General features: G+C 46.0%; 2 protein-coding genes across 5 annotated transcripts; both read left to right on the top strand.

Annotated features, from left to right (window-relative positions):
• The first annotated feature begins 15937 nt into the window (after positions 1-15937).
• On the top strand, positions 15938-42399 carry LOC143764913 (uncharacterized). 4 transcript variants are annotated; one of them, XM_077251018.1, is made up of 6 exons: positions 16099-16248; positions 16554-16700; positions 17883-17982; positions 18016-18199; positions 18274-18379; positions 40972-42399. In XM_077251018.1, the coding sequence occupies exons 2-6, from the start codon at positions 16670-16672 to the stop codon at positions 42039-42041; spliced, it is 1491 nt and encodes a 496-aa protein (XP_077107133.1). In that variant the 5' UTR covers positions 16099-16248; positions 16554-16669; the 3' UTR covers positions 42042-42399. The 4 variants fall into 4 exon arrangements, with proteins under 4 accessions (XP_077107131.1, XP_077107133.1, XP_077107132.1 ...); XM_077251016.1 differs by having other exon boundaries at positions 15938-16248; positions 17883-18199; XM_077251017.1 differs by lacking the exon at positions 16554-16700 and having other exon boundaries at positions 16100-16248.
• A 25279-nt stretch (positions 42400-67678) lies between these two features.
• LOC143767895 (uncharacterized) lies at positions 67679-69680 on the top strand. Its single transcript, XM_077256416.1, has 2 exons — positions 67679-68611; positions 68702-69680. Exons 1-2 carry the CDS (start codon positions 68400-68402, stop codon positions 69678-69680), a joined length of 1191 nt encoding a protein of 396 aa, XP_077112531.1. The 5' UTR covers positions 67679-68399.
• Positions 69681-72089: the final 2409 nt, after the last annotated feature.

Raw genomic sequence — 72089 nt, 5'->3', positions numbered from 1 at the left:
AGCACTTGGGGGATAAAAGTGCTCACAACACACCTAGATAAGTTCCCAATTAGGTCTCGTTTCCAAAATGGGGTCACCTGCGGGGGATTTTTACTGTTCAGGCACATCAGGGGCTCTGCAAACGGAGCATGATGCCCGCAGACCATTCCATCAAAGTCTGCTTTTCAAAACGTCACTACTTCCCTTCCGAGCCCTGAAGTGTACCCAAATAGTAGTTTTCTCCCACATGTGGGGGATCAGCGTACTCAGGACAAATTGGACAACAACTTTTGGGGTCCAATTTCTCCTGTTACACTTGGGAAAATTAAAAATTGGGGACTAAATGATCATTTTTGTGGGAAAAAATAGGATTTTTTTTTTTCACGCCTGGGCGTTATAAACTTTTGTGAAGCACTTGGGGGATAAAAGTGCTCACAACACACCTAGATAAGTTCCCAATTAGGTCTCGTTTCCAAAATGGGGTCACCTGCGGGGGATTTCTACTGTTCAGGCACATCAGGGGCTCTGCAAACGGAGCATGATGCCCGCAGACCATTCCATCAAAGTCTGCTTTTCAAAACGTCACTACTTCCCTTCCGAGCCCTGAAGTGTACCCAAATAGTAGTTTTCTCCCACATGTGGGGTATCAGCGTACTCAGGACAAATTGGACAACAACTTTTGGGGTCCAATTTCTCTTGCTACCCTTGAGAAAATAAAAAATTGGGGACTAAACCATCATGTTTGTGGAAAAAATAGGATTTTTTTTTTTCACGCCCGGGCGTTATAAACATTTGTGAAGCACTTGGGGGATAAAAGTGCTCACAACACATCTAGATAAGTTCCTTAGGGGGTCTAGTTTCCAAAATGGGGTCACTTGTGGGGGTTTTCCACTGTTTAGGCACATCAGGGGCTCGCCAAACGCGACATGGCGTCCGATCTCAATTCCAGCCAATTTTAGATTGAAAATGTCAAATGGTGCTCCTTTCCTTCTGAGCCCTGCCATGCGCCCAAACAGTGGTTTACCCCCACATATGGGGTATCAGCGTACTCAGGACAAATTGGACAACAACTTTTGGGGTCCAATTTCTCTTGCTACCCTTGAGAAAATAAAAAATTGGGGACTAAACCATCATGTTTGTGGAAAAAATAGGATTTTTTTTTTCACGCCCGGGCGTTATAAACATTTGTGAAGCACTTGGGGGATAAAAGTGCTCACAACACATCTAGATAAGTTCCTTAGGGGGTCTAGTTTCCAAAATGGGGTCACATGTGGGGGTTTTCCACTGTTTAGGCACATCAGGGGCTCGCCAAACGCGACATGGCGTCCGATCTCAATTCCAGCCAATTTTAGATTGAAAATGTCAAATGGTGCTCCTTTCCTTCTGAGCCCTGCCATGCGCCCAAACAGTGGTTTACCCCCACATATGGGGTATCAGCGTACTCAGGACAAATTGGACAACAACTTTTGGGTCCAATTTCTCTTGCTACCCTTGAGAAAATAAAAAATTGGGGACTAAACCATCATGTTTGTGGAAAAAATAGGATTTTTTTTTTCACGCCCGGGCGTTATAAACATTTGTGAAGCACTTGGGGGATAAAAGTGCTCACAACACATCTAGATAAGTTCCTTAGGGGGTCTAGTTTCCAAAATGGGGTCACTTGTGGGGGTTTTCCACTGTTTAGGCACATCAGGGGCTCGCCAAACGCGACATGGCGTCCGATCTCAATTCCAGCCAATTTTAGATTGAAAATGTCAAATGGTGCTCCTTTCCTTCTGAGCCCTGCCATGCGCCCAAACAGTGGTTTACCCCCACATATGGGGTATCAGCATACTCAGGACAAATTGGACAACAACTTTTGAGGTCCATTTTCTTTTTTTACCCTTGGGAAATTAAAAAAAATATTGCTGAAAAATCATTTTTGTTACTAAAAAGTTAAATGTTCATTTTTTCCTTCCATGTTGCTTCTGCTGCTGTGAAACACCTGAAGGGTTAATAAACTTCTTGAATGTGGTTTTGAGCACCTTGAGTGGTGCAGTTTTCAGAATGGTGTCACTTTTGGGTATTTTCTGCCATATAGACCCCTCAAAGTGACTTCAAATGTGAGGTGGTCCCTAAAAAAAATGGTTTTGTAAATTTTGTTGTAAAAATGAGAAATTGCTGGTCAACTTTTAACCCTTATAACTTCCTAGAAAAAAAAAATTTTGTTTCCAAAATTGTGCTGATGTAAAGTAGACATGTGGGAAATGTTATTTAGTAACTATTTTGTGTCACATAAATCTCTGGTTTAACAGAATAAAAATTAAAAATTTGAAAATTGTGAAATTTTCAAAATTTTCGCCAAATTTCCATTTTTTTCACAAATAAACGCAAGTTATATCGAAGAAATTTTACCACTATCATGAAGTACAATATGTCACGAGAAAACAATGTCAGAATCGCCAAGATCCATTGAAGCGTTTCGGAGTTATAACCTCATAAAGGGACAGTGGTCAGAAATGTAAAAATTGGCCCGGTCATTAACGTGCAAACCACCCTTGGGGGTGAAGGGGTTAAGACTGTGCGGTGTCACGGCCGTGGCATGCTATTAGGGACCAGCTGACACCGCACAGTCTGAAGAAGCCGTAGGGAGATGAGTGAGAGGTGGAGGTTCAGATATGCACTGCGCATGTCCATGGATCTCAGGCCCCCAGTGGGATTAAATCAGAAGACACTGCGAGGCGGGCTCTCGGCCAGCGCGGCCGCACAGGCGCAGCCATCCTGACACCAAATGATGTCAGAAGACGGGCAGCGCTAAGTGTGCCTGGCCACGGGATAACATAACAGCGCAGGCTCCGGGACTGAATCAAACAACGCTGAGGAGCCGGGGCACGGCGCCAAGGGGGTAGGAATGACGGCTGTGCTGCGTCATATTACGAAGGAAAGTCCCACCTCCGGGACGGTTTTACGGTATCAGTGGACACATTTTATAAGTGTTAAGTTCTGCGTGTGCAAGGAGCTAAACAAAAATAGCTACCTTTTCCTTGTGCAGCATTACTGCTGCACAAGGTGGCTCTTTCAGTAACAAACGCCTTGGGGGGGGGGGGGGGACAGATTCCCTTACATTTCAGTTGTTGTGTCAGCGTGGCGGTCGCAGGACACATTGCCGGCTACACAGCTGGGGATCAGCTGACGTTACTGAAACCCAATAACACTGGGTCGTATGTTTTGACTGTGCAGACGGCACTTCTGAGCCTCAACTGGCGGTGTTGGAGCCCAGGAATTTAAGTTCAGGTGGTATAAAGATGAACACAACAGGAGACCTGGATAACGTAGACAGTGACCTAATTATTTAATCAGGAAGAGGAGTGGCAAATTCCTGCGAGATCCAGGCCTTGTTCATTTTCAGGAAAGTAAGCCGGTCAACGTTATCGGAGGATAGTCGCATGCGACGGTCAGTTAGTACACCACCTGCAGCACTAAAGACACGTTCCGATAATACACTGGCCGCAGGACAAGACAGCACCTCCAATGCATACTGGCTTAGCTCTGGCCATGTATCCAGCTTTGAGACCCAAAACTTGAAAGGTGAAGAGCCGTCTGGGAGTACAGCAAGAGGGCAAGACATGTAGTCTGTCACCATCTGACGGAACCGTTGCCTCCTGCTGACTGGAGCCGTCTGTGATGGTGTAGACTTTAGTGGCGGGCACAGAAAACTGTGCCACAGTTGGGCCATACTGGTCTTGCCTTGGACAGAGGCACTGCTTCTGCTCCCTCTTTGTGCAGAGCCTCCACCACTGCCTGGATGCACTGAGCTGCTTTGGAATGCACTAGCAGCACTTCTCTCAGTTGGAATGGAGAAGATGATGGAATTCACCAGTGTGTCTTGGTACTCCCGCATTTTTCGCTCCCGGTTCAACGGTGTGATGAGGCTTTCTACGTTGTCCCGGTAGCGAGGATCGAGGAGGGTGAACACCCAATAATCAGACATGTTGAGAATGTGGGCGATGCGGCGGTCGTTTCTCAGGCACTGCAGCATGTAATCCACCATGTGCTGCAGACTGCCAACTGCCCAAGAAACGCTGTCCCCTGCTGGAGGCGTGATCTCTGCCCGCTCGTCATCACCCCACCCTCGCTGTACACACTGAGTACTGGACAATTGTGTAACTCCCTCCTCTGGACGGATGTCTTCCTCCTCCATTGACTCCTCCTCATCCTCCTCACAAACTGTCCCCTGCCTACGCGTTTGTGAGGAACCACGTGGCGCTGACTGTCCAGAAGATGATGGAAATGCTGAATCCTCATCCTCCACCTCTTCCACAACATCATCCCTTAGCGCTTGCAGTGATTTTTCAAGCAGGCAGATAAGGGGGACAGTCATGCTGACTAGTGCATCATCTGCACTCGCCATCCGCGTGGAATAATCAAAGGGACGCAAAACCTGGCAGACGTCATTCATAGTGGCCCACTCTGTGGTTGTGAAGTCTGTACGGCGCTGACTGCGACTTCTTTGCGCCTGAAGCAGCTGGTACTCCATTACAGCTTGCTGCTGCTCACACAACCGCTCCAACATATGTAACGTGGAATTCCACCTGGTAGGAAGGTCACATATGATGCGATGTTCCGGCAGGCGGTGTCGGCGCTGCAGAGCCGCAATGCGCGCTTTTGCCGTGCTGGAACGCCGCAAGTGAGCACACTCTAGGCGGACCTTGTGCAGCAGTGCATCAAGATCCGGATAGTCCCTCAAGAAACTCTGCACGACCAAATTGAGCACATGTGCCAGACATGGGATGTGAGTGAGGTTGCCGAGGCCCAGAGCTGCCACCAGATTTCGGCCATTATCACACACTACCATGCCTGGCTGGAGATTCGCTGGCACAAACCACACATCGCTCTCCTGCTTGATGGCATTCCAGAGCTCCTACGCTGTGTGGCTTCGATTCCCCAAATAAATTAATTTCAAGACGGCCTGTTGACGTTTGGCCACGGCTGTGCTCATGTCGGTCGTAACAGGTAAACGTTCATCACGGGTCCATGTGGAGGTGGACTGTGACGGCTCCTGCAGCGATGATTCTGAGGAACTGGTGTAAGAGGAGGAGTCAATGCGTACAGAATGGATTCCTGCAATCCTTGGAGTGGGCAGGACACGTCCTGCGCCACTCGCACGATCTGTACCTGGCTCAACGACATTAACCCAATGGGCAGTGAGGGAAAGGTATCGCCCCTGTCCATGTTGACTGGTCCACGCATCGGTGGTGAGGTGGACCTTGCTACTGACGGCGTTCAGTAGAGCGTGTTTCATGTGTCCCTCCACATGCTTGTGCAGGGCAGGGACGGCTTGCCTGCTGAAGTAAAAGCGGCTGGGCACATTGTACTGTGGGACTGCCAATGACATCAAGTCACGGAAGCTGTCAGTCTCCACCAGCCTGAATGACAGCATTTCCAGTGACAGAAGTTTGGCAATGCCTGCAGTCAGAGCCTGTGCTCGTGGGTGGTTTGACGAGAAAGGCCGCCTTTTCTCCCATGCCTGTACTACCGATGGCTATAGACTGGGCTGGGAGTGTGTGGATGACTGGGAAAGTGGTGCTGCGGGTGGAATTACAGCGGGTCTCTGGACAACAGGGCCAGAGGTTCTTCCACGGCGATCCTGGGAGGAAGCCGAACCAGCTGCGTGTGAGCTGGAGGAAGAGGCAACACGAGCTGAAGAGGTGGTAGCTGCCGCTGTTGGTTGGCCTAGCTCTTCAGTGTGTTTTTCTAACTCCGCCGGGTGCCTGGTGCGCACATGTTTCCACATGTTGGAGGTATTGAGGTTGCTGACATTTTTCCCTCTTTTGACTTTGTGATGACACACCTTGCATTTGACATAGCAAATGTCATCTGCAACTGTGTCAAAAAAGGACCAGGCACTGCAAGTCTTGGGAGCGCCCTTTTTGGCTTTTGGAAGAGACATGCTCCTAACGAGTGCCAAAGCGGAGGCTGCAGGATCCGCAGTCTTCCCCCTCCCTCTCCCTCTTTGGGCCGTACGGGGAATCTCTTCCTCAGAGCTGCTCCCACCACCTTCCTGTCCCTCACACCAAGATGGGTCAAGGACCTCATCATCTACACTACCCTTTGCCCCCAACTGCTCCTCCTGGGTAGTCTCAGCAGCAGAGCACGCACCAGTAAGTGGCACCTGAGTGTCATCATCAGCTGATGCGGCCTGCGATGTGGTGAACGGAGCCACTGGCCCACCCGCCTCTTCAGAGGAAGAGAGAAAAAGCTGTTGGGCATCACTGCACCCTGCCTCTTCTTCCATTTCTCCAATGCTGCTTGGCTGGCCCCCTGTTTCCAAGCCAAGAGATTCAGAGAACAGAAGTAGAGACGGCTCCTGTCCTGGGCTCTCTGTCTGCCTGGGCAATTTGGCAGGTGGTGAAGAGACAGATGGCTGCTCTCCAGTGCTCTGTGTCTGAGAGGATGTGGCACTAATTGAAGTTGATGCATTAGCTGCCATCCATCCGACAACGGCTTCAATTTGTTCTTCACGCAGCAGCGGTGTACGGCGCTCTGCGACAAAGCTGCGCATGAATGACTGTTCCCTGGTGAAAGTGGGTGCTGATGAGTCACCGGTGCCCGCAGCAGGCACAGAATCCCCACGTCCCCTCCCTGCTCCGCGCCCACGCCCACGTGCCTTACTCACTGCCTTCTTCATCTTGGTTGACTGATAAAGATAAGCAGAAAAGTACTAACGGATTTGTGTGCTTATTCCTGAACAACTCCTCCTAACAGGTATAAGAAACACTAATTTTCTAAAGTGTGGACTAGACTTTAATATGAGCTAATGTGGCCTACACAAATGTAAAGTGGTGTCACTGGTGTGTTTGGTGAACTTTATTATTTATTTATTTTTTGGGGGCTGAACTGACAACAGATAGAGCTGCAGTCACACGGAGACCGTGCAGACAGCCGTAAACGGCGCTGCAAGGCCCAAAAACCCTCCTCTACGTTATCCTATGTAGTGTTTTTCCACAAGTTAGCTGGAGACGGGTGGAAAGACACTAATAGGAATTTTTTGAAAAAATGTGCAGCAGCCTGCACTACTTAAAACAAAATGAAAATTGATTTTGCGGTATGACGCAGTGAAGAACCCTGAGCTGGAGACAACCAGGCTATGGCTTCTCACAGACTACAGGGCGAGCTGCAGTCACACGGAGACCGTGCAGACAGCCGTAAACGGCGCTGCAAGGCCCAAAAACCCTCCTCTACGTTATCCTATGTAGTGTTTTTCCACAAATTAGCTGGAGACGGGTGGAAAGACACTAATAGGAATTTTTTGAAAAAATGTGCAGCAGCCTGCACTACTTAAAACAAAATGAAAATTGATTTTGCGGTATGACGCAGTGAAGAACCCTGAGCTGGAGACAACCAGGCTATGGCTGCTCACAGACTACAGGGCAAGCTGCAGTCACACGGAGACCGTGCAGACAGCCGTAAACGGCGCTGCAAGGCCCAAAAACCCTCCTCTACGTTATCCTATGTAGTGTTTTTCCACAAATTAGCTGGAGACGGGTGGAAAGACACTAATAGGATTTTTTTTAAAAAATTAGCAGCAGACTACACTACTTGGAAAAAAAAAAAAAAGAACAGTATGAGGCAATGAACCACCCTCCCTGAACTGAATACAACCAGCTATGGATGGCCTATGTGGCTGCACTCAGACTAGAGAGTGGGCTGCACTCACACACACACACACACAGACCTTGCAGATCGCTGTGAAAACAGCGCTACAAGGCAAAAGCAAGGTGAATAGTAGGTGAACACAGCGGTTGCTAAATTAGCCTTTGGAAAGCACAAAGAAGCAAATCGCTATCTCTAAACTGGCCCTCAGTCAGCAAACAGCGTCCTGTCACTAACTGAATTCACAGCAGAGTGATCGCAAAATGGCGCCAGCGACTTTTAAACTGCATCATGACATCATTTCAGCAGCCAATCACAGCCTTGCCAGTAGTTTCATGCCCTCCATGCTGAACAGGATGTGCCCACACTTGGAATCAGTCTCATTGGCTGATTTCGTGCAGTTTGAATCTGGGAACTTCCGATTCCGGTATCCGATACGCGGCAAGTATCGGAATCCCGGTATCGGAATTCCGATACCGCAAGTATCGGCCGATACCCGATACTTGCGGTATCGGAATGCTCAACACTACTAATAAACATAAAGTTATATATAATAATTTTTGTACTCTGGACTTTTTTTTCGTTTTTTTGGTCGTGTGTTCTATATGGTTTTATACCGTTTGTCCATTTGTATTAAGGTCCATTTTCGCAGTAGCGCGAGTCTAAGGTGGTGTCCTATTATTACTAGTTGTATGCTTTGTTTCACTATATTTACATAGAAGGTAATTCCCCTTGGTTTATTGGTGCTGTGTTTTGGTTCCCTTGTTCTGGTTATCTATGGAGATCAGTATAAACGAATGGAACACAGAAGACAGACTTTATACTTCAGTGTTTCATCCGTTTTTAACTGATCCTTTGCTAAGAGTCAATGGATAAAAACATTCCTGCAGTCCTCCTGCTTTAGGGCTCATACTCACTTGCGAGCAAAACGGACGAGTGCAATCCGATAAAAAATCGGATTGCACTCGGACCAATGTTAGTCAATAGGTGACATCTCATTTGCGATTTTTTTCTCAGCTGAAATCGGACTGAAAAAAAATTGCAGTATGCTGCGATTTGCTGCGAATCTCGGATGAGACTCTCAAGTCTAAGTCAATAGGTGCGAGAAAAAAATCGCACAGCTCTCGCACCATGCGAGTGCTGTCCGATTTTTATGCATCGGTGTTCTTTGAAAAGCCGGTAATTCAGCGCGGTGTACAGTAAAATCACACTGACAGGTTAGAATAGAATGGATATATACACATATAACAGGTGTATCTATCTATCTATCTATATATAGGTCAGTGAGACACACATATATATATATATATATATATATATATATATATGTATATACACAGGGCCGTATTTAGAGTTTCTGCTGCCCTAGGCACTTTTAGTGCTGCCTCCCCCATTGGTGCGTATGACACTATCGGCAGTGACTTTGCCATAAATCGCTGATGTGAAAGTAGCCTTTTGCAGCAGATCCGGCAGTTTTTCCGCATCTGCCGCGTAACGGATCACTTACGGCAACACTGTGTTTGGCCTTATTCATTCCCTATGCATACCTCCCAACTTTTGAAGATGGGAAAGAGGGACAAAGTTTGCGGCGCGCAAATTTTAGGCCACGCCTCTGACCACACCCATTCATAATTAGTCACACCCATATCCACGTCCCAAGCACACCCATTTAGCACTGCTGATCACACTGTTTCATATACAATAGTTATAAACAAAAAAATATGGCCACACAGTGCTCCATACTGTATAATGGCCACACATGAGGCTCCATACTGTATAATGAACACACATGACGCTCCATACTGTATAATGACCGCATGCATACTGTATAATGGCCGCACATGATGCTCCATACTGTATAATGACCGCACATGATGCTCCATACTGTATAATGACCGCACATGATGCTCCATACTGTATAATGGCCGCACATGATGCTCCATACTGTATAATGACCGCACATGATGCTCCATACTGTATAATGACCGCATGCATACTGTATAATGGCCGCACATGATGCTCCATACTGTATAATGAACGCACATGATGCTCCATACTGTATAATGACCGCACATGATGCTCCATATTGTATAATGACCGCACATGATGCTCCATATTGTATAATGACCGCACATGATGCTCCATACTGTATACTGGCTGCACATGATGCTCCATACTGTATAATGAACACACATGATGCTCCATACTGTATAATGGCCACACATGATGCTCCATATTGTATAATGACCGCACATGATGCTCCATACTGTATAATGACCGCACATGATGCTCCATACTGTATAATGACCGCACATGATGCTCCATACTGTATAATGACCGCACATGATGCTCCATATTGTATAATGACCGCACATGATGCTCCATACTGTATAATGACTGCACATGATGCTCCATATTGTATAATGACCACACATGATGCTCCATACTGTATACTGGCTGCACATGATGCTCCATATTGTATAATGACCGCACATGATGCTCCATACTGTATAATGACTGCACATGATGCTCCATACTGTATAATGACCCCACATGATGCTCCATACTGTATTATGGCCACAGTTCTCCATACTGTATAATGACATACAGGCACGCAGCTCACACACATGCAGCATCACACACACAGTATCACACATACACACGCAGCATCACAAACGCAGCTCACAAACACATGCAGCTTTGACACAAATGCATCACACATGCAGCCATCACACACACACACAGCCATCACACACACACACGCAGTCATCACACACACACACGCAGCCATCACACACACACACACAGCCATCACACACACACGCAGTCATCACACACACGCAGTCATCACACACACACGCAGTCATCACACACACGCAGCCATCACACACACACACGCAGCCATCACACACACACACGCAGCCATCACACACACATGCAGCCATCACACACACACACACGCAGCCATCACACACACACACACACGCAGCCATCACACACACACGCAGCCATCACACACATGCAGCCATCACACACACCCAGCCATCACACACACCCAGCCATCACACACACACACACCCAGCCATCACACACACACACACACCCAGCCATCACACACACACACTCAGCCATCACACACACACACCCAGCCATCACACACACACACCCAGCCATCACACACACACACCCAGCCATCACACACACCCAGCCATCACACACACCAGATACCTCATACACACATGACACACACACAAATGCAGCATCACACATCTCACACACACACACACATCACACACACACACAATCTCCTCTGTGGTGCAGGGGCGGCTGATCTGTCCATGTGCAGCTCTTCAGTTTCTCCGGCTGCTCACAGCTCTGCACTGTCCCGGCACCTCCCCCGTCTCTCCTTCTCTGCCGGGATAGCAGCTAAGAGCAGGAGACGCCAGAGCTCTGTGCACACACCTCAGGTAGTGAGTCGCTGACCTCTCATCTTGATCGCTGCTGGCTCTCTTCCTCAGCGTGGCAGCGCCGCACACACAGGGGGCGGGGGCGGGGGAGGGATCGGTCGGGAGGAGACCCAGCATGTATAAGAAAAAAAAAACAGCCACAAACCTAATCGGGCTCTCTCTACGTCCCGGAAGTGGGCGGGGCTTCACCGGCGGCCGCAAATTCGGGATTTTAAATGCCCGAAGCGGGACAGCGGGACCCCGATGCCAAAGCGGGACTGTCACGCTGAAATCGGGACGGTTGGGAGGTATGCCTATGGGACTTGCAGACATCTGCGGCACTTGCGGTTTTGCTGCGATCCAGCAAATGCGGTACTTGCAGCAATGGAAAAAAACGCTGCTAGCAGTGTTTTTTGTATCACCGTAAGTGCAAAACCGCAATTGACGCACATGTCCGCAAGTAGCCATCACTACCTGTCCCTGCACCTTGCTAGCTCATCCCTATCCATCCCTCCCTGACCTAAAACTACACTATAAAGTTTTAGAAAAACAATTTATTAACTAACATATTCCTACGATAATGAGGGCTCCAGGCTACGGCGTAGGCTAGATGGGCAGTCTCCGGGTCTCCATTCTCTCTGTGCACACCCTCAGTCCCTGCCTCACTGCCTGTGCTGCGCTGTGCACAGACCTCCCTCCACCGGACTCGGTAATCGCCGCTCGCAGTAGCATACCGGCAGAGGTGTATCTAGGGTATCTGGCACCAGGGGTAAGAATTCATTTTGGTGCTCCCCTCCCCCGCCCAGGACATATGTGATTTGCACACTCAGTTATGTGCCCACGAGTTCCTCTCCCTAATGCTCTCAATGTTCAGTGAAAAACTGAGAGAAGCAGAAGAGAAGCTCGGTGTCACAGGACCATAAGTGTGAAAATCACATGTGAGTGAAGTGTCCATGTGACGACTACTGGAACCTGCAGAGCTGAATCCTGACATCGCAGCTTCTGAATTCTCACAACTCATGCACTGCACTTTTAGGATTCTCCCTTGCCGGTGGACAGTCATGTCAGCACGAGCATGTGATTTGTATACCTCTGACCACGTTCTCACTAGTTCATTTTCATTGACGGAGGCCACACATGTCTAGTCAGCACGTGACCGCATGTATGTAAATCACCAGCACAAGAGAATCCTGATAGCTTGCAGTGTGCACTGTGAGAACTCAGAAGTCTGCAGTCACAAAGAATGACTGCAGACTCATTACAAACTTGGACATTCCCTTTAATGCTCCTAACATAAATAAAAACATGAGTTAGTTAGTATCACAAATAACATTTACATCTAGGTACCTTATAGATGACGTCGTCTCTGGAGCCTTCTCCTTCTTTTCTTCATCTTGTCAAGACCCCATGATGAGTTTTCTCATCCACAGCCGTCTCTGCTGACTTCCATCTTCTCCGCTCTTTTGCAGAAAATCTCCACATGACGCCCTTAAAGATAGAAGTGTCATTATAATGCTCCTGAATAAAAAATTGCCCCTCACTATATTATCTGCACAAAATATGACCCCCACACTGTCCCTCTTATGGTACATGCTCTTCACACTGACGTCTCCTTTCTATACCGGCCCTCTTCACACTGTGTCCCCCCTATAGGGCCCAGTATTTATACTCCATATTTATACTCCATCCTCCCACCCTGTGTGCATGTCTCCCCCATCTTCCCACCCTGTATGCATGGCTCCATCTTCCCACCCTGCGTGCATGGCTCCCCCATCCTTCTCCCCTGCATGCATGGCTCTCCCATCCTTCTCCCCTGCGTGCATGGCTCCCCTATCCTCCCATTCTGCGTGCATGGCTCCTCTATCCTTCTCCCCTGCGTGCATGGCTCCCCCATCCTCCTCCCCTGCGTGCATGGCTCCCCCATCCTTCTCCACTGCGTGCATGGCTCCCCCATCTTCCTCCCCTGCGTGCATGGCTCCCCCATCCTCCTCCCCTGCGTGCATGGCTCCCCATCCTCCTCCCCTGCATGCATGGCTCGTCTATCCTCTCACCCTGCATGCATGGCTCCCCCATCCTTCTCCCCTGCGTGCTTGGCTCCCCCATCCTTCTCCCCTGCGTGCATGGCTCCCCCATCCTTCTCCCCTGCGTGCATGGCTCCCCTATCCTCCCACCCTGTGTGCATGGCTCCCCCATCCTTCTCCCCTGTGTGCATGGCTCCCCTATCCTCCCACCCTGCGTGCATGGCTCCCCCATCCTTTTTCCCTGTCATACTCACCTCTCACCGCGCGGCGCAGAACTTCCTGGCATCTCTGCAGCGTCTTCCTTCCTGCAAGAGCGGTCACGTGGTAGCGCTCATTAAGGTGATGAATATGCGCATATTCATCACCTTAATGAGCAGTACCATGTGACCGCTGAAGACAGGACGCGCTGCGACGCAGTTGCAGCCACCGCTGGAGCTGAGTATGACGTCTTCAGGGAGGGTGCGGGAAGGAGGGAGGGAGGAGGGGGGCGGGCACTTGACCCCAGAGTTTTATAAAAAAAAAAAAAGAAAAAACCTAGCTCAAGTGCGTCCCCCCGCATCCCGCTGCCCTAGGCACGTGCCCTCAAGTGCCTAGTGGCAAATACGGCCCTGTATATATATATATATTTCATACAGCGCTAGATAGCATAAAAGCCGGTAATTCAATTGCCGGCTTTTGCTATCTCCTTCCCAAACCCGACAGGATATGAGACATGGTTTACATACAGTAAACCAGTTCATATCCCTGTTTTACATATTCTGCACTAATGTTACACGTGTATGTGTGCAAAATTTGGGGGCTCTGTTAAAATAAAGGGTTAATTCACAGAAAAAACTGGCGTGAGCTCCCGCACAATTTTCTCCGCCGGAGTGGGAAAGCCAGTGACTGAGGGCAGATATTAATAGCCTAGAGAAGGACCATGGTTATTGGCCCCCGGCTAAAAACATCTGCCCCCAGCCACCCCAGAAAAGGCACATCTGTAAGATGCGCCTATTCTGACACTTAAGGCCCCGTCTCACATAGCGATTTACCAACGATCACGACCAGCGATATGACCTGGCCGTGATTGTTGGTAAGTCGTTGTGTGGTCGCTGGGGAGCTGTCACACAGACAGCTCTCTCCAGCGACCAACGATCAGGGGAACGACTTCGGCATTGTTGAAACTGTCTTCAACGATGCCGAAGTCCCCCTCCAGCACCCGGGTAACCATCGGGTTACTAAGCGCAGGGCCGCGCTTAGTAACCCGATGTTTACCCTGGTTACCAGCGTAAATGTAAAAAATAACAAACAGTGCATACTCGCCTTCTGATGTCCGTCAGGTCCCTTGCCGTCTGCTTCCTGCTCTGAGTGCCGTACAGTGAGAGCGCAGCACAGCAGTGACGTCACCGCTGCGCTCTGCTCTCACTGTACGGCACTCAGAGCAGGAAGCAGACGGCAAGGGACCTGACGGACATCAGAAGGCGAGTATGTACTGTTTATTTTTTACATTTACGCTGGTAACCAGGGTAAACATCGTGTTACTAAGCGCGGCCCTGCGCTTAGTAACCCGATGTTTACCCTGGTTACCAGTGAAGACATCGCTGGATCGGTGTCACACACACCGATTCAGCGATGTCAGCGGGACCTCAACGACCAAAAAAAGGTCCAGGCCATTCCGACACGACCAGCGATCTCGCAGCAGGGGCCTGATCGCTGGTACGTGTCACACATAGCGAGATCGCTACTGAGGTCGCTGTTGCGTCACAAAACTTGTGACTCAGCAGCGATCTCGCTAGCAATCTCGCTATGTGAGATGGGGCCTTTAGCCTCTCTCTTCCCACTCCCCTGTAGCTGTGGGATATGGGGTAATAAAGGGTTAATGCCACCTTGCTATTGTAAGGTGACATTAAGCCAGGTTAATAATGGAGAGGTGTCAATAAGAAATCTAGCCATTATTAATCCAATAGTAATAAATGGTTAATAATACACACACACATTAGGACAAAAGTATTTTAATGAAATAAAGACACAGGATGTTGTAATATGTTTATTATACGCTCAATCCAAATGATGACCCTTGTCTTCTGTAAAAAAGGTAAAAAAAAACAAACAACAATATCCCATAACTCTCCGGCGCTCAGTCATGTCCAACGATGTAAGTCCATCTGAAGGGGTTAAATAATTTTACAGCCAGGAGCCTGCTAATGCAGCTGTTGCCCTTGGCTGTGAAATCTGGGGAATGAATGGGAAGCAGGGGAACATAGCATGGTAGACTTGCAGTGCTCCGCCCCCTGCTGGCAAAATTCCCACACTGGAGTTCATATGAGGTTATGCCAGCAGGGGGCACAGCACAGCAAGTCTAGGTAGCTATGTTCCCCTGCTTCCCATTCATTCCCCAGTTTTTACAGCCAGGAGCACAGCTGCATTAGCAGGCTCCTGCTTGTAAAATTATTTAACCCCTTCAGATGGACATGACTGAGCGCCGGAGAGGTATGGGATAGTGTCGTTTGGTTTTTTTACAGAAGACATGCGGATGATGGTAGCGGTAGTAGACGGGCAGCAGAGGTGGAAGGCAGTGGGGTTGCCCCATCGGGGGTCACAGCAGCACTGCAGCCCACCAGGAACTATGAAATGTAGGGGGAGAGAATGGACAAGGGGCAAATAACAGGAAGATGGTGGCAGGTGACCAACCACGCTGCTGCCAGGTGCCAACATATTCCCTCCTGGTGCCAACAGCCTCAAAGGGCAGGAAAGTGCCGTCATGTCCTCCAGTCAGGGGGGCTCCCACAGGGTCTCCAGCTCGTCCAAGGTCCTGGCTTTGCGTCCTCTGCTGGCAACACTGAGAAATACAATAAATGACGGGGTCACAGAACAAACATTGCTAGTGTTACTGCAGCAAATAACCTTTGTGGCCACAAGTTCCCGCCCATAACTGAGGTCACGGACCGCCATCCCGGGGCTCCTGGCTGTGCGCTCACCTGAGGAGACTGGAGTGTGGAGCCGTTGCCGGGGTAACCGCCCCAGACGCCGGCGCTTCACAAGTCACGTGATCTGAAGAGACGAGAAACAGAACTTCAGTGCCCGGCATGCATTGCGTGCTCCCGCCCAGGGGCTGTGACCTCATCAGTGTGCGGCGGCCGGGTAGGGGATGAGGACGCTGCGGCGGAGGAGTCTGGAAACGCAACGGAGCGGTGAGTGGGACGGGGGTGCACCGCCGGGAATCCACGTGACGTGGCCGCCCACCTGCTGCCCTTCTCTATACATGCCCGTTATTGGGGGCAGTCACGTAACTGCCGCCCCTCATCTCTGCACACACCCCTGTAGTATAGTGAGCGGTGACACTTCTGTGCGAACGTTAATATGGGGGTGGTCGTCATCCTCGTGCGCCTCCCACCCCAGGACTCGGGGTCTCCTTCACTCTGACTGGAAAGTATTCTGCTCATTGTGACATGAGAAGTCCTATTGGCGCCGCTTCTTTATTATTTGTCACCCACAGGGTTATAAAGTACACGGGTCCCATGAGCATATGGATCTGGAACCTCCATGAGAACCAACAAGCGCAAGATCGCTGACTCACGCCTCACACATTAGGGTCAGCCCCAAGCCATCGTCATGGAGGACCAGACTCCCCCCACATCACCAGGTGAGGAGACCTCTTATCAAGCATCACATACTCAAGGAGCCGCCATCTGATTGCAATAAGTAGTTGCTCCATCTTTCAGATCCCTGTCCCAGTGCAGGTGCTGAGCTGCGGCACGCAGGGATTGCAGAGCAGTACAGTATAACAGTAGTTACTTATATAACGCTAAAAGATAAAGTAGTCTCCTCGCAGGGAGTTAATAGGCAGTAGCGAAGAGCTATTGGAACAACAAGGGTTAAATGAAAGTAAGCAGAATGAATGCAACAGTCTAAGTTTCAAACACTTATCGTAACTCCTGGTGGGGTCCTTAGTAGTGATGAGCGAATCTACTCCTTGCTTGGGTTTTCCTGAGCACGCTCGGGTGGTCTCCAAGTATTTGTTAGTGTTCAGAGATTTAGTTTCATCTCTGCAGCTGAATGATTTACATCTGTAAGCCAGCATAAGTACATGTGGGGATTCCCTAGCAACCAGGCAACCCCCACATGTACTAAGCCTGGCTAATAGCTGTAAATCATGCAGCTGAGGTGATAAAAACTTAATCTCCGAACACTAACAAATACTCGGAGATTACACGAGCGTGCTCAGGAAAACCCGAGCAACGAGTATATTCGCTCATCACTAATCCTTAGTCCACAGTCCGATGGGGGTAGTAGTACCAGCAACGGCCAGTGTAAGGTCCTCCGATGGGGTTCAAGGTTAGCGATCCGTCTTCTGTCGGCAGCGGGCGGTCTCCGGTTTTACCCACCTAGCCACTAGTCCATAAGCCCACGCAATCAAAGTGGGAAAAGCTGCAGAAGTCTCTGTACCAACCCTGGGGTGACGCGTGCTGGCCAGCAAAGGAAGACGCACTTCAATGTCCTGTAACCCACCCACGCTTCTCTGCACGCACGCAGTCTTATTCCCACACTCCCTGTCCTGCTGGAGCGCTCAGGAGATCTCAGCCGCAGTACGTCGCCGCACTGCTGCTCGGAGCGGAGAGCACGCTTTTCCCTGCCCCGCACTCTCCCTGACGGCAGGAAACTGCTTTGCGCGCTTTCCTCTCTGTCCTGCCTCTTAACATGTCCCCTCTTACCAGGTCATGGGGTTTGTACGGTCCCCCATTCCTTCACTCAGGCTACATGGGACGCAGGTACCCGCAGCATGGTCTTCCTCCTTACAGAGGCACTCATTTTGTGTTTACTACAGATGGATCCATTCAGAGTAGCACACCGGAGAGATATCAGAGCCCATACTCCGATGACTGGCCAGTGGATGATGACGACGATGTCCAGCAGGAGGAAGATGATGATGTCCAGCAGGAGGAAAATGATGATGGTGACGATGTCCAGCAGGAGGAAGATGGTGACGATGTCCAGCAGGAGGAAGATGAAGATGGTGACAATGTCCAGCAGGAGGAAGATGATGATGTCCTGCAGGAGGACGATGATGGTGAAGAAGTCCAGCAGGAAGAGGAAGATTCTGATGATGATCTCCCACAGGATGATGATGATGACGACAATATGGTACGTCCCTGGAGTACGGTGACCGAGCAGTCATTACATGAAATCTTGTGTAAGCTTTCATATTTCTGTTGTAGATTGATGACTTGGTTATTGTTAAAGTGGAAGATCCAGAGGGTGATGAGGGGTACATCCGAACTGAAGGGCATCACACGGAGGATTATTCTACAGATATCAGCCAGGGTGAGTAAGAAATGTCACTGAGCACTAGAGATGAGCAGATTGAATTATTGGACTCCGGTCCAGGTCAGTGGCAGACAGGTGGGAGCCCCGCAAATCTCTTACCATCCTGCATCCCCAGCACAGCTTTTAATTTGTCAGTGCTGGCGTGAGATAATCTGTGCAAAGTGATGCACAGGTGATGTCCCACCAGCCTTGGCTAATCTAAAGCCAGAGATGTCAGAAGGTAAGAAATTCGCTAGCCTCCCATCTAGCCAGCAGGTACCACTGACCTGGACCGAAGTCCCACTAATCGATCCGCTCATCTCTACTGAGTACCTTCTAAGGGGGAGAACGTTTCTGTTTACTTCCCTTCCTACGTACATCAGATAATTGGTAGTCACCAAGAGACCTCCTACATAACCATTCATCAACCTTCCTACACAGGAGTAATATTGACTGGTAATTTTCTACCTAAATATGTCATCATATTGGTGGCAGCACCTTAGGTTAGATGGCTGTCCCCACAATTGTGTACAATAAAATGAAAGGATTACAAACATGGTTAAGTTCTAGTTTAACCCCTTTACCCCCAAGGGTGGTTTGCACGTTAATGACCAGGCCAATTTTTAAAATTCTGACCACTGTCCCTTTATGAGGTTATAACTCTGGAATTCTTCAACAGATCCCGGTGATTCTGACATTTTCTCGTGACATATTGTACTTCATGATAGTTGTAAAATTTCTTTGATATTACCTGCGTTTATTTGTGGAAAAAAATGGAAATTTGACGAAAATTTTGAAAATTTCGCAATTTTCCAACGTTGAATTTTTATGCAATTAAATCACAGAGATATGTCACACAAAATACTTAATAAGTAACATTTCCCACATGTCTACTTTACATCAGCACAATTTTGGAACCAAAATTTTTTTTTTGTTAGGGAGTTATAAGGGTTAAAAGTTGACCAACAATTTCTCATTTTTACAACACCATTTTTTTTTAGGGACCACATCTCATTTGAAGTCATTTTGAGGGGTCTATATGATAGAAAATAACCAAGTGTGACACCATTTTAAAAACTGCACCCCTCAAGGTGCTCAATACAACATTCAAGAAGTTTATTAACCCTTCTGGTGTTTCACAGGAATTTTTGGAATGTTTAAATAAAAATGAACATTTAACTTTTTTTCACAAATAATTTACTTCAGCTCCAATTTGTTTTATTTTACCAAGAGTAGCAGGAGAAAATGGACCCCAAAAGTTGTTGTACAATTTGTCCTGAGTATGCCGATACTCCATTTGTGGGGGTAAACCACTGTTTGGGCGCATGACAGAGCTCGGAAACTAAGGAGCGCCATTTGACTTTTCAATGCAAAATTGACTGGAATTGAGATGGGACGCCATGTTGCGTTTGGGGAGCCCCTGATGTGCCTAAACATTGAAACCCCCCACAAGTGACACCATTTTGGAAAGTAGACCCCCTAAGGAACTCATCTAGATGTGTTGTGAGAGGTTTGAACCCCCAAGAGTTTCACTACAGTTTATAACACAGAGCCGTGAAAATAAAAAAAAAAATTTTCCACCAAAATTATTTTTTAGTCCCCAGTTTTGTATTTTTCTAAGGGTAACAGTTGAAATTAGACCCGAAAAGTTGTTGTCCAATTTGTCCCGAGTACGCTGATACCCCATATGTGGGGGGTAACCACCGTTTGAGTGCATGGCAGAGCTCGGAAGGGAAGGAGCGTCATTTGCAATGCAGACTTAAATGGATTGGTCTGCAGGCGTCACATTGCGTTTGCAGAGCCCCTAATGTACCTAAACAGTAGAAACCCCCCACAAGTGACCCCATATTGGAAACTAGACCCCCCAAGGACTTATCTAGATGTGTTGTGAGAACTTTGAACCCCCAAGTGTTTCACTACAGTTTATAACGCAGAGCCGTGAAAATAAAAAATCTTTTTTTTTTTCCACAAAAATGATTTTTTAGCCCCCAGTTTTGTATTTTCCCAAGGGTAACAGGAGAAATTGGACCCCAAAAGTTGTTGTCCAATGTGTCCTGAGTACGCTGATACCCCGTATGTTGGGGTAAACCCCTGTTTGGGCGCACGGGAGAGCTCGGAAGGGAAGGAGCACTGTTTTTTACTTTTTCAACACAGAATTGGCTGGAATTGAGATCGGACGCCATGTCGCGTTTGGAGAGCCCCTGATGTGCCTGAACAGTGGAAACTCCCCAATTATAACTGAAACCCTAATCCAAACACATCCCTAACCCTAATCCCAATGATAACCCTAACCATACCCCTAACCCTGACACACCCCTAATCCCAACCCTATTCCCAACCGTAAATGTAATCCTAACCCTAACCCTAGCCCTAATGGGAAAATGGAAATAAATACATTTTTTTTAATTTTTCCCTAACTAAGGGGGTGATAAAGGGGGGGTTTGATTTACTTTTATAGCGGGTTTTTTAGCGGATTTTTATGATTGGCAGCCGTCACACACTGAAAGACGCTTTTTATTGCAAAAAATATTTTTTGCGTTACCACATTTTGAGAGCTATAATTTTTCCATATTTTGGTCCACAGAGTCATGTGAGGTCTTGTTTTTTGCGGGACGATTTGACGTTTTTATTGATAACATTTTCGGGCATGTGACATTTTTTGATTGCTTTTTATTCTGATTTTTGTGAGGCAGAATGACCAAAAACCAGCTATTCATGAATTTCTTTTGGGGGAGGCGTTTATACCGTTCCGCGTTTGGTAAAATGGATAAAGCAGTTTTATTCTTTGGGTCAGTACGATTACAGCGATACCTCATTTACATCATTTTTTTTATGTTTTGGCGCTTTTATACGATAAAAACTATTTTATAGAAAAAATAAATATTTTTGCATCGCTTTATTCTGAGGACTATAACTTTTTTTTTTTTTATTCTTTGACGCTGTATGGCGGCTCGTTTTTTGCGGGACAAGATGACGTTTTCAGCAGTACCATGGTTATTTATATCTGTCTTTTTGATCGTGTGTTTTTCCACTTTTTGTTTGGCGGTATGATAATAAAGCGTTGTTTTTTGCCTCTTTTTTTTTTTTTTTTTTTTTTTTTTACGGTGTTCACTGAAGGGGTTAACTAGTGGGACAGTTTTATAGGTCGGGTCGTTAGACGCGGCGATACTAAATATGTGTACTTTTATTGTTTTTTTTTTTTTTGTTTTTTTTTTAGACAAAAATGTATTTATAAGAACAATATTTTTTTTTATTTTTTTTATTTCACATTTTTTAGGCTAGGTTCACATTGCGTTAGGGCAATCCGTTTAGCGCTAGCGGATTGCGCTAACGCAATGTTTATTTAGGGGCCGTTTTAGGGGTCGCGTTAACGTCCCCGCTCTCGCAGATCCCCGATCTGCGAGAGCAGGGAACGGACCTCGGGCGCGCCGCGGACGCTGCACGCAGCGTCCGAGGCGCGCCACAGAAGAACGGCACATCGCTAGCGCGAGCCGAAAAAGGCACGCGCTAGCGATGCGCTACAGGGAAACTTCACATTGCTGTCAATTAGTGCGCTAACGGACCCGTTGCACGGCGTTAATTGCGACATTTTCGCCGTGCAACGCTGTCCGTTAGCGTGCACACATTAACGCAATGTGAACCTAGCCTTAAAAATTTTTTTTTTTTACACATGTGAATATTTTTTTATTTTTTTTTTACACCATAACATTGCCCCGGGGGGGGGGGGCATCATGTTATAGTGTAAGATCGCAGATCTGACGTGCACTCCTGGAGGCTTCCCGGCACCTGCTCTGAGCAGGCGCTGTGAAGCCACATCCCTGCAGGACCCTGATGCAGCCCCGCGGCCATTTTGGATCCGGGCCTGCTGCAGAGAGGAGGAGGTAAGAGACCTCGGAGCAACACGATCACATTGCGTTGCTCCGGGGGTCTCAGGGAAGCACGCAGGGAGCCCCCTCCCTACTCGATGCTTCCCTATACCGCCGGAACACTGCGATCATGTTTGATCGCAGTGTGCCGGGGTTAATGTGCCGGGGGCGGTCCGTGACCGCTCCTGGCACATAGTGCCGGATGTCAGCTGCGATAGCTGACACTCGGCCGCGCTCCCCCGTGAGCGCGACCGATCGCATGACGTACTATCCCGTCGGTGGTCATACGGGCCCACCCCACCTCGACGGGATAGTACGTCTAATGTCAGAAAGGGGTTAAAACAAAAATTGTTATACTTCCGTTTTTAAAAGGAAGTATATCTCATGCAAAAATTGCAACTTTTTCCTATGTTATTCTGCTCTTGCCATATAAACGTATGATCTGTGGGTGATTAGTTCTGCAAATAAGGTTTAAAGGTGCAGTTCAGCTATGGTTTTTATATTAATAGTCCTGCATTATACACACACACACACACACACACACACACACACACACACACACACACACACACACACACACACACACACACACACACACACACACACACCCTTTTCTCCTTCGCCACATTGGGGGACACAGGACCATGGGTGTTATGCTGCTGTCACTAGGAGGCTGACACTAAGTTGAGACAAAAAGAGTTAGCTCCTCCCCTGCAGTATACACCCTCATGCTGGCTTCCAGAGACCCAGTTCAAGCTTAGTGTCAGGAGGCACACTGGATTTTTAAAACTTCTTTTCTGGACGAAGGGGCGACGGAACCTTTCAAGGCTCCGATCTCCCCGAAACAACAACAACAACAGGCGAGCACGGGAGTATTACCTCTCCGTATCCTCTCCTGCGACGTGGGATGCCACTGCCTGAGCTGACCTTTTGGGCGACGGGCCCCTTCAAGGGCACCGATCTCCCCACTACTTTACAGACGAGCACTGGTGTGTTACCTCCAGTATCCTCTTCTGCAGCCAGGCCTTTTTTGCCAGACATCTGCTCTGCCCACCAGGTCTCACCCTCGGCTGTTCAGAGGCACTCTTCCACTGTGGCGTCCGTGCAGCCCCTACTGCATCACCACTGAAAAAGCGGATGATGGAAGGAGGCGGACGGTTCCTCTCCACCCCCCTTTCATGGGGATGGTGGATGGAGGCTCCCCAACCCTGCACCGTCCTATTTACCCCGGGCACCTTCATTTTGGGGTAAGTGCACCAGGGGTCGTTTTTTTTTCTAGTGGTCACATGTTTTTGGAGGGCTCCATAGCGGCAGGATTCTCCCCTTAGCGCCGCGATTCTTTCCCCTGCGGTCCGCGGGTGCGCGCCGGCCGAGGCCAGAAATTTAGTCCCCGGCTTTGGCCTTGTGTAGGCCGCGCTCCGGTAAGCTCCGCCCACCTCACGCATCATTTCTGCGGCTCCGCCCACACTTCTGGCGCTTCTCGCTCCCTGCGAGACTACCCACAGACTCTCGGCAGCCATCTTCCTTCTGCAGCACGCATCGCCGGCCGGCTTCCCTTTCTCCACGGAGGTTTTTTCCCACTCAGCGCCACCTATCCAATTGCGGGGCACAGGACCGGGTAAGGAGACGGCACTAACTGCTTCCCTGCAGCGCTACCCCTCAGCTTCCACTAGCAGCTTTTCATTACATTGGGGTACAGCATGTCCCAGTCAAGGGGTAAAAAGTTCACTAAGGTACATACAACCTATTTCTCTGCATGTACCACCAGCCAGGCTCCTGTCCCTCGGCCTCAAAGCTCCCCCCTCTGCCCTGCCTGTGATGCCCAATGTGCCCAAGAGCCCTCCGCCGCTACCGACCCCAGTGTTCCTAGCCTCCCTGAGTGGGCCATGTCACTGTCACAATCCATGGCTTCGCTAGCCAAAGCGATTGAATCCCTTCATGACCCCTCTGGGGAGCGGGGTGTTCGTTTTCCTGGGTTAAGAGACCCCTCTATAACAGGGGAATCATTGGCCAGCAGGGGCCGCTCTCACCCGAAGGAGGTTCGGACATCCAAAAAACGGATCCGCACTACCTCTCCTGAACATTCACCACGCCATTCAGTCTCGAGTAGCTCCACTTCTCGCTCACCCTCCCCAGGGGCTCGAAGCGATCATGACTCGGTATGAATCTGAGGCGTCCATGGACCCGGATTCTCCAGAGTTCCGATCAACTGTTGACTCCCTCATTGAGGCTGTCAATCATGCGCTAAAGGTGAATGATGACCCTAATTCAGCTCCGGATCACGCAGTTTCCTTCACAAGAACCAGGCGATCCCATAAGGTGTTCACCTCCCATCCAGATTTCCTAGAGATAGTTTGCCGGCACAGGGAGCGACCGGATAAACGCTTTACGGGGAAAAAGGTCCTGGAATCAAAGTATCCCTTTTCCGCAGATCTAGTCAAGGATTGGACGGAACCACCGCTGGTAGATCCTCCAGTATCGCGTTTGGCTACCAAAACGCTGTTATCAGTACCTGACGGGGCTTCAATCAAAAATCCCACAGAACGCCAGTTAGATTCTCTGGCGCGCTCAGTGTATGAAGCTTCAGGTTCCTCCTTATCTCCTTCCTTCGCTGCTGCATGGGTCGCCAAAGCAATGGTTTTCTGGGCAGATGCCCTTGCAAAATCCATTCAGGACCAGGCTCTTCCGTCTGAAACAAATTGCTATGGCTTCAGATTATGTGATGTACGCTTCCAGGGCTGCCACTAGAAATTTCGGGGCCCCATACTGGCAAAATTTTCGGGGCCCCCTTGAGACTCCGCCCAGGCTCCACCCCAGCCCCGCCTCCACCCCTCGAACTGTCCACAGTCCCACCGCTCTCTCTTGGAAAAACTCTACTTCTCACCTATCACACATTAACAGTTCCCATCACCAGATTACACATATAGCTAGCAGCTTTTGTTTTGGCCAAAAGATTTTTTAAGCCACCACCATAACACGGTAGACACTTTTGGCCGGGCACTACTCTGCTGTAACCTATTAAATATTTGTTAAAATATGCAATACAATTTAGGTATATTTTTAATTATTTTTCAATTTTTAAAATGACCAATAATATCACATACAAGGAACAAATACAACACCATGACCAGACCACATATTACCAGTGACCGAATAATATCACATACAAGGAACAAATACCACCGCACCATGACCAGACCACATATTAGCACCACATAGTGACTGAATACAACACTGATCAGTAATAAAAAAAACCCACAATACTAATATCACCACCAGTGCCATTATACACAGGAGATGTGTACTTAGTATGCAGTGTCTGTGTAGAGGTTATACAGTGATCACTGGTGACATTATACACAGGAGCTCTGTATATAGTATACAGTGTATAGTGTCAGTGTATAGGTAACATACTGACTCACCAGTGACGTCTCTAGGTGAAGTCCTTCATCTTTCATCCAGCACAGACCGCCATCACTTCATCCAGCCAGGACTTGTCTCTGCAGGAAATAACAGTTATCTCGAGCTCTGCTTGCAGAACACATTACTTAATTTTTTCCAACTTCTACATTACACCACATGAAGAAAAAAAGGCGACATAGTGTCACTCTATACAGTAACAGGACCGCCCCCCCATTTAAAACAGTGTCCTCAAAAAATAAAATAAATACTTCACTGCAGTAATAATATCCCTTAATTAGCCCCTATGGTAATAATAATATCCCCCACCCTGGCCCCGTGTGTCTCATTCCTGGCTTCAGCCATATGTTCACCCATCCTGCCCTCATGACAGAGTATCCATCCTGCCCCATATGATCTCCCCATCCTGCCCCATCTGTCTCCATCGTATCCATCCTGTCCCATGATCCTGCACGATCTGTCTCCAACCCTGCTCCATCTGTTTCAAATCATGCCCCCATGTCTTTCATCCTGCCCCGTGTCTTCAATCATGCCCGTATCTCCATTCTGCCCCCTATGGCTCCAAAAATTCCCCCATGTCTCCAATCATGCACCCTCTGTCTCCATTCTGCCCCATCTGTCTCCAGTCATGCCCCCAGTGTCTCCAGTCATGCCATGTATCTCCATTCTGCCCCAGCGTGTCCGGCATCTCTGCCCCAGCATGTCCGGCATCTCTGCCCCGGGGCCCCCTGGATCGCCGTTCTCAAAAAAAGAAAAAAAAAACACGAGTTCTTACCTGGCCGTGCTCCTGCGCCGGGCAAAGCTCACTCCCTCCACACAGGTGAAGCACCCACTCGCCGGCGGCTGACAATGACGTCAGACGCCGGCAACGTGTGCACTGCGGCTCAACTCAGCTGTCAGCCTCCGACTGGCTGATTTCCCTTCCCTTTCAGGGCGGACGCCTGTTTGGGGAAAAATTGGACCAACTTATTTCCGATGCTACAGGAGGAAAAAGCAAGTTCCTCCCTCAACACAGGCCAAAAGCTGCTTTTCAGCGCCAACAGCATTTTCGTTTTCGCCCCTTTCGCGGTGGCCCTTTCTGGTCCAACTCCACAGCATCGTCCAGATCAGAACGATCTACACGCACAGACAGAGACTCTCGGCCTTCTTACAGACCGAATCAGTCCTGGCGAGGAAAACCTAGACAACCCAGAACCAGAGGTTCTAGGCCTTCGAGATTTCCTTCACAATGACTCGGGGAGAATTCCAGTCGACACCACCGAGGTAGGCGGACGCCTGCTTCTTTTTCGACACGTCTGGCTTTCCGTCATCCACGACGAATGGGTCAGAGACCTGGTGTCTTCTGGTTACAAAATAGAATTCTCCACGTCCCCTCCAGCTCGGTTTTTTCCCTCTCATCTCCCAAGTTCGGGAGCTCAGTCTCGCGCTCTTCACTGCGCCATCGAATCCCACTGCCAAAACGGGGTCATCATTCCGGTTCCGGAACACGAGAGATTCAGAGGTTTTGACTCAAACCTCTTCGTCGCGCCAAAAAAGGACGGGACGGTGCGCCCCATTTTGGACTTGACTATCCTAAACAAGTACGTAATGGTACGGCACTTCAGGATGGAATCCCTCCGGTCGGTCATATCCTTGATGGAGAGAGGCGAGTTCCTAGCATCAATAGACATCAAAGATGCTTATCTTCATATCCCAATCTTTCCGCCACATCAAAGGTTCCTCCGCTTCGCCATCCTAGAGGACCATTTTCAATTCACGGCCTTACCCTTCGGTCTTGCCACAGCGCCCAGGGTATTCACGAAGGTCATGGCGGCTGTCATGGCCATTCTGCACTCCCGGGGAGTGGTCGTATTGCCATACTTAGATGACCTTCTGATCAAAGGTCCATCTTATCATGCCTGCGAAGCAAGTGTCTGCATTACGTTGGATTCCCTTTCGCGCCTGGGCTGGTTAATCAACTTGGACAAGTCCTCCCCTGTTCCAGCTCGAAGGATCTCTTTCCCAGGCATGATCCTGGACACGTCCAAGGGGCTGGTCTTACTTCCGCGGTCCAAGGCCCAAGCGCTTCAGCAGGGAGCCCGGACGCTGTGTCGCCCTTGTCCGCAGTCCATTCGGTTTGCCATGAAGATCATGGGGAAGATGGTGGCCGCAATGGAAGCGATTCCGTTCACCCAACTGCATCTCCGTCCCTTACAACAAGCTCTACTGGACAATTGGGACAGGAGTCCCTTAACCCTCGACCGGCCATGTCCTCTGCCCCCGCGGACCAGGCAAGCGCTCAAATGGTGGACTTTGGAATCATCTCTCAACCAGGGGAGGTCTTTTCTCCCGATCTATTGGCTGGTGGTGACCACCGACGCCAGTCTCCTCAGTTGGGGAGCGGTGCTTCGCCACCACACTGCCCAGGGGCAGGGGAATTCAGTCCGACAACGTCACAGCGGTGGCGTACACAAACCATCAGGGGGGTACCCGCAGCAGGGCGGCGATGCAGGAGGTCTCCCACATTCTCCGTTGGGCCGAGGCCAACCACTCCACCATTTCCGCAGTGCACATTCCGGGCGTCGAGAACTAGGCGTCGGACTTTCTCAGCCGTCAGGGTCTTGCCTCGGGAGAGTGGGGAACTCCATCCAGAGGTTTTTCATCAAATCTGCCTTCGCTGGGGAACTCCGGACGTGGACCTGATGGCGTCCAGACTGAACGCCAAGGTCCCCAACTTCATAGCACGTTCTCGGGATCCCCGGGCCGTCAGGGTGGATGCACTGATATCCCCATGGCACCGGTTCCAATTCCCGTACGTGTTCCCTCCACTTCCTCTGTTGCCGAAAGTGATCCGAAAAATCAAGATGGAGGGGGTTTTGGTGATCCTCATCACCCCGGATTGGCCACGTCGCGCATGGTATGCGGAACTCGTTCATCTCGTATCTGACGTCCCCTGGCGGTTACCAGACTGCTCAGATCTGCTGCGCCAAGGACCGATCTACCACCAGAGCTCAGGGGCCCTACGTTTAACGGCTTGGCTGTTGAAACCTGGATCCTAACTCAAGCAGGTTTCTCCCAGCAGGTCATCGCCACCATGATCAGCGCTCGCAAGACGTCTAACGCTCGCATCTATCACCGCACCTGGAAAGCCGCCTTCTCATGGTGCAGGCTCCGCAGTCGCCCCCTCTCGTTTTCTCCATTCCTTCCATTCTGGAATTTCACCAGTCCGGCTTGGATTCCGGCCTGGCACTCAGTTCCCTCAAGGGTCAGATCTCAGCGTTATCGGTGTTGTTCCAGCGTAAGATTGCTGCTAATTTGCAAGTCAGGACCTTTATTCAAGGGGTCTCCCACGTGGTACCCCCCTACAGAATGCCGTTAGAGACCTGGGATCTCAATTTGGTCCTGAGCGTCCTTCAGGAATCTCCATTTGAACCTCTGCAGGACGTCCCGCTGACCATCCTCTCCTGGAAGGTTGCCTTCCTTGTGGCAGTAACATCTATCAGGCGCGTCTCGGAGTTGGCCGCACTATCCTGCCGGGCGCCTTTCCTTTCCTTCCACCAGGACAAAGTAGTCTTTTTTTTTTTTTTTTATTAATTCCAGAATAAACAAACAATGCACACATTTGCATTTATCATTATCAATTATACCACCGGATATAAATAATTACAGAATATCATCATATCCAAATTTTACAGGGGTAATAAACTGTGAATGTTGAATCACTAGTATCTATAAAATGCCTACTATACAACTTTAACCGTTAATAGTAAGTCGCCAAAAGGAAAAACAGATTTAAATCCTACTCCACAAGTGATGTCCCAAAACCACAAGCCCGTCTTCCTGTGCATGTATCTAATCAGCGTGGACTACAGAGTATGATAAGGAGTTCCATCTACCCCAGATTTTTTCGAATATACCTGGGCATCCTCTATTTTGGTACAGTGTTCTTTCAAATGGGATGACCAAGTTCACAAAGTCAATCCAAGTTCTGAGAGACGGGGAGGAACCACCCATCCACCTTAACGCCAGTACCTCCGTGCTAAGAAGAGCGTCTCTCGAAGAAAGATCCCAGTATGGTGATCCCAGGCCTCTGTATCCCACACCCCTAATAAGCAGGTCAATGGCTCAAGTGGGACAGGGATTGACAATAAAGATGTTAATAATGTCGTGACCTCTTTCCAATAGTGAAATATTACCGGGCACCTCCAAATCATATGGATAAAATCTGCATCACGTGTGTGACATCGTAAGCAATCTGACGAATGGAGGCGACCCATTTTAAAGAGTCGTGTTGGGGTCAAATAAGTCTGATATATAATATATAGCTGGGTCATCCTGTTATTAACTGAAGGAGAGACTTTAGTTGGAGACTCTAGAATATCTTCCCACTCCTCTCCCAGTGTATCAGGAAGAAGTCCCTCCCACTTCCTTTTGAGAGAGGTAATAGTAGACCCATCTCCCATGGATAATAGGTACGTATATAAAGAGGAAATGAGTCCCTGAGGACCCTGTGATTTGAGAATGCCTATCAGAGGTAGAGATGAGATCGCTCGACCTGCACCCACATTTCGCATATGCGATTGGAAAGCTGACCTAAGCTGTAAATAACGGAAGAATTGAGATCTTGGGATATTGTAGGTATCCCGTAATTGTTCGAAGGATACAAAACCCCCCTGGTCGTGTATATTGCCCACCGAAAGAACACCACATGAGATCCAGAACTCAGTAGATGGGTGATTCAGCAATTCTGGGAAATAACTATTATGCCATAGTGGCATTTCGGCTATTATACAGTGCCTACAAGTAGTATTCAACCCCCTGCAGATTTAGCAGGTTTAATAAGATGCAAATAAGTTAGAGCCTTCAAACTTCAAACAAGAGCAGGATTTATTAACAGATGCATAAATCTTACAAACCAAAAAGTTTTGTTGCTCAGTTAAATTTTTATAAATTTTAAACATAAAAGTGTGGGTCAATTATTCTTCAACTCCTAGGTTTAATATTTTGTGGAATAACCTTTGTTTGCAATTACAGCTAATAATTGTCTTTTATAAGACCTGATCAGGCCGGCACAGGTCTCTGGAGTTATCTTGGCCCACTCCTCCATGCAGATCTTCTCCAAGTTATCTAGGTTCTTTGGGTGTCTCATGTGGACTTTAATCTTGAGCTCCTTCCACAAGTTTTCAATTGGGTTAAGGTCAGGAGACTGACTAGGCCACTGCAACACCTTGATTTTTTGCCTCTTGAACCAGGCCTTGGTTTTCTTGGCTGTGTGCTTTGGGTCGTTGTCTTGTTGGAAGATGAAATGACGACCCATCTTAAGATCCTTGATGGAGGAGCGGAGGTTCTTGGCCAAAATCTCCAGGTAGGCCGTGCTATCCATCTTCCCATGGATGCGGACCAGATGGCCAGGCCCCTTGGCTGAGAAACAGCCCCACAGCATGATGCTGCCACCACCATGCTTGACTGTAGGGATGGTATTTTTGGGGTCGTATGCAGTGCCATCCAGTCTCCAAACGTCACGTGTGTGGTTGGCACCAAAGATCTCGATCTTGGTCTCATCAGACCAGAGAACCTTGAACCAGTCAGTCTCCGAGTCCTCCAAGTGATCATGAGCAAACTGTAGACGAGCCTTGACATGACGCTTTGAAAGTAAAGGTACCTTACGGGCTCGTCTGGAACGGAGACCATTGCGGTGGAGTACGTTACTTATGGTATTGACTGAAACCAATGTCCCCACTGCCATGAGATCTTCCCGGAGCTCCTTCCTTGTTGTCCTTGGGTTAGCCTTGACTCTTCGGACAAGCCTGGCCTCGGCACGGGAGGAAACTTTCAAAGGCTGTCCAGGCCATGGAAGGCTGACAGTAGTTCCATAAGCCTTCCATTTCCGGATGATGCTCCCAACAGTGGAGACAGGTAGGCCCAACTCCTTGGAAAGGGTTTTGTACCCCTTGCCAGCCTTGTGACCCTCCACGATCTTGTCTCTGATGGCCTTGGAATGCTCCTTTGTCTTTCCCATGTTGACCATGTATGAGTGCTGTTCACAAGTTTGGGGAGGGTCTTAAATAGTCAGAAAAGGCTGGAAAAAGAGATAATTAATCCAAACATGTGAAGCTCATTGTTCTTTGTGCCTGAACTACTTCTTAATACTTTAGGGGAACCAAACAGAATTCTGGGGGGTTGAGGGGTTGAATAATAAATGACCCTCTGAAAAAACTTTTCACAATTTAAAAAAAAAATAAACAAAGAAATAACATTCTTTTTTGCTGCAGTGCATTTCACACTTCCAGGCTGATCTACAGTCCAAATGTCACAATGCCAAGTTAATTCCAAATGTGTAAACCTGCTAAATCTGCAGGGGGTTGAATACTACTTGTAGGCACTGTATCTGCAAATTTAATAACTTTTTTTGATTTGTCTCCATATTAATCTCGCCAGTCGAAGTAAAGGAAGCAAACGGGGAGCACTGACTTTCTCTATTTCCAAAAATCCCAATGGACAATCAATCCGGGCAGAATGGATTAGATGACTCTCTGAATTAGGTAGAGAGTTATTAGGCATCCATCTGCCTGAAGAGCTGTCACACAGACAGCTCTCCAGCGACCAACGATCCCGAAGTCCCCGGGTAACCAGGGTAAACATCGGGTTACTAAGCGCAGGGCCGCGCTTAGTAACCCGATGTTTACCCTGGTTACCATTGTAAAAGTAAAAAAAAAACACACTACATACTTACATTCCTGTCGCGTCCCTCGCCTTCAGCTTCCCTGCACTGTGTAAGCGCTGGCCGGAAAGCAGTGCGGTGACGTCACCGCTATGCTCTGCTTGCCGGCCGGCGCTGACACTGGGGGACGCAGGGAAGCTGACGCTGAGGGACGCGACAGGAATGTAAGTATGTAGTGTTTTTTTTTTTTACTTAACAATGGTCCTGCGCTTAGTAACCCGATGTTTACCCTGGTTACCAGTGAAGACATCGCGGGATCGGTGTCACACACACCGATCCAGCGATGTCAGCGGATGATCCAGCGACGAAATAAGGTGCTGGCCTTCTAGCTCGACCAACGATATCACAGCAGGATCCTGATTGCTGCTGTGTGTCAAACACAACGATATAGCTATCCAGAACACTGCAACGTCACGGATCGCTATCGTTATCGTTGTTCAGTGTGAAGGTACCTTTAGCCTGCCCGGCAAGATAGTACAGATAAAAATCCGGTAGTTCCGCCCCACCCCCCTTTTTCGGTCTCTGCAGAGTAGATAGTTTAAGTTTGGGTCTGGTCTTCCCCCATATAAAGGATGTGGTTAGGGAGTTTAAATTTGCAAAGAAAGACTTGGGTATTGGCACAGCATTATGTTGGAGACAATAATTAAGTTTGGGGAGCAGTATCATTTTAATTAGATTAATGCGGCCTGCAACGGAGAGAGGGAGTTTGCTCCAGGTTATAAATTTAGATTTGACCAGATCTAATAGTGGATAGATGTTAAGTTGTAGGTCCAGCCGACTATATTGAGACATATGGATACCTAAATATTTGAAATTGGAAACTACAGGTAGTGACGAGAGATTTTCGAGACAAGGCATCGGAGCATGAGATAGAGGCATCAGGGCAGACTTGTCCCAATTTATATAAAGACCGGAGAATTTACTAAATTTATCAATGGTCGATATTACTAGTGGTAGTGTTTCTTCTATTTTATCCATAAATATGATCATGTCATCGGCATAAAGACCGATGGTGTCCACACGATCTGCAATATTTATTCCTTTAATATCTGTGGAGGATCTTATGCGTATTGCTAAAGCTTCTATCGCGAGGGCAAAGAGAGACGGGTTCCCCTGTGCAAGGTAAAAGAATCAGAGAGAGAGTTATTTACAATTACCCGTGCCCTAGGATTCCTATATAATGTATCTATCCCTCTAATAAATTTGTCCCCAAAACCGTATTTCTGTAGACATGCGGAGAGGAAAGGCCACTCGAGGGAGTCAAACGCTTTGGCTGTGTCTAGTGATGCCAGTGCCCAATTATTTTCCAATTCTAGAGAACTATATTGGATCACTGATTGGACCCGCCTAATATTGATGGAGGTACTTTTCCCGGGCATAAAGCCAGTTTGATCTGGGTGTATAAGGTCTAGTATGATCGTAGTTAGTCTAGTGGCCAAGATTTTAGTGAAGATTTTATAATCTACGTTCACCAATGATATGGGGCGATACGATCCACACTCCAAGGGATCCTTTCCCTCCTTCTTAAGTACAATAATATTTGCATCGTAAAATGTTTCAGGCATAAATTCTCCCTCCCATATACTCCGGAGTACCTTCAGTAAAAGTGGTGCCAGATGGCTTCGATATTTTTTTATAGAACTCAGCGGGAAACCCGTCGGGTCCAGGGACCTTCCCGGTGGCCATGTCTATTATAGCATGTTCCACTTCCTCCAGCGTAAACTCTGCTTCCATAAAAGCTTGCTGGGTTGGACTCAGTGAGGGGAACGCTATGTCCGATAAATAATCTATACATTCAGGGACACCAAGATCACTACCAGATTTGTACAATGACTTATAGTAATTACAAAAACACCGAAGAATCTCAGTAGAGGATACCAACGAACCATCAAGTGCCCGAATCTGTAGTACTGTATTAGAGGTATTATGCTGGCGTACTAAAAAGGCTAGAAGTGTACTAGCCTGATTCCCCAGTTCAAAATAGGATTGACGGGTAAAGAATAGTTTACGTTTCGATTTAGTGTCTATATGTTGGGTGTATAATCTTTGGGAAGTAAGCCATTCCACCCTGTTGCCACTGGTTTAGGACAAATTAGTCTTACGCCCATCTCCGGCTTTTCTCCCTAAGGTGGTTTCATCCTTCCACCTTAATGAAGATATCATTCTTCCCTCCTTCTGCCCACAGCCGAGACATAGGGTCGAAAAGGCCCTTCACACCTTGGACGTGGTACGGGCCCTCAGGAAGTACGTTTCTAGGACTGCTCCCTTCTGCAAATCAGACTCCCTCTTTGTCCTCCCGGAGGGTCACAGAAAGGGTTCAGCCGCATCTAAGGCCACGATAGCCAGATGGATCCGATTGGCTATCCAAGAATCTTATCGGGTCAGGGGCAGACCTTTCCCGGCGGGGGTTAGAGCACACTCTACTCGGTTAGTGGGTGCTTCCTGGGCCATTCGGCACCAGGCAACGGTGGAGCAGGTTTGCAAGGCCGCAACATGGTCTAGCCTGCATACTTTCACAAAGCACTACAATGTCCACACTCAATCTTCCGCGGATGCGGCGTATTCTGCAGGCGGCCGTTGTGCACTTATAGTCAGATGGTACACAGAGTTATTTGGTTGTATTGTTCCCCACCCAGGGACTGCTTTGGGACGTCCTGTGTCCCCCAATGTGGCGAAGGAGAAATAGGGATTTTTGTGTACTCACCGTAAAATCCTTTTCTCCGAGCCACTCATTGGGGGACACAGCACCCACCCTGTTAGCCTTATGGCTCGTTACCTTTTTGGTTCTTGACTTTCTCTGACATGTTATACTCTAATGTTATGTAATATATTGTTTTTAATCTCCTGCTTTTACACTGAACTGGGTCTCTGGAAGCCAGCATGAGGGTGTATACTGCAGGGGAGGAGCTAACTTTTTGTCTCAACTTGGTGTCAGCCTCCTAGTGACAGCAGCATAACACCCATGGTCCTGTGTCCCCCAATGAGTGGCTCGGAGAAAAGGATTTTACGGTGAGTACACAAAAATCCCTATATTGTCTGTCACATATTGATCTTCTTTAAACGGGTTGTCCTCTTCTATCAATATTGTGCCTGCAGACTTGGTTATGGTAGAAAACAAACCTGTGCGGTACTTAGCCTCTCTTGATCCAGCAGTTTGTCTCTGATTATTGTTTGGCTGCATTGTTGATGTCACGTTGAGAGCGCTGCAGCCAATCACTGCGCTGATGTATTTTATTCTGCCTTAAAGGGAATCTGTCACCAGGTTTTTGCTACCTAATCTGATGGCAACACTACGTAGACAGAGACCCCGATTCCAGCAACGTGTCACTTGGCTGCTTTGTGCAGTTTTGATAAAAATCAGTGCTTTCTCATGTCGTGGAAATGCCTTTCCTGGGAGCGCTACTTTGGAGAGAGAAACTAGGGGGGGTCTCCAGATCTGCCGGCGTTTAGACAAATTGGGGAGAGATGCATCAGAGACAAGAGAATGCACAAGCGCCCCAGTCACTGTACAATGTTGTATCTCCTACACAAAGAGAGGGGTTTTCAACCCCTTTCTGCCATCGGACGTACTATCCCGTCCATGTGACCTGGGACTTAATTCCCATGGACGGGATAGTACGTCATACGCGATCAGCTGTGCTCTCGGGGGGAGCGCGGCCGATTACGGCTGGGTGTCAGCTGATTATCACAGCTATATATATATATTCCTAAATAAAGAAATATTATTCCAATACATACATTTCTTTTATGCAAATAAAAAAAATAACAAAAGTACACATATTTAGGTAACGACCTGACCTATAAAATGGTCCCACTAGTTAACCCCTTCAGTGAACACTGTCAAAATAAAAAAAACAAAAAAAACCAATGCTTTATCATCATACCACCAAACAAAAAGTGGAATAACACACCATCAAAAAGACGGATATAAATAAACATGATACTGCTGAAAATGTCATCTTGTCCCGCAAAAAACGAGCCGCCATACAGCGTCATCAGCGAAAAAATAAAAAAGTTATAGCCCTCAGAATAAAGCGATGCAAAAATAATTTTTTTATATAAAATAGTTTTTATTGTATAAAATCGCCAATACATATAAAAGGTAGAAATGAGGTATCGCTGTAATTGTATTGACCCAAAGAATAAAACTGCTTTATCATTTTTACTACAAGTGGAACAGTATAAATGCCCCACCCAAAAGAAATTCATGAATTGCTGGTTTTGGTCATTCTGCCTCCCAAAAATCGTAATAAAACACGATCATAAAATGTCATGTGCCCGAAAATGTAACCAATAAAAACGTCAACTCGTCTCTCAAAAATCAAGACCTCACATGACTGTGGGCAAAAAAAATTGGGAAACATTACACTGGTCAACAGCATTTTTGGTGCCAAAGATATTTCATCGAATTTAGGGTATTTTTGGGGTGCTGATTCTGAATATGCTATCAGTTTTACCAGATTGGCTCAAGTTTTTGAGATTTTTGGTATCTTATTTATAGCACTTGTTGGTAAATGCGACGCATCATCTCATTAATTTCTTTGGATTAGTACTTGAACTGAGCAGTTCTCAATATAGTTTTGTGTTAATTAGTGTTCTAAAAGTTTGTTCATAGCTTGATTTTTGCACTAACTTTATGTTGTTGTCTGTTTTCCAGTGAAAAGCATGAACTCATCAAGAAGTTGTCTTAACGATCCAGACTCATTCTGTTACATTTGTGGTGAATACACACTGCCAAAACATAGAAGAAACATAACAGACTTCGTAAAAAAAAGTGTATTTTGCCTATTTTGGGGTTATGCTTGGGGACCAAGACAAGTTTTGGGCACCACACATAGTGTGCAAAGCATGTATCGAATTATTACGAAAATGGAGCAAAGGACAAAGAAAAAGCTTCAAATTTGGTGTTCCAATGGTGTGGAGAGAGCCAAAAAATCATCATGATGACTGTTATTTATGGTAAACACAGGTACAGGCACATCTTCACAATGAGGGACAGGCCTTCTTGCAGATTCCATGTTACTCCCATTTTCGTTTCTTATGCTTATTGAATCCTTGCACTTGCACTGCACAGAAATAACAGTCATCATGATGATTTTTTGGCTCTCTCCACACCATTGGAACACCAAATTTGAAGCTTTTTCTTTGTCCTTTGCTCCATTTTCGTAATAATTCGATACATGCTTTGCACACTATGTGTGGTGCCCAAAACTTGTCTTGGTCCCCAAGCATAACCCCAAAATAGGCAAAATACACTTTTTTTACGAAGTCTGTTATGTTTCTTCTATGTTTTGGCAGTGTGTATTCACCACAAATGTAACAGAATGAGTCTGGATCGTTAAGACAACTTCTTCTTGATGAGTTCATGCTTTTCACTGGAAAACAGACAACAACATAAAGTTAGTGCAAAAATCAAGCTATGAACAAACTTTTAGAACACTAATTAACACAAAACTATATTGAGAACTGCTCAGTTCAAGTACTAATCCAAAGAAATTAATGAGATGATGCGTCGCATTTACCAACAAGTGCTATAAATAAGATACCAAAAATGTCAACTTGAGCCAATCTGGCAAAACTGATAGCATATTCAGAATCAGCACCCCAAAAATACCCCAAATTCATTAAAATATTTTGGACACCAGAAAAAAATTTTTTTTTTGTTGACCTGTGTTATAGCTCTCAAAATGTGATGATGGAAAAACAATTTTTTGCAATAAAAAGCGTCTTTTAGTGTGTGACAGCTGCCAAACAAAAACCCGCTATAATAGTAAATCAAACCCCCCTTTATCACCTCCTTAGTTAGGGAAGAAAAATATTTATTTCCATTTTCCCATTAGGGTTGGGGCTAAAGTTAGGGTTAGGGTTTGGATTATGGTTGGGGTTGGGGTTAGGGTTGGGAATAGGGTTAGGAGTGTGGTTAGGGTTGTGTAGGGGTGTGGTTAGGGTTGGGATTACAGTTAGGGGTTTGTTCGGGTTAGGTTAGGGTTGGAGTTAGAGTTCGGGGGTTTCCACTGTATAGGCACATCAGGGGCTCTCCAAAAGTGACATCGCGTCCGATCTCAATTCCAGCCAGTTCTGTGTTGAAAAAGTAAAATGGCGCTCCTTCCCTTCCGAGCTCTGCCGTGCACCCAAACAGCGGTTTACCCTCACATATGGGGTATCGGCGTACTCAAGACAAATTGTATAACAACTTTTTGGGTCCCATTTCTCCTGTTACCCTTGGTAAAATAAAACAAATTGGATCTGAAGTAATTTTTTTTTGTGGAAAAAAAGTTAAATGTTCATATTTTTTTTTTCCTGTGAAGCACCTGAAGGGTTAATAAACTTCTTGAATGTGGTTTTGAGCACATTGACGGATGCAGTTTTTAGAATGGTCTCACTTTTGGGTATTTTCTATCATATAGGCCCCTCAAACTGACTTCAAAGGTGATGTGGTCTCTAAAAATGGTGTTGTGAAAATGAGAAATCGCTGGTCAACTTCTAACCCTTAGGGTATGTGCACACGTTCAGGTTTTTTCACGATAAAAACGCTTTAAAAACGCATACATTATGCATCCTATAATTTAAAATGCATTCTGCATGTTTTGTGCACATGGTGCATTTTTTTTCCGCGAAAAAAAAACGCATTGCGGTAAAAAAAGCAGCATGTTCATTAATTTTGCGGATTTTCTACGTTTTTCCCGCTGTTCTATGCATTGGGAAAAAACACAGAGAAAAACGCGTCAAAAACGCGAAAAAAAACACATGCGGATTTCTGGCAGAAAAGTCTGTTTTTTTGTCAGGAAAATTTCTGCAAGAAATCCTGACGTGCACATACCCTTTATAACTTCCTAACCAAAAAAAAAAATTGGTTCCAAAATTGTGCTGATGTAAAGTAGACATGTGGGAAATGTTACTTATTAAGTATTTTGTGTGACATATCTCTGTGATTTTAAGGGCATGAAAATTAAAAGTTGGAAAATTGTGAAATTTTCAAAATTTTTGCCAAATTTCCGTTTTTTTTTCACAAATAGATGCAAGTAATATTGAGGAAATTTTACCGGTAACATGAAGTAAATATGTCATGAGAAAACAATGTCAAAAGCACCGGGATCCATGGAAGCGTTCGAGTTATTACCTCATAAAGGGACAGTAGTCAGAATTGTAAAAATTGGCTCGGTCATTAACATACAAACCACCCTTGGGGGTTAAGGGGTTAAACTTGTTGTCAACGTCTTCAGCAGTTTCTCTGCAAGTCAACATCCTGTCTTGTTGCTCCTAAGGGTACTGTCACACAGTGCAATTTTGATCGCTACGACGGCACGATTCGTGACGTCGCAGCGTCGTATGATTATCGCTCCAGCGTCGTAGACTGCGGTCACACGTTGCAATCACGGCGCTGGAGCGATGCCGAAGTCCCCGGGTAACCAGGGTAAACATCGGGTTACTAAGCGCAGGGCCGCGCTTAGTAACCCGATGTTTACCGTGGTTACCAGCGTAAAAGTAAAAAAAAAAAAAAAACCGTACATGCTCACCATCTGATGTCCGTCAGGTCCCTTGCCGTCCGCTTCCTGCTCTGACTGAGATCCGGCCGTACAGTGAGAGCAGAGCGCAGCGGTGACGTCACCGCTGTGATCTGCTCTCACTTTCCGTCCGGCAGTCAGTCAGAGCAGGAAGTGGACGGCAAGGGACCTGACGGACATCAGATGGTGAGCATGTACGGTTTTTTTTTTTTTACTTTTACGCTGGTAACCACGGTAAACATCGGGTTACTAAGCGCGGCCCTGCGCTTAGTTACCCGATGTTTACCCTGGTTACCAGCGAACGCATCGCTGGATCGCTGTCACACACAACGATCCAGCGATGACAGCGGGAGATCGAGCGACGAAAGAAAGTTTCAAACGATCTGCTACGACGTACGATTCTCAGCAGGGTCCCTGATCACAGTAGCGTGTCAGACACTGCGATATCGTAACGATATCGCTAGAACGTCACGAATCGTGCCGTTGTAGCGATCAAAATTGCACTGTGTGACAGTACCCTAAGAACCACACACACAGACACTTCAAATGCTATTTTTTTCCTCTGATTTTATGAAATGGTAGATTCAAATGAGTCAGCATAATATTTCAATCAACCATTGACGTATAAAGAAAATTATTGGACAAACCTCTGAATGATAACACTACTTTTTATTTTCAAACCTTAAAAAAAACTGCAGTGTCCGTACTAACACTTCACTACACAGCTTTCCCTGACCTTGTGTGAATATGTATGAGGTTGATATAAAAATGATTTGCTGGTTTCATAGCCACTTGTAGAGGTGGCCTTTGGATCAATAAATGAATAAATATATATAAAATATATTTATTCTGTCGCTGGTCTAAAAAATAAAAACATTGTAGAATAAAAATTGGAGTGTTGCTTTGACAGGTGTGGGGGTGAACATTAAAACTAGAGAGAGTATTGGAAACTACCATGGGAGGTTTTGGGGGTTGCCCCAATGAGGCCATAGATACCTTCTGATGTCAGAACCAGTTGTGTTTTCACAATTCTAGTCGGGATAATAAAATGTTTAGGTACTTCACATTTTTTTAATGATGTTCATCTTACTATGTTATTTTATTTCATTATTTTGACAGATGGGGAAAGTAGTGATAAGGCCTCAGACTTTAAAATGAAAGAAAATGAGGGCGAATACTCCAGTAGCCCGCATGATTACTCCAACTATGAAGATGTGTGTCCAGATACGCTAAAGTCGGATGATGCCATAGATACTTTCTTTCCATGCATTGAATGTGGCAAGTGTTTTAGCCAAAGAATAAATCTCATGCGACATCAAAAGATACACACAGGCGAGAAACCTTTCCCGTGTTCCGTATGTGGGAAGTGCTTCACCCACAAGTCAGATGTGGTTCGGCACCAAAGAATCCATACTGGAGAACGGCCATTTCCATGCATTGACTGTGGAAAATCTTTTTCACAGAAATCTGTTCTGATCCAACACCAGAGAATTCATAACGGTGAAAAGCCATTTTCATGCTCTGAATGTGGTCGCTGCTTTACCCAGAAATCGATTCTCATCAAGCATCAAAAGGTTCACACAGAAGAGCGTCCATTTTCCTGTCCCGATTGTGGGAAATGCTTTACAAGGAAGTCTGTTCTTCTGGAGCATCAGCGCAGCCACTTCAGTGAGAATCCATTCCCATGTTTTGATTGTGGCGAGTTCTTTTCGGAAAAGGCTGATCTTGAAGAACATCAGCTCATTCACAACAGTGAGAAGCCTTTTTCGTGTCCCGATTGTGACAAATTCTTCAAATTTAAATCTGATCTAGTTCGACACGAAAGGATCCACACCGGGGAGAAACCGTTTTCTTGCTCAGAATGCGGGAAGTGTTTCTCACAGAAATCTGATGTTGTCATACACCAGAGAATTCATAAAGGAGAGAAGCCTTTTCCCTGCAATCAATGCGGAAAATCATTCACACAGAAGTCTGTCCTCCTTAATCATCAGATAATGCACACAGGACAGAAGCCCTTTTCCTGCCTTGCTTGTGGCAAATTTTTCACTCGGAAATCCAATCTCATTAAACATCAGTCCATGCACACAGGCGTGAAGCCGTTTTCGTGTTCTGACTGTGGGAAAAGTTTTACGCGGAGATCTCGTTTCCTTAAACATCAGGAAAATCACACAAAATCTGAGGAGAGCTAGATACTGGAACTCTTGCAGCCCACTGGAACTTTTCCTATTGATCTACGTTAATTTATCTTCCTGTGGTGACTCCATATTATGTACTTCAGAAGCCTTGCTCTTATCGCTCTCCATTATTCTCTGCCTTATTTGTTGACTACTCGGTTGATTCAGAAGTTGATCTGCCTTTAAAAGAATGACCATAAATTAAAAATTATTCAACACTGAAATTTAGTATAATCAAGATTCTGCACTCAAGTCTTGTGGGTACTTCATAAGATTTCATTGTATAATAATTAGAAAGTTTTGTCCACTGTTTTGATCTGATTGTAGTGTTGTATGTCCATGTCTGTTTCTATGTTAAATTAATTATGATGAATTTGGTTTTATTGTGCTCTTCTGTGTGTGTTCCATTGTATTGACAATATTGGGCATCTCTTGAATCCACCTCCTTAATTACTGATGGAGAGAACTAATGGAAAGTATGGATTACGTTCTGGTAGACTCAATGTACTATGCCATGTGTTGACACCCCAGCTTCCACATTTTCACTGATTGCCAGTGCTTCAGTAGCTGGCTTTCTGGTGGCCTATTTTTGGACAACCTGTTTGGTTGCGATTGGACTACCACAGTGTGGTCATCACTGAGTAAAACTCATCTAATGGTATTAGACAACATCCAGTATGTTACAGTATTTATAGGACGTGCTGTGACTTTTACTTTTGCTATAGCTGAGATTATAAAGAACATTCATAGACAATAATATAATATCTCCTAACTCTCGAATACAGATTTTCTCAAGAATTTGGATTAATATAGGCTTGTTAATAATGTGCCTCATTTTTAGCACAAACATAGTTTAGCACCCCTCACCTGTGCTTGTGAAGAGAAAAGGTCAGTACACTGTTGTATGTGTCCTGCTGGAAGTTTAAACCGTAACAGTTTTAATATTTCAGAAATTAATAGTACACATGAAAACGGGCCACTTTGTAATATATCTTATGTAAAAAATCTGCTTTTTACTCTAGGAATCCTTAATTTTCAAAATTCTCTATTCCTGGGTAAAATCAGTATTCAGTGATGACAGAAAGTTACATTACTGAGAGAATCTTATCATTAGCAACTGTCATCTCCAATGTATAGGGTTGGGAGGGCAGATAAATTAGAGGTAGAGCTGCTTCCACATCTCATCTACATAGGAGATGGCTATTATCTCTGTAATGTAAAAAATCTGTCTTCTTTGAATTCAGATTTTACCCTTGAATTGAATTATCAGTCCTAGAGGATAAAAAAAAGCAGATTTCTCTGATAAGATATATTACAAAGCATCTTATTTTGTTTATTTATGTAATAAAAATGTAAAAGAACAATTGCGCTTCAAGGCCTTGCTCCTACTCATGAATAAAATTCACGAGCTCAATAAGTCAGTGCTCATCTGCAAGATTTTCCTCAGCTGTAATCGGGCTGCAGGAAAAATCTCCGGATGCTGCGTATGGATGTGTATATCGGACGAGACTGGTAAATCAATGGGTGCGAGGGGGAAAAAAAAAAAAAAAGTGTGTAGGTTGTCCGATGATTTTATTATTTTTTTTTTCTCCACTCATCTCAAAGGAAACAATAAATATCAGCCAAGTACAGTAAATTCAAAGCCAGAACCCTCAGGATAGATAGAAATTCTGTAGACATAATTTCACAAGCCCTCTACATATTCTAAGGGTACACCCTTTAGTGCCTTTTATGAGGTACTAAACAGTGTTTACCTTTATTTAACCTAATAAATAATTATAAAAAATGATGTAGGGTCCAACTATTTTTGATACCAGCAAAGGTAAAGCAAACAGCTGTGAGCTTATATTAGACTGTGAAGGTCCCTGGTTATTAGGCTTTTTACAGCCTAAAAATACCATCCCACAGCCGCCCCAGAAGTGTCATATCACATTAGATGCCCAATTCTGGCACATTGCTCTGGTGCGCGTGGCAAGCTGGGTAATGGTAGTTGGGTTTGATGTCAGCTGTGATTTAGCCACCAACACTAACGCTTTTCTTGGATTAATAAAAAATATATATATTTTTTTTCACAACAGTAAAAAAACCACAGGTTTATAAAAGTACATAAAAATAGAGGAACCAGACAAGTACAAAAAAAAGGGGAAAATGGTGGATATGGCTTTAAAGGGAACCTGTCACCTGAATTTGGCGGGACCGGTTTTGGGTCATATGGGTGGGTTTTCGGGTGTTTGATTCACCCTTTCCTTACCCGCTGGCTGCATGCTGGCCGCAATATTGGATTGAAGTTCATTCTCTGTCCTCCGGAGTACACGCCAGCGCAAGGCAATATTGCCTTGCACAGGCGTGTACTCCGGAGGACAAAGAATGAATTTCAATCCAATATTGCGGCCAGCATGCAGCCAGCGGGTAAGGAAAGGGTGAATCAAACACCCGAAAACCCGCCCATATGACCCAAAACCGGTCCCGCCAAATTCAGGTGACAGGTTCCCTTTAAAGTGGCACACTATAGATAAGGCACAAAAGGCCGGGGCTGCAGCCAATAGTCTCCCAAGCGGACAGATAAAGTGCGTTGCAAAAGTATTCGGCCCCCTGGAACTTTTCAATCTTTTCCCACATATCATGCTTCAAACATAAAGATACCAAATGTAAATTTTTGGTGAAGAATCAACAACAAGTGGAACACAATTGTGAAGTTGAACGAAATTTTATTGCTTATTTTAAATTTTTGTGGAAATTCAAAAAATGAAAAGTGGGGCGTGCAATATTATTCGGCCCCTTTAATTTAATACTTTGTTGTGCCACCTTTTGCTGCAATTACAGCTGCAAGTCACTTGAGGTATGTCTCTATCAGTTTTGTACATCGAGAGACTGAAATTCTTGCCCATTTTTAGTTGGCAAACAGCTCGAGCTCAGTGAGGTTTGACGGAGATCGTTTGTGAGCAGCAGTTTTCAGCTCTTTCCACAGATTCTCTGTTGGATTGAAGTCTGGACTTTGACTTGGCCATTCTAACACCTGGATACGTTTATTCGTGAACCATTCCATTGTAGATTTTGCTTTGTTTGGGATCATTGTCTTGTTGGAAGACAAATCTCCGTCACAGTCTCGGGTCTTTTGCAGACTCCAACAGGTTTCTTCAAGAATGGTCCTGTATTTGGCTCCATCCATCTTCCCATCAACTTAAACCATCTTCCCTGTCCCTGCTGAAGAAAAGCAGGCCCAAACCATGATGCTGCCACCACCATGTTTGACAGTGGAGATGGTGTGTTCAGGGTGATGAGCTGTGTTGCCTTTATGCCCAACAGTTCGATTTTGGTTTCATCTGACCAGAGCACCTTCTTCCACATGTTTGGTGTGTCTCCCAGGTGGCTTGTTGCAAATTTTAAACAACACTTTTTCTCTTCGCCACGACAGCACCCACTGAGAGAGGGGATCCGCCCCTAGGAACAGGAAACCCTACGGAGAGATAAAAGGGGCGGTCCCCCTCGCTCCCACAGTTTGGTTTCCTGTTCCTATGGGAAATCCACGGAGAAGAGGATGCCTAGCCTGGATGCCGCTTGTGCAGTTTACCTGTGAGGACGGCAAGGGCTCCAGAGCTGGAAGCAGCGTCGGGGGTCCTGGTGTCAGCTTCCCCCCTCTGCTGGCAGACGCTGTGAGGCCAGGGCTGGAGAGTGCTGGCTCACAGAAAATCATCCGGCACGTCTGCGGGGAGTTAGCGCTGTAATGGGGAACGCTGCGCCGTCCTCGGCGAGCGCTTATACGGCGTGGAGCCCCGGTATGTCCCCCGGAAGTATAGGCTGAAAAGCTTCCGAGGAGAGGGAGGAGACGGCGCCGGCGCTGGTGCCGGTGACAGCGCGGGCATATGAAATATGGCCGCGACCCGGAAGTGATTAGCACTTCCGGGTTCAACAGGAAGAAGATGGCGGCCCCCATGTGAAAAGGACGCCGGCGGTAACGCTCCGGCGTCCAATATGGATTCGGCACAGGACCCTGCGATGTCTTCTATTGAGGCCACCGCAACTACTCCTCGCAGCCATGCCAGCAGCAGCAGCCGCTCCAAGCGGAGTGGATCTTCTAAAAAGAGCAAGCCTCTGCAGTCTCTTCCCCGTCAGCCGGTACCTTCACAGACGCTTCACTGGGGTGAGTGTACATCTACCCTATTAAGCTGATTGCTGTCCCCTCTTCTCTAACACTCTAGGCAAAATGTACTGAAAAAACGAAACACAAACAGTGTGCGATATGTCTTCAGCCCCTTCCGGATAGTTACACAAAGAAACTTTGTAAACCATGCATTGATTCCACCTTACGGGAAGAGGCCTCTGTTAAATCTGAGGACATTAGAGTGTTGATTAGAGAAGAACTACAAGCCCTGCATAGTTCGGGAAAAGAAACGCGTCCTAAGGGGACAAGAGAGTATGTTTCACCCATATCTGACCAATCTTCCGAATTAGAGGATGCAGATTCGGATGTTTCTAGGGATTATGTTTCCTCGGATGAGGATCAAGATACGTGCTTCCCCACCGACAGTATAGATAACCTGGTGAAATCTGTCCGTAACACTATGGGCATTGAGGATTCTAAGACCCCTAAAACACAGCAGGACATAATGTTCGCTGGGCTGTCCGAAAGGAAAAGACCCTCCTTTCCGGTGATAGCAGCAGTTAAAAATTTAATTAAAAAAGAGTGGGAAAGCCAGGGGCAGAGGGGACTACCACCATCTTCAAAGAGACGTTATCCCTTTAATGATGAGGAATTCTCAACCTGGTCAAAAGCCCCAAAAGTAGACGCAGCAGTGGCTTCCACATCTAAAAAATCCCTGCTACCTGTGGAGGATTCAGGTTCACTACAAGATCCTTTGGACCGCAAAGCCGACTCTCTCCTTAAAAGAGCGTGGGAATCTTGTGCGGGAGCCCTAAAACCGGCTGTGTCAGCTACATGCACCGCTAGGTCCATGCTAGTCTGGCTAAATGACTTGGAAGAAGGACTTAAAAACGGTCTCTCTAGAGACAAGTTGAGAGCCTCTATACCTTTAATTAGGGGTGCTACAGCCTTCCTGGCAGACTCATCTGCTGACTCAATACGATTAGCGGCCAAGTCGGCGGGGCTGACTAATGCAGCACGTAGAGCCCTGTGGCTTAAGGGCTGGAAAGGCGATCCCCAGACAAAATCCAAATTGTGTGGTCTTCCATGTCAGGGTGAGTACCTATTTGGTACTAAGCTGGACGAGATCCTGACTAAAGCAGGGGAGAGGAAAAAGGGCTTCCCTAATAATAATTACCTTCCATCTTATAGGAGGGCGTTCCGAAAGCCCATGTTTAACAAGAGGAAGGATTTCAAGAGCCAAGATCGCTGGGCCACTAGAGACACCAGACAGAGAGGAGCACTTTTTGGGAAGCGCCCTTACAAAACTGAGGAAAAACCCCGTTAGAACAGATCTGCCTGTCGGAGGTAGATTGTCTTCCTTCTCAGATCAATGGCAGAAAATAACCTCGAACATTTGGGCAAATAGTATCATCACCTTCGGCCTAAAATTAAAATTTTCCCGAGTCCCGCCGGACTCATTTCTATTGACTTCTTTAAAAACCCAGTTACAGCAGGAGGCTTTGGAGCAGGAGGTATTGAACCTTCTAGCCAAAGGGGTTTTGGTGGAAGTTCCATTTCTTCAGCAAAAAAAGGGGTTCTATTCCCCTCTATTTTTAATCCCAAAGCCAGATGGATCTTTTAGAACCATATTGAACCTTAAAAAATTGAACACCTTTTTGCAGAATCAAACCTTTAAAATGGAGTCTATCCGATCCACCATAAAACTGTTGTCTCCCCATTGTTTTATGACGGTACTCGACCTAAAAGATGCGTATTACCATCTGCCAATTTTTATAGAACATCAACAATATCTCCGCGTGGCGATTGTGTTGAATGGACGTATACGACACTTTCAGTATACAGCAATGCCCTTTGGACTATCAATAGCTCCAAGGGTATTCACTAAGTTAATGTCGGAAGTAATGTCATACCTAAGAGTAAAAGATACCCTCATAATTCCGTACCTTGATGATCTTTTAGTGGTAGGAAGCTCCCCGTCACAATGTCACCAACGATTGTGTAATATGGTCTCGTCCCTGCAGAGGCTAGGGTGGTTGGTGAATTGGGAAAAGTCTAGACTTCTTCCAACTACTCGACAAACATTCTTGGGGATTATAATAGACTCCATAAGCCAAAAATGTTTTTTACCACAATCCAAGCAATTGACAATAAGAAATAAGGTACAGTCGGTAATAGATAAACCTCTAATATCTTTAAGACAAGGCATGTCCCTCCTTGGCTCCTTCACGTCATGTATCCCAGCAGTACCATGGGCCCAATTTCATTCAAGGTGTTTACAATATGCAATTTTACATGAGGAAATAAAATTACAAGGTCATCTAGACGGTAAAATTTCCCTTTCTGAAGATGTAATTAAATCCCTATCCTGGTGGCTAGAACCAGATCACTTGGTTAGTGGGGTCCCCTGGGTAGTTAAACCTTCAAACACAATATTCACGGATGCCAGTCCTAGTGGTTGGGGAGCACATATGAGAGATCAGGTAGCCCAAGGTCTATGGTCGGTTACGGAGTCAGACGACTCGTCTAATATAAGAGAGCTGAAAGCTATCCATCACGCTCTTTGTGAATTCCTTCCGCAGCTACACGGAACACATACAAGGATTCTGTCAGACAACATGACATCAGTAGCGTATATCAATCATCAAGGAGGAACAAGATCAGGAACACTCATGTCTATAGCCGAAGACATCCTAACTATAGCCGAGAAACATCTACTGTCTCTATCAGCACTACATGTCAGAGGAGTGAACAATTCAAAAGCGGACTTCCTCAGTCGCCATACCCTCCACCAAGGGGAGTGGGTTTTAAATCATCGAATCTTCAAAATGATAACCGTAAAATGGGGCTTACCAGAGGTAGATCTCTTCGCTACAAGAGACAACAGGCAATTAAAAAAGTTCGCTTCAATGTTCCAATCCGACAAACCCGATTTTCTCGATGCTCTCCAGGTACCCTGGACATTTCAGAAAGCGTATGCCTTTCCTCCTCTGATACTTCTACCAACAGTAATCAGGAAGATAAGAGAGGACAAAGCCAATATAATCCTGATTGCCCCATTTTGGCCAAAGAGACCATGGTTCTCCCTGCTCAGAGCTATGTCCATCTCAGATCCATGGATTCTCCCAGAGGATCAGGATCTTCTTTTCCAGGGGCCATTCAACCACCCTCATGTGAAGGGTCTACGGTTGACAGCCTGGAATTTGAGAGGCAATTGCTGAAATTAAGGGGTTTCTCTGATCAAGTAATTAATACTCTATTATTAAGTAGGAAAAGATCCACTACTTCTATATATGTAAGAGTATGGAGGAAGTTTCTAAGTCTTTATCCATTGGCCTTGTCAAACGAAATTCCTATACTTAACATTTTAGAATTTCTCCAGAAAGGACGTGACTTAGGTCTTTCAGTTAATACCTTAAAAGTACAAGTCTCTGCTCTAGGGGCATTGTATAGTCACAATGTAGCGGGTGATAGGTGGATAACTAGATTTATTTCAGCCTGCCAGAGGTCAGAACCAGTTCAGATTCCCCGCATACCGCCTTGGGATGTTAATCTAGTCCTTGAGGCCTTGACAGGTCACCCATTTGAGCCACTACACTCAGCTCACATTAAACACGTTACTCTCAAAACTACTCTTCTTGTCGCATTAGTATCGGCAAGAAGGGTAAGTGACATACAGGCACTATCAGTAGATCCTCCTTTTCTGTCAATATTTCCAGATAGAATCGTCCTGAAAACAGACCCTTCCTACCTACCTAAGAGATGTACTAAATTTCATAGATCTCAAGAAATTCTTCTTCCTACTTTTTATGATAATCCTACAAATCAGGAAGAGGAGAAATACCATACCTTAGATGTGAAAAGGGCTGTAATGACTTACTTAGACAGGACTAGCGCCTGGAGGAAGAGCAGGGCTCTCTTTGTTTCCTTCCAGGGTCAAAGGAAAGGAGCTGGTGTCACAAAAGGCACATTATCTCGATGGATTCGGGAGGCGATATACCTGGCCTATTCATCTAAAGGGGAAGATCCACCCGAGACTGTAAAGGCACACTCAACCCGGGCAATAGCATCATCCTGGGCAGAGCGAGCAGAGGTTCCAATAGAACTCATATGTAAGGCCGCAACCTGGTCTTCGCCTATTACTTTCTATAGTCACTATAGATTAGATCTATCTGCTTCCACTGATTTGTGTTTCGGTAGATCAGTTCTTAACACGATAATCCCCCCCAAATAGCTGTCTCTGAAAGTCTCTCAGTGGGTGCTGTCGTGGCGAAGAGAAAACACCGGATTACGTACCGGTAATGCTCTTTTATAGAGCCACGACAGCACCCCTTCACTTCCCTCCCTTATATATTAGTTTGCATATGAGCACTGATAAGGGTGATTGGTTCTTGTAAATATACGTGATTAAGTCAAAGATGAAATGTTAATATAGAATGACCTACTAAAACTTGTGGGCGGTTCCTCGCAATCTCTGTAACCCAAACTGTGGGAGCGAGGGGGACCGCCCCTTTTATCTCTCCGTAGGGTTTCCTGTTCCTAGGGGCGGATCCCCTCTCTCAGTGGGTGCTGTCGTGGCTCTATAAAAGAGCATTACCGGTACGTAATCCGGTGTTTTATGGATATCTTTGAGAAAAGGCTTTTCTTGCCACTCTTCCATAAAGGCCAGATTTGTGCAGTGTACGACTGATTGTTGTCCTATGGACAGACTGTCCCACCTCAGCTGTAGATCTCTGCAGTTCATCCAGAGTGATCATGGGCCTCTTGGCTGCATCTCTGATCAGTCTTCTCCTTGTTTGAGATGAAAGTTTAGAGGGACGGCTGGGTCTTGGTAGATTTGCAGTGGTATGATACTCCTTCCATTTTCAATATGATCACTTGCAGAGTGCTCCTTGGGCTGTTTAAAGTTTTAAACTTCTCCACAACAGTATCACGGACCTGCCTGTTGTGTTCCTTGGTCTTCATGATGCTCTCTGTGCTTCAAACAGAACCCAGAGACTGTCACAGAGCAGGTGCATTTATACGGAGACTTGATTACACACAGGTGGATTATATATTTATCATCATTAGGCATTTAGGACAACATTGGATCATTCAGAGATCCACAATGAACTTCTGGAGTGAGTTTGCTGCACTGAAAGTAAAGGGGCCGAATAATATTGCACGCCCCACTTTTCAGTTTTTGAATTTCCATACCAACTTAAAATAACCAATAAATTTCGTTCAGCTTCACAAATGTGTTCCACTTGTTGATTCTTCACCAGAAATTTACATTTGGTATCTTTATGTTTGAAGCATATGTGGGAAAAGGTAGAAAAGTTCAAGGGAACAAGGCACTGTATACAGATAGCACAAAGATGAGTGGGAAGATAATCGTCCCAGTTTTCTGGATGATAGTCTGACTGATTATTATTTTATATATATATATATATATATATATATATATATATATATATATATATATATATATATATATATATATATAATAATTGAACCTACCCTTTAAGTCACCTTGAGGAACCTACATGTCAGAAAAAAAACAAGATACCATTTTTAAAAACTGCAGCCTTCGGAGTATTCAATGCCGCATTCATGTAGTTCAACCCTTCACAGGTATTAAAGCAAAGTGTAAGATGAAAAATTAGAAATTACATAATTTTTACTATGATGTACAATAAAAAAATTATATTGTGGTATCGTGTTAGCCAGAAAAATTGTATAACAAATTGAGAAGTTCATTTTTACCTATAGCCCCTGGTAAAAATGAAAAATTTGGGACTAAAGTAACATTTTAGTATCAATAATTGATGTAAATCCTTTCATGCCCAAAATTGACAATAGTATTCTAGGAGTGATATCTTTATTGGCTAAACAGAAGAATTATGATTTCAAGCTTTCAGAGCACAGAGGACCCTTCTTCAGGCAGGTTTACAAAAGGAAGGCCGTGACAGGTTTCCTAACTTTGTAAACCTGCCTGAAGAAGGGTCCTCTGTGCTCTGAAAGCTTGCAAATAATTCTTTAGGTTAGCCAATAAAGGTATCACTCCTAGAATACTTTTGACATTTTTGGAAATAAAAATAATTGATATAAATCCTTTTATGTTGCTTTAGTTCCAAATTTTACATTTTCACCAGGGACTATAGATAAAAATGAACTTCTCAATTTGTTATACAATTTCTTCTGAGTACGCTGATACCCTGAATGTGGTCAGAAGCTACGCTTTGGCCACATGCCGGGGCGCAGTAGGGAAGTACCCTATTTGACATTTAGAGAGGAATTTTGGCTTGAAAAATTGCAGATGCCATGTTGCATCTCTAGAGCCACAGAGGTACCAAAACAGCAGAACATATGCACAAATGACCCCATTTTGAAAACTAGACCCCTTAAGAAATTCATGTAGTGAGCATTTTGAAACCTCTGGTGATTTACGGAATTTATAACAGAGTGCTGGTACAATGAAAATTTATATTTTTTTCCATTTTGCTTTTCCCTCAAATTGTTAACTTTCACAAAGGGTAATTTGAGAAAATTAACCTCTTAATTTGATAACACAATTTCTCACAAATACAGCAATACTATATTTGTGGTCGGAAACTACTGTTCTGCACATAGCAGGGCTTGAAGGAAAGGTGCGTTATTTTCTATTGGAGTGAAATTTTGGTAGGAATAGTTTGCAGATGCCATGGCGCATTTACAGAGGTCTGAGTTGCCGAAACAGCAGAAAACCTCCACAAGTGACCCCATTTTGGAAACTAGGAATGTAGTGAGCATTTTGTATGCAAAGTTGCTACACAGAATTTGTCCACTAAAATGTTGATGGTAATAGGAAAAAAGAGACATGGGAATTTCTAACTCAATTTCTCCTGAACATGCACATACCCCATATCATGGGTGGACATACCGCATGTGCAGCCCGTGCGGCTGCATCGGAGGTGGAGGGGGCCCCCTGCAGGGTGGCTAATAATGAGGGCAATCTGGCCCCTGGCCAGATTGCCCTCATGTGCAGCGGGCAGGGAGAGATCCTTGCAGCTCCGCTGCCTACAAGAGAAAATAGCAGCGGAGCTGCAGTGATCTGGATGACTTCATCATTCAGCGGCTGACTGTGCCAGAGAGAGGAAGGCGATGGTGATGCGGCGGAGCATGCAGAGAGGTGCTGTGTGTGTGTGTGTGTGTGTGTGTGCGCGTGCGTGCGTGCGTAGCGCTGCGGGGGAATGTGTAGAGAGGTGAATGGTGCTGTGTGTGTAGGGGGAGGAGAGGGCAATGAAGGGGCTGATGGGGAGAAGGCAATGATGGGGTGATGGAGAGGGCAATGATGGGGATGGTGGGGTAGGAGGAAATGATGAAAGTGATGGAAAGGGCAAGGGTGGGGGAGGAGGAAATGATGGATGTGGTGGAAAGGGCAATGATGGGGTGGGGAGGAGGAAATGATGGAGGTGGTGGAAAGGGCAATAATGTGGGGTGGAGGGGGGAAATGATGGAGGTGGTGGAATGGGCAAGGATGGTGGTGCTGGAAAGGATAATGATGGTGGAGTGGGGGAGGAAATGATGGAGGTGGTGGAATGGGCAAGGATGGTGGTGGTGGAAAGGATAATGATGGTGGGGAGGAAATGATGGAGGTGGTGGAAAGGCAATAATAGAGGGGGGATGAAATGATGGAGGTGGTGGAATGGGCAAGGATGGTGGTGGTGGAAAGGATAATGATGGTGGAGTGGGGGAGGAAATGATGGAGGTGGTGGAAAGGACAATGGTGGTGAAAAGGGCAATGGTGGGGAGGAGGAAATGATGTTTGTCGTGGAAAGGGCAATGATGGGGTGGTGGGGGAGAAGAAGGCAATGATGGAGGTGAAGGCAATGATGGGAGTGGTGGGGAGGAAAATAATGGGATGTGGGGGGAGGAGGACGATGAGGGGTGTGGGGGATTGGGAAGGGAAGAAGGGGGACTTATAATGGACTTAGGAGCAGGGGGAGGTGGAGGAAGACATTATTATCGCTTATTATGTCTAACAGTCCCTTAGTATAGAGTACGTACTTATGTATAACACAGTCCCTTAGTATATACTGTACTCACTAATTCTGTATAATACCATCCTTAGTTGCATAGTTTCCTGTTGTGGATTCTGTTTGTGGGCTCCCTCTGGTGGTTGCTGCTGGTGCTGGGTGACTTTGGTGGGTTGCGGCCTTTGGTTTCCACCTGTCCATCAGTGGCTGGGTGTTTCCTGTTTTGCCTGGCCTTTCTGTCGTTCCCTTGCCGGCTATCAATGTATTCAGATGTGCTCTGTTTGGTTCCTGCCTACCTGCTCCCAGATCTTTCAGGATAAGCTAAGTGCTGATTTTCAGTTGTTTGGTTTTTTTTGTCCAGCTTGCTTATTATGTCTCTATGCTAGCTGGTGGCTCTAGTGGACTGAGGTTCTCCCCATGTGCCATGAGTTGGCACATGGGTTCTTGTAATCTCAGGATGGTTTTTTTGATTAGGGTTTTTTGCTGACCGCTCAGTCCCCTTTTGTATCGTTCTGCTTTCTAGTTTACAGCGGGCCTCAATTTGCTAAAACTATATATATCATCTCTATGTGTGTGCCTTCCTCTCATTTCACCGTCAATACATGTGGGGGGCAACTATATCTTTTGGGGTTCATTCCTCTGGAGGCAAGTGAGGTCTTTATTTTCTCTGCAGTGCTAGTTAGCTCTTAGGCTGGTGCGTGGCGTCTAGAACCAACGTAGGCACGCTCCCTGGCTATCTCTAGTTGCGTTTGTCAGGCGTAGGGCAGCGGTCAGCCCAGGTTCCATCACCCTAGAGCTCGTCCGTAATATATTTGTACTTTGCTTGTCCTATGCTATCCCTAGCCATTGGGATTCATGACAGTATAGCCGGCCCACAAAGTGTTAATTGTTTGGGCTGAAGCAGGAGAAAAAGAAGTGTTTAAGGGAAAAATTTTCATTTTTTTTTCCCTTCAGAGTTTTGCTGCCTAGCCCTTAATTGCTGTCTAGCTGCTTCTTACCTCCTCTTAACCCTTGAATGGCTCTGATCTTAGCTGTTTAACATGGATGTCCAGAGTTTGGCTTCCAGCCTGAGTAATCTCGCGGCAAAAGTTCAAAACATACAGGATTTTGTTGTTCACACTCCCATGTCTGAACCTAGAATTCCTATTCCAGAGTTCTTTTCTGGAGATAGATCTACCTTCCTGAATTTCAGGAACAATTGTAAATTGTTTCTTTCTTTAAAATCTCGCTCCTCTGGAGACCCTGCTCAACAGGTCAAGATTGTAATATCTTTCCTGCGGGGCGACCCTCAGTTTTGGGCATTTGCATTGGCACCAGGGGATCCTGTATTGCTCAGTGTGGATGCGTTTTTTCTGGCATTGGGATTGCTCTATGAGGAACCTAACCTGGAGATTCAGGCTGAAAAGGCTTTATTAGCCCTCTCTCAGGGGCATGATGAAGCGGAAATATATTGTCAGAAGTTTCGGAAATGGTCGGTGCTTACTCAGTGGAATGAGTGCGCCCTGGCTGCAAACTTCAGAAATGGTCTTTCTGAGGCCATTAAGGATATTATGGTGGGGTTCCCTACGCCTACAGGTCTGAATGAGTCTATGGCTATGGCCATTCAGATTGATCGGCGTTTACGGGAGCGCAAACCCGTGCACCAGTTGGCGGTGTCTTCTGAACAGGCACCTGAGACTATGCAATGTGATAGAATTCAGTCCAGAAGTGAACGGCAAAATTATAGGCGGAAAAATGGATTGTGTTTCTATTGTGGTGATTCAGCTCATGTTATATCAGCATGCTCTAAACGCACAAAAAGGGTTGATAAGTCTTTTGCCATTGGTACTCTGCAGCCTAGGTTCGTTTTGTCTGTGACTCTGATTTTTTCACTGTCTTCCATTTCCGTCGATGCCTATGTGGATTCGGGCGCTGCCCTGAGTCTTATGGATTGGTCATTTGCTAAACGCTGCGGTTTTAGTCTGGAACCTCTGGAAGTTCCTATTCCTCTGAAGGGAATTGACTCTACACCATTGGCTATGAATAAACCGCAGTATTGGACACAAGTGACCATGCGCATGACTCCCGTTCATCAGGAGGTGATTCGCTTCCTTGTACTTTATAATTTACATGATGTACTAGTGCTTGGTCTGCCATGGTTACAAACTCATAATCCTGTCCTGGACTGGAAAACAATGTCTGTGTTAAGCTGGGGATGTCAGGGGGTTCATGATGATGCACCTCCGATTTCAATCGCTTCATCTACTCCTTCTGAGATCCCTGCGTTTTTGTCTGACTATAGGGATGTTTTTGAGGAGCCTAAGCTCAATTCGCTCCCTCCGCATAGAGATTGTGACTGTGCTATAGAATTGATTCCTGGCAGTAAGTTCCCTAAGGGTCGTTTATTTAATCTGTCACTGCCAGAGCATACTGCTATGCGGAATTATATTAAGGAGTCCTTGGAAAAGGGACATATTCGTCCATCTTCGTCCCCTCTGGGAGCAGGTTTTTTTTTCGTGGCAAAAAAAGATGGTTCCCTGAGGCCTTGTATAGATTATCGCCTTCTGAATAAGATTACAGTCAAGTATCAGTATCCATTGCCATTATTGACTGATTTGTTTGCTCGCATTAAGGGGGCTAGGTGGTTCACTAAGATAGATCTTCGCGGTGCGTATAATCTGGTGCGGATAAAACAGGGTGATGAGTGGAAAACCGCATTTAATACGCCTGAGGGCCATTTTGAGTATTTGGTAATGCCTTTTGGACTCTCCAATGCTCCGTCAGTCTTTCAGTCCTTTATGCACAATATTTTCCGTGAATATCTGGATAAGTTTATGATTGTGTATTTGGATGATATTTTGGTGTTTTCTGATGACTGGGAGTCTCATGTTCTACAGGTCAGGAAGGTGTTTCAGGTTCTGCGGGCCAATTCTCTGTTTGTGAAGGGCTCAAAGTGTCTCTTCGGAGTCCAGAAGATTTCTTTTTTGGGGTACATTTTTTCTCCTTCTACTATTGAGATGGATCCCGTCAAGGTTCAGGCGATTTGTGACTGGACACAACCTACATCTGTTAAGAGCCTTCAGAAGTTCTTGGGGTTTGCTAATTTTTATCGTCGGTTCATTGCTAATTTTTCCAGTATTGTTAAACCTTTGACTGATTTGACTAAAAAGGGTGCTGATGTTGCTGATTGGTCTCCTGCGGCCGTGGAGGCCTTTCAGGAACTTAAGCGCCGGTTTTCTTCTGCTCCTGTGTTGTGTCAACCAGATGTTTCACTTCCTTTTCAGGTTGAGGTTGATGCTTCCGAGATTGGAGCGGGGGCGGTTTTGTCACAGAGAAGTTCTAATGGCTCGGTGATGAAGCCATGTGCATTCTTCTCTAGAAAATTCTCGCCCGCCGAGCGCAATTATGATGTGGGTAATCGGGAGCTTTTGGCCATGAAGTGGGCATTTGAGGAGTGGCGTCATTGGCTTGAGGGTGCTAAACATCGTGTGGTGGTCTTGACTGATCACAAGAATTTCATTTACCTTGAGTCTGCCAGGCGTTTGAATCCTAGACAGGCTCGTTGGTCATTGTTTTTTTCTCGTTTCAATTTCGTGGTTTCATACCTGCCAGGTTCAAAGAATGTGAAGGCAGATGCTCTTTCCAGGAGTTTTGTGCCTGACTCTCCTGGAGACTCTGGGCCTACTGGTATCCTTAGGGATGGGGTAATATTGTCCGCCGTATCCCCAGACTTGCGACGTGCATTGCAGGAGTTTCAGGTGGATAAACCGGATCGTTGTCCACCAGAAAGACTGTTTGTTCCGGATGATTGGACCAGTAGAGTCATCTCCGAGGTCCATTCTTCTGTGTTGGCTGGTCATCCTGGAATATTTGGTACTAGAGACTTGGTGGCCAGGTCTTTTTGGTGGCCTTCCTTGTCTAGGGATGTGCGTACCTTTGTGCAGTCTTGTGAAGTGTGTGCTCGAGCTAAGCCTTGCTGTTCTCGGGCCAGTGGGTTGTTGTTATCCTTGCCCATCCCGAAGAGGCCTTGGACGCACATTTCCATGGATTTTATTTCTGATCTCCCGGTTTCACAGAAAATGTCCGTTATCTGGGTTGTGTGTGACCGCTTTTCTAAGATGGTTCATTTGGTGCCCTTGCCTAAGTTGCCTTCCTCCTCTGAGTTGGTCCCTTTATTTTTTCAGAACGTGGTTCGTTTGCATGGGATTCCGGAGAATATCGTTTCTGACAGGGGATCCCAGTTTGTGTCTAGATTTTGGCGGACGTTTTGTGCCAAGATGGGCATTGATTTGTCTTTCTCGTCTGCATTCCATCCTCAGACGAATGGCCAGACGGAGCGAACTAATCAGACCTTGGAAACTTATTTGAGGTGTTTTGTTTCTGCTGATCAAGATGACTGGGTTGCTTTTTTGCCACTGGCCGAATTTGCTCTTAATCGGGCTAGTTCTGCCACGTTGGTCTCTCCTTTTTTTTGTAATTCGGGGTTTCATCCTCGTTTTTCCTCTGGTCAGGTGGAGTCTTCGGATTGTCCTGGAGTGGACGTGGTGGTGGACAGGCTGCATCAGATTTGGAACCAGGTGGTGGACAATTTGAAGTTATCTCAGGAGAAGACTCAGCAGTTTGCTAATCGCCGTCGCCGCGTGGGTCCCCGACTTCTTGTTGGGGATTTGGTGTGGTTGTCTTCTCGTTTTGTCCCTATGAAGGTCTCTTCTCCTAAGTTCAAGCCTCGGTTCATCGGTCCTTATAGGATCTCGGAGATTCTTAACCCTGTATCTTTTCGTTTGGATCTCCCAGCATCGTTTGCTATTCATAATGTGTTCCATCGGTCGTTGTTGCGGAGGTATGAGGTGCCCGTTGTTCCTTCGGTTGAGCCTCCTGCTCCGGTGCTGGTGGAGGGAGAATTGGAGTATGTTGTTGAGAAGATCTTGGATTCTCGTGTTTCCAGACGCAAACTCCAGTATTTGGTTAAGTGGAAGGGTTATGGTCAGGAGGATAATTCCTGGGCGGTCGCCTCCGATGTTCATGCGACTGATTTGGTCCGCGCCTTCCATAGAGCTCACCCTGATCGCCCTGGGGGTTCTCGTGAGGGTTCGGTGACCCCTCCTCAAGGGGGGGGGTGCTGTTGTGGATTCTGTTTGTGGGCTCCCTCTGGTGGTTGCTGCTGGTGCTGGGTGACTTTGGTGGGTTGCGGCCTTTGGTTTCCACCTGTCCATCAGTGGCTGGGTGTTTCCTGTTTTGCCTGGCCTTTCTGTCGTTCCCTTGCCGGCTATCAATGTATTCAGATGTGCTCTGTTTGGTTCCTGCCTACCTGCTCCCAGATCTTTCAGGATAAGCTAAGTGCTGATTTTCAGTTGTTTGGTTTTTTTTGTCCAGCTTGCTTATTATGTCTCTATGCTAGCTGGTGGCTCTAGTGGACTGAGGTTCTCCCCATGTGCCATGAGTTGGCACATGGGTTCTTGTAATCTCAGGATGGTTTTTTTGATTAGGGTTTTTTGCTGACCGCTCAGTCCCCTTTTGTATCGTTCTGCTTTCTAGTTTACAGCGGGCCTCAATTTGCTAAAACTATATATATCATCTCTATGTGTGTGCCTTCCTCTCATTTCACCGTCAATACATGTGGGGGGCAACTATATCTTTTGGGGTTCATTCCTCTGGAGGCAAGTGAGGTCTTTATTTTCTCTGCAGTGCTAGTTAGCTCTTAGGCTGGTGCGTGGCGTCTAGAACCAACGTAGGCACGCTCCCTGGCTATCTCTAGTTGCGTTTGTCAGGCGTAGGGCAGCGGTCAGCCCAGGTTCCTTCACCCTAGAGCTCGTCCGTAATATATTTGTACTTTGCTTGTCCTATGCTATCCCTAGCCATTGGGATTCATGACAGTTTCCCCTTTTATTATGTATAACATCGTCCCTTATTACGGACCATCCTCTCTAGTTATATATGGTGTCATTCCTTATTATATAGCTTCCTCTGCTAAGTACAGTACTGTTTCTTACATAGTGTATTCTTGTTAATTTTGTTATTCACAGCGCCCTCTTTTATTACATAGTCCCCTCTCTTTATAGATATTAAATGACTCCTGATGGAGGAGCCTGTGACCAGACGACCAGTCCATCAGCTCCTCCTTTAGAAAAGAAGCTTTCCCATGCTCCATCAGCCATCATTGCATTATACAGCCAACAAGACAGGACGGTATGTAATAAAAATCAGGGCTCTATATAATCCAACATGTAAGGGATGGTACTGTACATCACAAGAGTGCACTGTATAATAAGGGATGGCAATATACATAATAAAGGAGACTATGTAATGTACAGTATATACATGTATACACGTGTGTGGAGATATATATATAGCTTTGTCGCCATAAAAGGAGGGGGACCCAGACACAATTCTTGCACAGGGACCCCAAGCTGTCAGTGTCCGCCCCTGCCCCATACGTAGTCAGAAGCTACTGCTGGGGCACACTGCAAAGCTCAGAACGTCATATTCAAGTGCAAATTTTGCAGGATTGGTTTCCTGATGCCATTAACATTGGCAGAACCCTTGAGGTGCTAGACCAGCAAAACACCCCAAAGTTGACCCGATTTTACAAACTACATTCATAAGTGACTTCATCTACAGTTGTGACAGTCTTATATATCAGGTCTTTATGGACATGACAATACCATATATGTGTGAGTATGTTTTTATTTAGTTTTGTTTTTGCATAAAAAAAATGATTAATTACTGGCAAAACTTTTTTTTAATTTGTATATTCTTTATTTTTTTTCTCTTATTTGTTATTGCAGGGTATTAGAGGTAGCGTTAGTGCCGGCACCAGGCATGGTGTCCCCTTCATCCTTCATGCAGGAATGCCAGCATACTCACCACCCAGATCCTAAGGCTACTTTCACACTGGCGTCTTTTTCAATACGTCGCAATGCGTCGTTTAGGTGAAAAAACACATCCTGCAAAGTTGTCTGCAGGATGCGTTTTTGCCCCATAGAGTAACATTAGCGACGCATTGACACACGTTGCAACCGTCGTGAGACGGTTGCGCCGTGTTGTGGCGGTCCGCCGGGAGCAAAAAACTTTACATGTCAAGTTTTTTGCTGCCAACGGTCCGCTTTTTCCGACCGCGCATGTGCGGCCGGAACTCCGCCCCCACCTCCCGCACCTCACAATGGGGCAGCGGATGCGCTGGAAAAATGCATCCGCTGCCCCCGTTGTACGGCGCAGAGAACGCTAGCGTCGGTAACCTCGGCCCGATGCACTGCGACGGGCCGAGCCCGACGCTAGTGTGAAAGAAGCCTAAGAGGTGCTTCCCTGACTTGCTCCTTCCTGCTGTAGTGTGCACAGCCCCAGGCCGCACATCAAGTGTGTGCACTCCCCTGTTTTTAAAGGGGCAGCGCTCGCATATAGTAAATGCCCTCAGCTTGTAGCTGAGAGGCTTTTAGTATAATTAGTACACCTGCTGGATAGTTCTCAGCCTTTTTCTGGGAGTCATCCTGTGTAAAAGACTCCCTCTCCCTTAAGGAGTTGCCAAGAAACGAGTTTAGTCATTAGGTAAGTGTGGTGTTCAATCAGCATAGTTGTGAGGTTCCCTGGTCCCTGTGCGGCCAGTGTCCTGAAACCGAATCACTGGTCCCGATGCGGCCAGTGTCCTCAACCTGAATCCCTGGTCCTGGTTTGGCCAGGTCCTGAATGTTTTCTCCTGGTCCCGGTGTGGCTAGAGCCTGAATATTGTCGCCTTGTCCTGGTGCAGCCAGTCCTGTATCCAGAGTCCTCTGGTCCCGGTTCGGTCAGCCCTGTTTTCGAAGTCCTCTGGTTCCGGTGCCTGACCATTGCCTCCCGGTCTGTGTGTGGCCAGCCCCTGATCCAGTATCCTAGACCGGTATGTCTGAACATAGCCCTTGCCCATGTCAGCGAACCTGACCCCTGGCAGGTAAACGCCAGGTATCACTTCTAGTAAATAGATCAATGGCTGCACTCAAAATTAACTGTGCTAAGGCAAGGAAATGTGCAATACATGAAGTGTGAATAGCATAATGGCTTTGGGAAATTTATGAAAAAACACATGAGATTCTTAGCACAAGATTTGCCCAAAAGTTGTGAGCCCATCCACCAAACGTCAAGGTAATCTCAAAACGGATGGGTACCTGAGCTGACTGCCTAGTGTGAACACTTACCTATGGCTAATAACATGGTAAAGCCTGCTTTTATAGGAAGCTCAGAACCAACTGTGGATGTAATTAAAATCACAGCATGGTGAAGGGCGGGGCGTTCAAGTCAGAAAAAATATTCCCCAGTAAATATAAGAAAACTGACTGAACAACAATATAGTCTGAACTGGTGCATAACCAGAGAAGTCATATAGTAAATAGATCAATGGCTGCACTTGAACGCCCCGCCCTTCACCATGCTGTGATTTTAATTACATCCAGACACAGTTGGTTCTGAGCTTCCTATAAAAGCAGGCTTTACCATGTTATTAGCCATAGGTAAGTGTTCACACTAGGCAGTCAGCTCAGGTACCCATCCGTTTTGAGATTACCTTGACGTTTGGTGGATGGGCTCACAACTTTTGGCCAAATCTTGTGCTAAGAATCTCATGTGTTTTTTCATAAATTTCCCAAGCCATTATGCTATTCACACTTCATGTATTGCACATTTCCTTGCCTTAGCACAGTTAATTTTGAGTGCAGCCATTGATCTATTTACTATATGACTTTTCTGGTTATGCACCAGTTCAGACTATATTGTTGTTCAGTCAGTTTTCTTATATTTACTAGGTATCACTTCTAGGCAGTACCAAGATCTGCCTAGGAGTTGTACCTGGCAGCTACCTGCAGCACATTCTATCTTCACCATCAGGAGCTCCAGTCAACACCAGGTAGCCTCTGCCCCTTCCTGGGCAGGTCCGTTCCTGTGGCATATTGGGTCCACAAATCAACTTGCGCCACCTGTGAGGATAATGTATAATATATGTTTTAGCCTCTTGCCTGTTAGTGCCATGCTGTGGCCTAAGAACCCCCCTTCACTCTGTGTTTTGCTTGCTGGAATGTGTGTATGAAGCTATTCTTCTCAATTCTCTGCCCTGCCCCCCAAGCCAGGAAGGTCTATTGCGCTTGTGGCAGACACTGGGTAATTTGAAGCTAGTGTGTGAGCAGGGTGTGGCTTTAAACTGCAGGTGACCAATCCTGCACAGCCACCTGTGGTCCCTCCCTTCTAAGTCAGGAATGTCTTTGTCTCCAGAGTCTCAGAACGTAAAGATCCCTGACCTCAGTGAATATAATTAACCAGCCCTTTAGTGATGCCCCGAGGCTAGAGTATATAAGTCTCTACTCTTAACCCAGCCAGGGGTAGTCAGCAGAGTTTTACTTGAGCTGTTTCTATCCAGACCTCCTGATGCACTGGGACTTTTGGGAGTTCTGCTCTGCCAGCATGGGTTTGCCTGCAATGTCCTGAGAACATGTGGGTGTTACCTTTTCTCTTTTAATCCCTTTATTTTATAATTACCTTGTACATTTTCAATTGTCTCATATTGTAACATCTTTATATGCCTTTTTGTAAACACTGCCTTAAACTTTCGGAGTAAAATATATAAATTACTAGTTCGTTCTTCCTGTTCTAAAACGTACCTTAAGCCTTCTGAAGGGAATTGCGCTACTGTTTTGGGTTAGCTTCGGACCCGTTTAATCGAAGCTGGTGGCAGCATACCGTGTGCGGGGCCTTTGGGTGTCGTAGCGACTGCGGCGTTGATAATTATTGTTCCTGCCTGAGTGGAAGTAGTTATATCGCCTTGCTGCAGCGTGCCCAGTAGCCAGTACATAGCAGGCAGCCTTTCTGGCGACTAATTACCCTAGGTGCAGTACCTAATCTGACCCGAGAGTAAGGGGGGCGCCAGAGAGCTGCAAGTTTCAAGTGGAACTGTAAGCAGGATATACATAAATCCCTGCAGTTCGTAGTATATTGAAGAGCAGTGGGATAACTAAAATAAGCCCCTGCTGTGACTAAGAGGTCAATAGCCTTGTGTGTGTTTTTTTCATCAAAGTGTAGCAGTGGAGGGATACCTAAGATAAGCCCACCCTGCACATGTGATAGCTGTCTGTTGGCCTAAGGTCACCCCGATCCGTGACGTAGGGGTGACGGTGACGGTGTGAATCGTGCCAAATTGGTGGCAGCGGTGTGGATCCATGACACCACCGTTTACATTAGACTTTTCAGTGTTACACTGACGGGAGGCTTATTATACTCTGCTTATGGCATGCCTAATAAGCCACTATAAATGGCTGACCTGCCAGTATATACACACATTTTGTGAAAGGTCACAGAGGCTGCAACACCATTAAACAAGAGGCACCACTAACCAAACGCCATAGCGCACGCATACTCTTATTTCCGAAAATAAGGCGGAAAACGGACGGATGGGGTGGAGAAATAAAGAGGATATGCCGCCCATCTGACCGGTAAGATATCATTTTAATATCAAGCCAATTTGAGCTCACAGAGTCCCTTTAACTCTTCCTATAAAACCTGGCCAGACCCTCTCTGTCCTGCAGGTGAAAGCTCTGCTTCCTTGTTCTTAGGATATGCTGTGCTGAATGGGAGTTTGTTGTTGCTATTGACGATTCATCTTCCTGTGCTGTGTGCTAAAGTTAAGTAGTTGAAATTTGGAGTTGTGTTCTGTAGGTTGCTGTTGTATGTGTGTGTTTGTCTCCTGTTCTATTTTACCATTTAGTTTATTCCTCCCTGTCCCTATCCTCAGCCTTATTGTTGGTTAGTGCTTTTGCATGATAGAGGTTTTCTGTTATCACCGTTGTCACGACTCAGCTATTGGGTGACCTTGGGAATAGGGGCTCCTTTTCTGGCCCTAAAACTAGGGGGCTCCCTAGCTTGCCCTGTTCCCTGGGATACTTCAGATGTTGAATACGCCAGGGCGTCCACCCTTGCCTTATCTCCTAAATTAGCCCTCTGTCTGTTCTCTTCCTCCACCCAGGCAGAAGGGGGCGCTACTGTGAACCACAGTACAGCAATCCGACAAACAGGGCAACAAAGACAAGGGGAAACTGAAAACTACACACACGCCAAATACTCACTCACGTATAACAGAGGTATCCACCAAGGTGTGCAAGAAGGAGAAGAAACCAAAATAGAAAAGGATAAAGAATTACCAAGCATACAAACCAAACAACAGTCGCTTAAAACTCCTCCAGCACTCCTTCTCATATCAACTTCTTTCCCTCCTTTAGCCATGCAGCAAAAAGCTAACTCTGACAAAGATTAGTAATAGAGCCCAGATTATATAAGGAAAAGGAGTGGCTAACCGAGCACAGCTGAGGACAGGGATTTCCAACATGGCTGATTAACCCCTGTTCTGCTGGATGAAATAAACACATTTAATAATACATAGAAGTACTTCTTCTCAGTGCTGGAGTAGGAGCAGCTTGACACTGTAGTCTTCTGGCTCCGCTCCGACGCAGTAACCCCGTGACAGTACCTCCTAGTCTACGAGGGACCTCTAGAACCTCGGGACCAGGTTTATTAGGGTGTGACACGTGAAAAGCCTGAATCAGTCTGGCCACATAAACATCAGATGCGGGTACCCACATCCTCTCCTCAGGATTGTACCTCCTCCAATGTACCAGATACTGAAGCGACCAATGAACAAGAGGAGAGTCCAAGACCTATGCTTTCTGAAACCTCAGATTACCATCGATAATGACAGGAGAAGGTGGTAACATAGTAACATAGTAACAGATGTCACGTATTTCTTGAGAAGCGAACAATGAAAAACATGGATCCTAAAGGTACATGGTAAAGCAAGGCGAAATACTATGGAATTGACGATGGCCAAGATCTTATAAGGACCGATAAACCTGGGACCCAGTTTCCAAGACGGAACCTTCATCTTAATGTTCCTACAAGACAAGCACACCAAGTCACCAAGACACAGGTCTGGACCCACCAAACATCTCCAATCAGCCACACTCTTATATCTGGAATCTATCTTTCTCAAATTATTAGTAACCCTCTGCCATATGGTAGAAATGGAAGATGAAAACCGTTCTTCCTCCGGTAATCCAGGAGGGCGATTACCATTAAAGAACTAAAAATTAGGAAAAATGGGGACTTACTAGTTGATTCCTGATGATTATTTACCGCAAATTCAGCCAACGGTAAGTAGGTAACCCAGTCCTCCTGATTCTCAGACACAAAACATCTATGATATGTCTCTAAATTCTGGTTGACCCATTCATTCTGCTCGTTAAGCTGCAGATGAAAAGCAGAAGAAAAAGACAAATGGATCCCCAGACGGGTGCAAAATGTCCTCCAAAACTTGAAGACAAACTGCACAGAAACAATATCGGTCGGAATCCCATATAGTCTAATTATTTCCCTGACGAAAATTTGCGCCAAGGATTTGGCATTAGGCAAAGCTGGTAAAGTAATAAAATGAGACATTTTACTGAATCTGTCCACCACCAGAATTACAGTGTTCCCACCTGACACGGGTAGGTCGTGATAAAATTGACCAACAAATGAGTCCAATGTCTACTGGAAATCTCCAATGGTTGGAGCCCCCGACGGACGAGTATGAGGGGTCTTAGAACAAGCACAAAACACTGCAAGCGGCTACATACTCCCAGACATCCTTATGAGCACCTGGCCACCAAAAATGCCAAGTAAGCAAATCTGCGGTGGCTTTATTCCCAGGATGTCCAGCCAACACAGTAAAATGATGTTCACTGAGGACTTCAAGACGGAAATTGATCAGAACAAATAGTTTACCAAGTGGGCAGGCAGCAGGGGCATCCCCTGAGCGTCAACAATCTCTCTTTCCAGATCAGAGCATATAGATGTCATCACTACCCCTTTCTGAAGAATAGGTACTGGTTCGCATTTATCTCCTACCCCAGGAAAGCAACGGGATAAGGCATCCGCCTTAACATTTTTGTTCCCCAGCCTATATGTCACAAAAAAGTTAAACCTGGTAAAGTACAATGCCCATCTTACCTGTTGAGGTGTAAGACACTTTGCCAATTCCAAGTATACCATATTTTTCTGATCCATGATAACCATCACTGGGTGAACCGCTCCCTCAAAAACCCATTTGATAGCTAAGAGTCCCTTATTACCAATGTCGTAATTTCTCTCAGCGGGTGACAGTTTATTTGAAAAGTAAGCACATGGTTGCCATTTACTAGGAGATAGACCTTGCGATAAAACAGCCCCCATCCCCACCTCAGAAGCATCAACCTCAAAAATGAAAGGCTAAGAGACTGGATCAGGCTGAAAAAGAATCGGCGCAGAAGCAAAACACCTTTTCAATGTGTCAAATGCCTCCCTGGCAGGACTGGTCCACCTGGAGAAGTCCGTACCCTTCATGGTCATATCTGTAAGGCTGGCGTCACACTAGCCAGTTTTACGGACGTATGAGAGGCGCAGAAAATACGGATTGCACACGGACCAATGTTTTTCTATGGGCCACCCCCTATCTGCCGTATGTTACGCATCCGCATTTTACGGTCTTGTACGGCCGTAGAAAATCGCAGCATGCTGTGTTTGTCAGCATATTGCGCAAAAAATACGTCAGTGCAAGTCTGTGGGGGCGAGAAAAATACGGATTACACACAGGCCAGTAGTGTGACTTGCGAGAAATATGCCAGACATCTCCAGGTGCCAGGAAATGTGCCAAGCCCTCAATCAGGAAGCTCGGACATGCTAATTAGCTGAAAAAGCCAGACAGACATCCCGGAAGTCTGGCGCTCGCCTCCACGGAGTTGCAAGCAGCATGGCATCCATAATTAATGTGGATATGCTCCTCATCCTGGTCCAAGAAAGGCCTGAAATATGGGACCAGCAGGATCCCAACTATTCAAACCGGGCCAGGAAAGAGGCAGCTTGGAGGACCATCTGTGGGATCCTATTCCCAGATTTTGACCAACGCACACATGCGGAGCAGACACAACTTTGTAAGTACACTCATGTTTCGACATTAATTAACCTTGAAAACTGCTTTACCTACATGATTTCATGCAGATTATTTTTTGGCTTAGTCTGGTATTTTTTGTTTTTGGATTTTTGAGCAAAAAAAAAGATTGTGGACATGAGAAAGAGGTTACGTACAGAGATATAGATGTTGCGTAGGGTAATATTTTTTGGAACGCCAGACTGGTACAGAGGGGAGTGGACCCTGTCCTTGTGGGGTTTCATTTTATTGTGTATCCTTTTTTTTTTATTTTTTTCAGCCATTCTTACTTTATGAGCTTCATTTAAAAAGGCATTTTATTATCCTCGTTAAAATATGATCAACCAATGACAACTGTTTTAAGCAATGTGCAGAATGACCTTATAGAATCTTTGTTACCATGTCATTGCAGTGGAAGATGTTATGACCTGATGGCGCAGCATCAGGGACCAATATCACAGGGAAAGGCAGCAGCGGGCCAGGAGTGGGTCAGCAGAAAGCGAAAGTATATATACTATGATCGGCTTTCCTTTTTGGATCCCAGTATGGATCTAAGACCGTAAGTAAAAACCTCACAACACAATACACATATGTTAGCAATTGACTAAACTCTTAATTTGGGGTATTAATTTTCTTAATTTCATAACAGAACACAGTCCAACCTCACTGAGAGGGAGACCGGGTCGGACTCAGAGGTTGTGATTGATCCGGTCGGTGTAGAAGAAGAGGTGGCAGGCCCATCTTTGGCCTCTTCGAGCTCCATCCTTCATGGACCATCGACTTCCGCATCCCAAGATCCAGCAACAAGTGGCCAAGATGCAGCACCACCACCCACAGCAGCACCAGATCGTGTAAGCCAGGAAGAGCATGGACACAGCAGCAGCCCTACTGTCCCACTGGTGTCCTCCCCACAGGCAGCTGGGCCTTTACGCAGAGGCCGCAGAAGGAGAGAGCTGCAAGAGAGTAGGAGGAATGTGGACGCTGGGGTCCTTAATTATTTGGCCAGGGCAGCCACAGATGATGGTGAGGAGGCCTTTGCTCGCAGCCTGGCCCGGTACCTCCGTCCCCTTCCCCGTGAGGTGAGGCTACGTGTGAGAGGGTGTATTCAAATCCTGATTGATTTATGCACCTTCCCAAATGACCCCTATGAGGTTTTAGAATTTATTGAGAGAAGGCAGCTTTCACCACATAACCTCTTGAGCCTTCCACGAAATCAACAGGTGCATGGTCAATCAGGATTTGAAGCCCCTCCTCCATGTGTGCCTACACCTCAACCCCTTCCCTCCCAAAATCCACCAAGGCCAGCACCGTACCATATGGCAGCCTACAACCAACCTTCCCAATATGGCAACTTGTCCAGACCCAGTGCTCTAGTCTGGTCCCAACCTGGGTTTGGACGACATGGCCATATTGGGGGTGGCTATGATTCAAGGGAATATTTCCAGCAGCATGAGGGCCAGAGTCAAATCTCTTATGGCCAATACCCTAGCCAGTATGATCAAGGCCTGTATTTGGATCCACCCCACACAGCATCCACACAGGGTGAAGGACAATTGGGCCAACAAAGGCCACCTGAACATGACCCTGAGCTTCCGCCATCATCTTCACCAACGTACAGAAATCTGTAAAAAATATTTTATTGTGTTTGGCTTTTTGGTTTAATTTGTGCTGTAATAGCACTTTGTTCTGTTGTTCTTAAAAAAGAAGAAAAAAAAGAGATATGCAAAGCCATATGAAAAAAATATGGTTTAAAGTTATCAACAAAAGGCTTTTGCTATAATTAAAAAATATAGTCAAAAGCCAATTGACGTTTGTGGGACAATCATTCTTACATCACACACATATGCTCTTTTGATAACCATCTGGTAATTAAGTAAATACAACACACAGAGTACAGTTTCTAAAGAAAAATTATATTTTTTGCTGATAATATATTTAGAAAATTAAGAAATCACAACTGAGAAACAGCATAATCTTGCCAGGGAGAAGCACCCTGAGGATAAACAAAATAATTTGTGAAAATATCTCTCACTTTTAGTGCAGAAAGGGGATGGCGCGGAGGAGGGACATGTGGTGTAGGCCTACTCACATTGGGCAACATTTCTTCACCAATAGCAGATGAGGGACAATCATGAAGTCTAGTAAAATTGTGCAAAACAACACACGCTTTAATTACTTCATTAATAGTAGCCTCACTCAGCTGAATGGCAGACTGGAGGAGACGCCATTTGGCACACAGAATCCCAAAGGCACACTCCACCAGTCTGCGCGCCCTGGAAAGCCTCAAATTAAACACACGCCGCCGGTGGTCCAGGTTGCGCCTGGGATAAGGCCTCATGACATTCCTTGTCAATTGGAAGGCCTCATCTCCCACAAGAACATATGGCACTGCTTCAGCATTGGAGCCTGGGAGTTTTTGTGGTGGTGGGAGGTCTAACTGGTTTTCATGTAGCTGCCGACCCAAAATAGACGAATTGAACACCCTTCAGTCTTCTGTTCGCCCATAGGCCCCAATGTCTACAATTATAAACCTGTAGATACTGTCAACTACAGCTAACCGAACTACAGAGAAAAACGGCTTATAATTGTAGAATTGGGAGCCAGAGTTCGGCGGCTTACGCACCCTGATATATTTCCCATCCAGGGCTCCAATGCAGTGTGGGAAGTCACAAGTGTCATTGAACCCATGGGCTATTTTGAGCCAATCATCCAGTTTTGGCTCAGGCATGACAAGTTCATGTAGTTTCGCCCATATTTCACTACATGTTGAGCGCACAATGCCAGAAATCGTGGAGCGACCAATGAGAAACTCCAGGTGTAGTCGCGCATAAGACAATCCAGTTGACAGGAAGCTGAAAGGACAGAAAAATTCATATTAGTTATGTAACAATAGTTTACACAAAACATGAAAAAACACAAGTATGTTGTTTAATAAAAAACAGGAATATCAATGAAATTAATCTATATTTACCTAGGGTACATAAGCAGAACATTACAAATACATATTTTTATTGTGGTTTTGTCATAATTGACACACATATTTTCAAATAGCTGTTAGCAAACAACCTTGAAAAAAATATCATCAACATACATTATGTGAGGATGTTGAATACATACCGTAAGGTAAGGGGAAGACGATCCTCTGCGGATATGCTTTTTCACATCCTGGTGTCCTGATACGTGAGTCCTGGACGTACTGTCTCCAACAAGATATCAAATGTTGGTATTGTCATTCGACAGTATAGGTAAAACTTATCAGGATGTGCACGCAGAGCTGTATAGAGCCTCTGAAAATGGCCTTTAGTGAGGCGTTGGGTCAAAAGAGGATGCACCCACAATCTTCTTCTCCTCCTTTGTGGATCCACAATAACAGGGTATGGCTGCCCAAACCGACGCAACAAGACCCAGTTAAATAAAACCCGCTGAGTTGGGGTGAAGTGCAGTAGGTCAGACATGGTGCAAACGTTACCACAACACACCAACAGATGCACAACCACAAAATGGCCATATGGGAGGGTGCTACCTGTTGTAGAGGCCTTAAACAGGGTTGTTGATGCTGATTTAAATTAATTTCAGGAACAAAACCGTTAAATGTCCATTTTGTCAGGTTGCGTGGAAAAAAGGCAGTATGGATGTCATACAGATTACATACGCAACATTACATGCGCAAAATACGCGACCACACCTTGCCAACGGATTACATACGGAACACTATTTCTGGATTTTTTCTGCGTATTACGGCCGTAAAAAATGGACCGTATTTCCCTACGCTGAGTGTGACGCCGGACTAAGAGGTTAGGCTACTACAGAAAATGTATTTTTGAATTTACAGTAGTAGTTGGCGAAACTCAAAAATCTCTGTAACACCTTCAAATCCTCTGGATGATCCCAGTCCAATACCACATGGACTTTCGCTGCATCCATGCGAAAACCGGTGGAAGACAACATATAACCTAGGAAAGGAATCTCAGTATCACAGAAACAAAAAATGTACGTGCCTAATTAAACAATTCTTTCACCGACTAAAGCACTAAATT

Source organism: Ranitomeya variabilis, chromosome 4, assembly GCF_051348905.1.
Source record: "Ranitomeya variabilis isolate aRanVar5 chromosome 4, aRanVar5.hap1, whole genome shotgun sequence".
Taxonomy (NCBI): Eukaryota; Metazoa; Chordata; class Amphibia; order Anura; family Dendrobatidae; genus Ranitomeya; species Ranitomeya variabilis.
Note: the sequence above shows the minus strand (reverse complement) of the source record. Positions and strands in the feature narration are given on the sequence as shown.

Bases quoted from the DNA above. Each gene is read 5' to 3' on its own strand.
- LOC143767895 (XM_077256416.1), top strand. From the start codon at position 68,400: ATGACAACTGTTTTAAGCAATGTGCAGAATGACCTTATAGAATCTTTG. The intron at 68,612-68,701 runs GTAAGTAAAAAC...ATTTCATAACAG, and splicing joins CCCAGTATGGATCTAAGACC to AACACAGTCCAACCTCACTG.
- LOC143764913 (XM_077251015.1), top strand. From the start codon at position 16,206: ATGAGGACGCTGCGGCGGAGGAGTCTGGAAACGCAACGGAGCG. The intron at 16,249-17,882 runs GTGAGTGGGACG...TGTTTACTACAG, and splicing joins TCTGGAAACGCAACGGAGCG to ATGGATCCATTCAGAGTAGC. The intron at 18,380-40,971 runs GTGAGTAAGAAA...TTATTTTGACAG, and splicing joins TTCTACAGATATCAGCCAGG to ATGGGGAAAGTAGTGATAAG.